This window comes from Bidens hawaiensis, unplaced genomic scaffold (genome assembly GCF_021521415.1).
Source record: "Bidens hawaiensis isolate Kalapana, Puna unplaced genomic scaffold, B.hawaiensis_p1.1 tig00038131_1, whole genome shotgun sequence".
NCBI classification, from domain to species: domain Eukaryota; kingdom Viridiplantae; phylum Streptophyta; class Magnoliopsida; order Asterales; family Asteraceae; genus Bidens; species Bidens hawaiensis.
The window spans coordinates 88,524-160,612 of record NW_027505531.1 but is presented as its reverse complement, the minus strand read 5'-3'; the positions used below and the strand labels follow the sequence as shown (position 1 = coordinate 160,612).

General features: G+C 35.4%; 4 protein-coding genes and 3 pseudogenes across 6 annotated transcripts; 2 read left to right on the top strand and 5 right to left on the bottom strand.

Annotated features, from left to right (window-relative positions):
* Positions 1–2,295: 2,295 nt before the first annotated feature.
* On the bottom strand, positions 2,296–7,134 carry LOC143613765 (ABC transporter G family member 11-like; annotated as a pseudogene). Its single transcript, XR_013150176.1, has 9 exons — positions 6,351–7,134; positions 5,147–5,436; positions 4,883–5,054; positions 4,518–4,640; positions 4,309–4,437; positions 3,949–4,227; positions 3,191–3,463; positions 2,953–3,059; positions 2,296–2,842 (listed from the first exon to the last, which is right to left on the bottom strand). The product of XR_013150176.1 is annotated as an ABC transporter G family member 11-like (transcript).
* Positions 7,135–15,656: 8,522 nt separating this feature from the next.
* LOC143613768 (uncharacterized) lies at positions 15,657–30,598 on the bottom strand. The gene is made up of 4 exons (XM_077087389.1): positions 30,028–30,598; positions 19,882–20,097; positions 18,694–19,074; positions 15,657–16,559 (listed from the first exon to the last, which is right to left on the bottom strand). Exons 1-4 carry the CDS (start codon positions 30,559–30,561, stop codon positions 16,086–16,088), a joined length of 1,605 nt encoding a protein of 534 aa, XP_076943504.1. The 5' UTR covers positions 30,562–30,598; the 3' UTR covers positions 15,657–16,085.
* Positions 30,599–31,896: 1,298 nt separating this feature from the next.
* LOC143613771 (calmodulin-like) lies at positions 31,897–34,006 on the top strand (annotated as a pseudogene). Its single transcript, XR_013150178.1, has 4 exons — positions 31,897–32,043; positions 33,246–33,404; positions 33,479–33,559; positions 33,671–34,006. The product of XR_013150178.1 is annotated as a calmodulin-like (transcript).
* A 588-nt stretch (positions 34,007–34,594) lies between these two features.
* On the bottom strand, positions 34,595–36,121 carry LOC143613772 (UPF0426 protein At1g28150, chloroplastic). Its single transcript, XM_077087390.1, has 3 exons — positions 35,950–36,121; positions 35,727–35,873; positions 34,595–34,859 (listed from the first exon to the last, which is right to left on the bottom strand). The coding sequence occupies exons 1-3, from the start codon at positions 35,989–35,991 to the stop codon at positions 34,686–34,688; spliced, it is 363 nt and encodes a 120-aa protein (XP_076943505.1). The 5' UTR covers positions 35,992–36,121; the 3' UTR covers positions 34,595–34,685.
* A 2,081-nt stretch (positions 36,122–38,202) lies between these two features.
* On the top strand, positions 38,203–40,779 carry LOC143613777 (protein C2-DOMAIN ABA-RELATED 4 pseudogene; annotated as a pseudogene).
* A 21,489-nt stretch (positions 40,780–62,268) lies between these two features.
* Positions 62,269–63,853, bottom strand: LOC143613776 (uncharacterized). Its single transcript, XM_077087395.1, has 3 exons — positions 63,410–63,853; positions 62,833–62,982; positions 62,269–62,766 (listed from the first exon to the last, which is right to left on the bottom strand). The coding sequence occupies exons 1-3, from the start codon at positions 63,851–63,853 to the stop codon at positions 62,269–62,271; spliced, it is 1,092 nt and encodes a 363-aa protein (XP_076943510.1).
* A 2,375-nt stretch (positions 63,854–66,228) lies between these two features.
* Positions 66,229–69,245, bottom strand: LOC143613764 (protein DETOXIFICATION 16-like). Its single transcript, XM_077087387.1, has 7 exons — positions 68,599–69,245; positions 67,955–68,499; positions 67,334–67,420; positions 67,101–67,157; positions 66,645–67,002; positions 66,480–66,566; positions 66,229–66,337 (listed from the first exon to the last, which is right to left on the bottom strand). Exons 1-7 carry the CDS (start codon positions 68,827–68,829, stop codon positions 66,278–66,280), a joined length of 1,425 nt encoding a protein of 474 aa, XP_076943502.1. The 5' UTR covers positions 68,830–69,245; the 3' UTR covers positions 66,229–66,277.
* Positions 69,246–72,089: the final 2,844 nt, after the last annotated feature.

The window sequence follows — 72,089 nt, the reverse complement described above, 5'->3', positions numbered from 1 at the left end:
CAACCTACTGATTCTCATCTTAAGCTTGCTCTTCATTTGCTTCGGTATTTGAAAAAAGCTCCAGGCAAAGGCATTTTATTTAGCAAAGGCTCGAGTTTTAATATCCAAGCTTATTCTGACTCTGACCGGGCTAAATGTCTTGAAACAAGATCAATCACAAGCTTTTGCATCTTCTTAGGACAATCCCTGGTTTCTTGGAAAAGCAAGAAGCAAGATATTGTTTCAAGGTCTTCGGCTGAAGCAGAATACAGATCCATGTGTGATGCCGCAGACGAATTATATGGATTCAAAATGTCCTGAATGAATTACATGCCCCATCAACCTTCCCGTAAACTCATTATGTGACAACAACGCTGCCATCTCAATTGTTGCAAATCCGGTCTTCCATGACGGCACTAAACACTTCGAAGTTGATCTCTTTTTCCTTAGAGACAAAATCACTAATGGGTTGATTACGACCATGGTTGTGAACTCTAACCATCAACTTGCGGATGTCTTTACGAAAGGTTTGTTAGCGTCTCAACATGATTTCATAATGAATAACTTATCTATGCATGACATGTTTGGATTATCAAATTGAGGGGGTTGTTAATTTTTATATTTTATATTTTAGCTTTATTGTCAATTTGCTAATCTTGGTTTTTTATCTTTCATATGGGCACGTTGGAGTTGAATTCATGTTGGATCTACACCCCAACTTTTACCATGCGATAATATGCTATGGCCCATCTCATTCCTGAAGTTTCTTTGTGCCGCCTCTAGCCCTATACCTTGTTGTGGTTATTTTTGGTCAAGAAACAAGATTGATTGAGTTTCCTTATGTGCTTGCCTCATCTAGATATATTGGAGGTCGCAACCCTTCTATAAAATATAACAAAAAGTGACTCCCATTGCAAATTGGAAAACACTAGATTTATGTTCTGTTAACGAATTGTTGGGGTTACATACCCACATCGTCTTCATCTTTTTCTTTGTATTTCATGTTGAGTTTAGTAATAAGAACATCGATTATCGGTTTATGACAAACTACAACACACCTTAGCACATGCAACTTATCAACATCTTCATTATCAATTGCAAAGCTCATCGGTGGGCAGTGGTGTGTTATTTGTGTTTAATAATCATCACATACTAGGAATCGAACCCAACACAGTTCCTCTATTCACCACATTAATGTGTCATCATGTTTCTATATAGGTTAGAATTTTAAATCTCTATAAATGTTCATGTTTTCTTGATAAATGCAAATAGATATATGGTGAGAGATCTATACAAATGCTTTTACTATAATTGTCAGGGGAGGCTCGTAGGGTGTGCGAGCCGTACCATCGGCCAGCCACATAAGTTTTGGGGGCACAAACATTTTTTATACATATTACATATATATGTTTTTTGGTTTTCAAATTAATGTTATTTGAAATGGTTTTTGAGATAATTACATGCTCAGAATGGTTTATGCTTATAAAAAATCGGTCGATAAAAGTTTTATCCATGTACGCTAGCGAATAAAAAATTTTCGTTAATTAAGGCTTACGGGCCTTTTATTTTGACTCAACCAAGGTATTTAAATTCTTGAAAACGGCCATGATAATTGTTGCATGACTTTTCACTTTTCTTGCAAAAATAACTTTTAAAATGAGCATACAAATAACATAAATTCCGTTTAGCCAATGCTAATGAATACACGTCTCAAAGACTCAAGGTTAAATGGCTATTATTTGTCTATTGGGTCAAGTACTTAAGTGTAGAACATTTAGCTCATGTGCACACACAAATGAGCTTAACAAATCACTTAACAAGCGACTTTAGATGTCTTTGAAGATCAATGATAATGAAATCAAAACTACTAGTTTTAGTTTAAAAGACAAAAATTCTATTTACATGCAGTAACACTTATTTGTATTTGGCTGTCTTTCTTGTAATAGTTAGATCGTGGCCAGCAACCAAGCATTTCTCATCTAAGGATTGATCGTGTCGTATATTACATTACATGTGATGGTGGCCTGGTGGGTTATTGTCGGCGGGGATCAAGAAGAAGTGTGATTTAGGTATCGGGCCCGAAAGGCTAAAAGTAAACAAATTAAAATTACACTATTCGCACGAGTCAATGAGCAACCTCACCTTAGCCCAAGCTCGGTTGGAGATTTAAACCAGTAAGCTCAGCTTAACTCTAATGTTACACCAGCTGGTTTCTAATGACCTATTTCCAGACGAGCTTCGGGTCATAAACTACCTTAATAACCCTAAACTATAATGGAAATTTAAGGGTCAAATTTAAAACTAGTCTAGAAGATTTACCATATATATAAACAGTGGTGCAGGATGTATTTGATTTAATAAATAAATTATTGTTCGATTTAGAAAATAAAATTCGAAAGTCGGTACCAAGACATCTCAAGCGCAAACATAACGTAGCACAAGTAACAAATGCTTGAATTCCTCTACAAAAGTATAACCAGTTTGTCTGTTTGTTGGTGTTGCAAGTGAAGAAGGCTAGAGTCTACCTCTTCCTGTTATCAGCAACATAACCCCTTAAAGAAGGCGATTGAGTGAGACCGTATGGAGCCACAGTTGTATTCTGACCACCATTCTTTTGCTTCATCCGCTTCCTAGCCAAGTACCCTCGAACCCAAGGTGTCAAATCCTCGTTGATCTTGATCATGAAGAAGAATATGATACGGTAGATCACAATCATGCTAAAAATAACGCTCAGGTTGATCCATTTTGATCTTGTCACCGTGATTTGGAAAACGTATTCCAAAACATACTCCCCAGGGATCTTGGGTAGGTCCGGTGATTGGTTGTCGAACATCAGCCCCCTTAAATCATTTTGGTATTGCCCCTATACAAGCATTTAAATAAACAACCATATATAAGACTTATCTATATATATTTGGTATAAGGTGTCTTACAACTTTATAACATGCTTTAATACATATAGAAAAACTATACCTGAAGAGCCCAGAAATGGAAACTAATGTATGACATAGGGTAACGCCACACTGGTTCGGGATGTCATTAGGGAGTCGGAAGTAACCCGATACCAACATGAATATGCCCTGCATTACACAAGTTTTTATGTCATTAGCTAAAAATGGACAAAAAACATGACAAGACATGTATAAAACAATAATAAGAAATGGCAAGTTTCATCCGACCCATTAGAAGTCAGCATATTATATACACGGACCTGAATCCCAGCGCCAATGATGATGCCCATAAGGAAATTGGGGACGACGCTAGCTATGGCCATCATAAGGCTTTCAACAACCGTCACACTCGCATAGAGGCACAATACAAAGAAGAGATAGTGCATGAACCCCGGGTGAAGGCGGACCATGAAATAGCAAATTGTTCCAGAGATGAATGTGATTATTATCAGAAATGGCATTGCTGAGATCGTGTTGCTGATCACAAAAGCGGTCACACCATAGTGGCCATTCAATCGTTCTCTTTGAAACACCTGCACATAATTATAACCCTTCAGTATAAAAAATGGGTTGCATGATATTATAACAGATCAATCAAACATAATTTCAACCTTCCCAATTGGTTTACTTAAACATAAGGATTATTAATATTAGATAAGTTTACTGCAACTATAGTTATTACTACTTTAATTATCATTTATCTTTAACTTTGTTTATCAGTATTTTACCTTTAGTTTAAATATTAATATATTTATTGATATTTTATCATAGTCATTAGTTGGTTTGATCATTACCCTTTTTATTGTAATGTCTCTTTATAAAGAGATCTGGTTAATGTTTTAATGAAGATAGTTTTTGTAACAATAATAAATATATTAACTATTTGCAAAGTTAAAAGATGGACACAAATGTTGATAAATTTGCCTAACTAAACCTATTTTCAGTTTTCACCCACAACTAAACTGACCCAAAAACATAATGTAACATAAACATGGCTAAATAAGATGATGAAAGTGACCATATCTTCCACAAAGGAAGGAAAACCCCCGATTGACATAAACGTGACGAATCCAAAGACGAAAGAGGCACATGCTCCTCTTGCCAGAATGGAATTATAGCCCGTCCCAACATTCAAATAAATGGTTCCAATGCACACAGTGACCAAAACATAGATGACGAGCCTCAACCAGTAATAACCGAAGTCCCTCGACATATTAACAAAAGAACGCTTGGTCAACATAAACGTTTGCATAAAGAAACTAGCCTGACTGCCACCCGAATCCAACACCGTTCCTTTCTGCATTCAACATAAACGCTTCATCAAAACGAAACCTAAACAATAAATTAAATAGGTAATTGTACATTTCAAACTACTTACAACTTTCGACATCTCCTCAACTTTCTCATTGGCAACATAACAGTACTGAGAGGTACGATAATAATCAGTAAGCGCTCGGATAGCTTCAGCGGTTGTGACTTTCTCCAATGGATCATCACTTGCTTCAAACTAATTAATGCAAACAGAATTAAGTAGAATACAGCTAAACAAAGAGTGTTTTACAATTAAACCATATATACATATCATACCCGTAGTTTCATGGATCCTTTCAAGGTGGCTTTCACTTTGTCGAAATCAGAATTGATGCAACGAAGAAAATGATCCGACGGGTTTCTAAGAACCGGGCAAGGAAAACCAACTTGTGCAAAGAACTGCAAAATAACTCAGTTATTATTTGTTAAAAATTACCCGTTATGATAACTAAAATTCGATCTTAAACTTACCTTAAAACCTACTTGAAATATAGTTATATCAAATTCTCAACTACATTAGTATCTATGATCTCAATAATTTCAAGCTTATAATATATTATATATTTCTTGAGATTATACAACATGTTACTATATTTAGTTTTGATGCTCGTAATTATAAATAGCTACTAAAGATTTGTTACCTCGTATGCTTCTGAAGCAAGACCGAAGTAAACGGTTTGCCCTCCAGACAACAAGTACAAACGATCAAACAACTCAAAAACTTCACTACTCGGTTGATGAATCGAAGCGATCACCGTTCTTCCATCTCTAGACAAACCTCTTAATGTTTGAGTAACAAAGAAAGCTGAAGCACTGCCCAAAAAAACAAACAACTTACTTCATTACATAAATATTAAATTGGTTTATACAAATATTAAACCATTAATTATCATACAATGGTTTACCTATCTAAGCCACTAGTGGGTTCATCCAGAAACAGCAGTCTTGGTCTCATCAAGATTTCTAAGGCAATACTAACACGACGTTTTTCGCCACCACTGATACCTCGCAAGTGCCAGTTTCCAATGACTGTATCGGCACAATCTTGGAGACCCATTTCTATTATTGTGCTTTCCACCAATGCACGCTTGTCCGACCACGCCATTTTATCCGGTAGTCGTAGTCTAGCAGAGTATGATATGGTTTCACGAACCGTAAGTGTACCGATTAAGTTATCATCTTGAGTTACATAAGCCTGCATATCAACTTGTCATTTATTCATTTAACTCCACATTTATATATTATTAAATTAAAAATTTTAAAATATCATATGATAATCTGGTAATTTTGATATATCCTTGTACACTTCTTAAATTTTATATACAAAACTAAAAATATCATATACGGACGTACGGCCTTACAAAATAGTTAAAGAATAAATATACCAAATTCATTAAAAACAGTTGGATATATAAATAACCATTTTACTCGTATTTTTCTAAGACTTTTTTTATTTACCTATTTTTAGATTTATATTTTTTTCATTTTTCTCTAATGAGTTTAAATTTCATATATGGCCATCTTGCTTAAAGTTGATGTTGATCAAAATCCATACAAATTAAGATAGGGTTTAAATGAATGTAACCAACAAGGATAGAATGATAATTAAGTAAAATTTTATTAAAGTTCGGTATATATGATATTTTAGTTTTCATTGTATATACGGAACTTTTTAACTTTGTAGGGTATATAGAAATAAATCGATAATCGATCGACATCTAAACAGATGGAACAATATCTACCCGTTAAATTTTTTTTTCCTTGATTTTCAGACCTAAAAACATTAAAAAGGATGTACTAAAAAAGAAAAAAAGAAAAATTGTATAATAGTAACACATAACTACATTAATAAATTGCGGGCACACCATGTGTGCCGGACCATATTGTTATTAAGTCGTTTCAATGCCATTTATTATTTCTTTTATTAGATTATATCTATCAATATATTTAAGCACCTTAGATTGACATTTAAATAAAAAAACTAATAATAAAAAAAATAACAATATCCTTTAAAAAATCAAAACTCCTAGGTATAAATTAATTTTTTATGATATTAAGTTATTAACCTAACTAACTCTTAAATAAATATTAAAAAAAGTAACAACTTACAGCAGTTCCAAAAGAAAGCTTGGTTTTCCGGCCATTAACATGCACGTTCCCAGAAAGAAAAGCATTAGTTGCAAGCCGGCTCGATAAAGCATCAAGCAAAGTCGACTTACCCGAGCCGGACGGACCCATAAGCGCGGTAAACGTACCCAGCTCGGCGTAGCCAGTTAACCCTTCTAACACGTTCTGAGTCTCACCGTTACTTAGTGTGACCATGACCGTTAGATCCTTCCAAGCCAGCCTAGCTGACACATCTCCAACCATGTCAGTGTTTGTTTTCTCTTTCCAAATGGTTTCGCTTAGAGGACTCAAGCCGATCCTTGTCGGCGGCTTGGTCTCCTCTATCTCCATCATCACTACTTCACTAGTTGATGATGAATCTTTGTTGTTTGTACTCATCATGTTATATTTTGTTTATAATAAACAAAAGGATGTGTTATATATATATGGTGTTTGTGACAATATAGCTAGGTTAATATATATGGCTTAGGCATTCATTTTGGTTTGAAGTTATATAAAAACAAGGAAGAAGTGAAAGGTGTGAAGAAATGTGTTGTGTGTGAGGATGAGAGAGGTGATAAGGTGAGGAAGAAATGGTGTGATCAATACGGTTTTGTTTGACTGGTTGAGTAAAAGCATGTTTGCAAGAACATAGGGGCATATTTATTATCCTTATCACTAGCTAGTAATTGCAAATTTCCTAAACATAATAATAAAAAATAAACTTTGGGTGGGTGGGTTTTATTTTTATATGTTTTTTCAATATATTTCAAGTGGGGATTGATGGAAAAAATGTAGTTGTAGCTATAAATGTTTCTCTAAAACACATATCCTTATAATGAAACCCTTGTATTATGTATGCATACTTGCTTTGTTTTGATTTGATCAATCTAGCTTATATTATTTCAAACAGAAAATGTATAGGTTTGTATACAGTTATGTTACGTAATAGGATATTTGGTTGTTGTAGTGGTATAGACGAAGATTGACTATTTAGGTTTCTTATGTATCCTTATTGCTATAAATAGCTTACTATAATGCTAATATATAGTTATCCCTATTCAATTTTGTTTTATTCGCAAAGCAACTTGGTATATGGAAGTATCACAACTTGGTTTGTTCAATTTTGGACATCATATTATTTACTTGCATTTTTTGTATGTCTTTTCTATGTGGCTTGCCGCCACAATGTTGATCTATGGATTCAAATGTCTATTAGTTAATTAGGCATGTTGTTGATTCATCACTTTCACCTTTTACAACCATGGTTTGTATATCCTTGGATCAAGTTGTAGTCGTATTTCGGTTTCAAAAATGTCGACTTTGATGATCTTCAACCTTTTCGGCCCTTGGGGGGAGGAGTATTGTGTAAGGCCCCGTTACCGGTAGCCCTACTTTCGTGTTGGATTTACTCATAAACGCAATTCTAAATATCAGAGTTAATTAAAACATTCGCGGAACATTAAAAACATCCAAACCATTACATTCCATAACCAGAATTCTTGTCTTATCGGGCATTCATAGTCATTTAAAAACAAAACATAGTCTTTTAAAATAAAACATCATAGCAAAATCTTCAGATGTCAGTTTCGTCCAACTCTGCCATGTGTCCTCAAGCTACCTGCCTCATTCTACTCACCTGCGTGCATACTAAAAGTCAGCTACGCTGAGTGAGTTCTAGTTAATCACATAATCATACAATACCTTCTTACATTTCATACTTAACCTCTTAACTTTTTTTCATACACACATAAGTGCATATACTTTCATTCTTACCTTCATACTTTCTTTACATACATAATCATACGTTTTAAAGAGCCTTTCGCCCTATAACCTCACAGATATTATAAGGGTCTGGTCCCTAACATCACAGATATTATAAGGGTCTGGTCCCTAACATCACAGATATTATAAGGGTCTGGTCCCTAACATCACAGATATTATTAGGGTCTGGTCCCTTTGTTTCGTGTAACTGTACCATACATGTTCATGCATACCTTCCTTGACAATACATGCAATCTCCGAAGAGCGTTCACGTACCATCATCATAACATACATACATTATGCATACATCATATATTCATACATACATCATATCTCTCATCATACTTATCAATCATATCTTAACTACCACCTGACGGTTCATGCAATATCCGAAGATCCTTCACGCACCGTCAAGCAATCATCATACAAGGCATACACTTATCACTTAAGATAAGTGTATTAACTATCACATCGAGTATACACACAGCCCCGAAAACATAACAAGGAAGTGGGGCTAGAAACTCACCTGAATCCTGTTACGCTCTCCGTTAATCGTTATTCCCTTCTTGAGTTGTGCACGGCTAACTGTATAATATTTACACGTATCAATTAACTACTACTACTCATGTAGTATTTCTATCTTTATATAACCCACAACGAACGGGGGTCCGGGGGCAGCGCCCCTGGCAGCGGGGTCTAGGGGCGGCAGCCCCTAGCAGGGTCCAAGGGGCAGAGCCCCTGGCTGGGGTCGAGCTGCCAGGTCAGCTTGGAAAATTTTATTTCCATTAAATGTCTTAACACATTTTTCATTAGGTTTTTAATTTATTTTCTAATTTGCTAACTCCAGCGAACTTATCATTAAGCGAACTTAACAATAACGAACTTAACATTAAGCGAACTTACTGTAGGCGAACTTAGTGTTAAGCGAACTTAACATTAAGCGAACTTAGTGTTAAGCGAACTTAACATTAAGCGAAGTTAAGCATTGAGCGAACTTATCACCAGGCGAAGATACAGTTAGGCGAACTTGGCTTTAGGCGAACTTGCTTGCAAGCGAAGTTAAGTTTGCAGGCAAAGTTAAGCTTTGCAGGCGAAGTTAAGCTTTGCAGGCGAAGTTATTCAGTTCAGCTACGGGTTTGGTTTTTATCAAGCATTTTGGCGATTTTAATACACTTGTTATGGTTCGACATCACCCACTAACGTTCCCTAACCGTTTTCGTTCGTATATATATCCCGTATGTACTATAAAGCTTGGACCTTTAAGCTTAAGGACGTTCAATACAAGATCTACGGTTTATCTTAAACGAACCGTACATGTTTAAGGGTTTATTAGGTTCGTCCTAGCATCAAGTTCGCTACTTTACGCTTCGTTTAGATCCGATCTATTATCGTTTCAAGTTTCATGGCAAATCGTCTATAAAAACATGAACTTTAAGATCGAAATCTTACCTTTATGTGTCCGGTTTGCGTGGTTATCTCGTATCTAGCTCGTATATCGAAGATCTAATAATGGTTGGCTCGATTTTGGTCTCGGATCCCGCTTTCTCTCACGGCCGTGTGATGTGTAGTGTATGTGTGTGTTTTTGAGTGTGTAGAGATTTATGAAAGATGGAAATGATAGTTAGGGTTTTAGGATGGTTTAAAAGGATATTTATATCCCTTAAAACCCATGGACCTAAGGCCCATTACCCTTAATCCATCTTAATTAATCTAAGTCCATGATCCGTTCTTTACTCGGTATTACTTACTTAATAATGCGAAATCACTAAACGTAACTTTCTTTATTTATCATTATAATATTCAGGATGTTACATATTGTGTCAAGAATCGAGAGAGCTAGTTGGTTAACTTCTTATAAAGAGGAAACTTAAATGAAACTATTTTTGATAGCCATTGATGGGTAAAATTCACTCAATAATAACCTACTTTTTATTCATTGTTTGATTTAGTATCTATGTCCCAACTTGGAAACTTTGGTAACCTAGGACTATTCACGAATGGTTAATCGGTAGTTGATGATTAACCTAAATCTTAACCGAAAATATTGATAATTGGTTAACCGTTTTAAGGTTACCGACTAAACCATTACACCAAGCAGATTTGTATATATACCATAGTCGTATGTTGGTAAGTGTATAAACTAGAAAATTGTACGTGACTGTGTGAGTATGCAAAAGGTGATTCAATGTTGCTCAACCTATAGATTTTTCACTAGTATAGATTGGGCTCATTCACACAGACCACAAGCTTAATGGATTATTTCTAAGTACTAATGTAACACCTAGGCAAAACTCATATCACCCTTAGACATGATATGTACAAAAGAAATGTCTCGTCTTAAATACCGTCAACGCATTTTAGACTTAATATACTGGATGAGAGGGGAATGTCGCAACTAAGTGGGTGTTTGAGATTCCTTATTTTACCTCCTTATAACTTTTGAATAAGTTAATAAGTTACAATATTATAACTTATAAACTTATCCCCTCACAATAACACATACAACTTTTTCAAAAGTTAAAAAGTCATAAGGTGCATAAAAACTAGTAATCCCAAACACCCCCTAAGGCCACCTGTAGTGGGCGCAATCTTTGGGTGATGGTGGGCGAGAACGCCTCCCCCCTCCCGGACGATTTTAGGGGCGATAGGGGGAGCAAGGAATTTGTCACCGGGAGTTGTGTGTGTACATATTATTATTATATTATTATGAGTGTGTGATTATATATATATATATACACATACACATATATATTAGGCTACAAAACTATTACACCTCAAAAACAAAAATCTATCATTTGCTTACTGGGCGCCACATGGCGTAAACCGCCCCATTTTGTAGCCCCTCCACTACACATAGCCTAAGTGAACTTATGTGGGTGTAATAATACTAGGATAGATAATCTCCTTGGAAGTCTCACCAAGGAAAATTAAAAAGAATTTCGCGATCGAGCTCGTTGTAGGCAAAGTGAAATATATTGATGGCGCGGGTAGCTAGATGTTACAAATTGTATTAGAGTCGCTTATGTTTCACTCACGATGTTAGGGCAAACCTCAATTGTAAGTCCCCGAGGATGTTTAGGATGACACCTTAGGCAAATCTCACATTATGAATGTGATGGTGGGGAATACCTCATCGATGACAAGAGTTCATAAAGGGGTGATTGAAACATCATGGGAAGAATCACATTAGTCGTGGACATTAGAGATTCTTGTAATTTAACAAGAAATCCACACATCTTATATCACCAATCGTTTTGGACTTAATGGTAGTGGATGCGAAGAGAACTCCACTAGTTAAGCGTGTTTATATGGGCGTAGTACCAAGATGAGTAACCTTCTGAAAGTCTTCATCGAAACTAAAAACAAATCCTTGAGCTCCGCTATTGTGGCAAACCATATAATGTTGATACTACAAGAATTAAGTTGGATGTTACACTATAAGTATAAAATAACTTACTAACCTTATGATATAGCACAACAACATTTGTGAAAGTGTTAATTAGTCGCCCTAACCTTTGCATAGACCAAATGGAAAGCCGATGCATATTTCCCTCATTTTGTCTTTCAGTCCAATCTATCTCTTCTTGTGTTAATTACTACACTATATATGTCTATTAAAGTATAATTGGTTTTAGATGCACTCTTCTAATAGGTTGGATGCACCATTGTAATTGCACAATTCATGCATTAGATCGTATCAACATAGATTGACCGGTAAATACAACAAATTTTGTTTCACAGTCTATGTAGTGTACTCACTGTTGAATATACGAAACAAGAATCACATCATGATTCATCACTATACTCGTTAATAAGTACAATAATTTTTTGAGAATATCATAGACAAATATACCTACGTTGTCCAATATGCAAATTAAATGTATTTGATGTTTTGCTAAACTTCATTAGTTAGTAATAACAGTAAGTATTAATATTATTACTGTTACTATGAAACATGTAAAACTTTAGATTTAATAAAAAAACGGATAATTGACCCAAAGTTTAATTAAATGTTTCGTTAACAACATGCTTAGTGAATAATAATATGGGAGTGTTAAGTTCAATTATATGTTTCGTATTGGTGGTTATCTTTCGGGGCTAGCATCTTGCTAGTCCTCATTGGTTGTGATTAATAAATTGGTTTGTTAGTTGTTAAAAAAATTTAATGCTAAGTATACCAACTAAAATGTCATAAAACAATTTTGTTTAAAAGGTGTCCATAAATTGAACTAGTTTTAATTGACGAAGTTAATACTCACCACCACCGTCAACATCTTGAATTGTTGCTTGGTTTCTGGGTATGGGCATTTATGAGGTGCCGTTAGATGTTGGTGGCTTGCATTTAATTCAAAATAATATCCCTACCCAATTCGACTCACATCCTACAACTTTATCATCAACACTACAATATTAAAATATTTGCTTGTATGGTTTTAAATTTAATTTTTTTGGTACCATTTCATTTCTTGTAGATATTTATTGAATTTACCTATAAAATCTATTTGCTTGTATCATTTCTCGTAATATTTATCAAATATTTAGACATATTGGAAGTTTATCAAAACTCATTTGGCGAAGATATCGTATCCAGTAAACATATAAACTAACAATTCATTTGTTTTCTAAAGGAAAATAGTTTTTTTAACGATTAACACAGTTTTTTATTCTACTTATTAATTTTTTTTAATAAGTATTTAAACTTTTACACCGGGACAATTACATACTAACGGCAGATAGACGGGCAACAAGCTGCGCCGCTACCCCCTTCTGAATAGCAAACCCTACCCTACTAAACACAACGTTCCCTTTAGCATGGGCGGAGTTACTGCTGACCACCTCCTGAACCCGCTTAAGGAACTGAACCGCGTCAGGACCGAGAGCGCCAAAGGTGTCACAAGCAAACGGTACGAACACGTGTTGATTCTCAAGGCAAGCTTTCTCGTGCTTAGCTACTTTACTCGCCTCTGCCTTGTTTATCGCATGACCCACCACAAACCCGTGGTCCCGTAGCCCAACGAGGGGGGACACACCTGTCAAATCAACGCACGCGTGCTTCCCTTTTTCCCATCCAAAAACAAGAATGTCAGTGGGTCGTAGGGTTGATCTCCCATCTAAAGGGTCGGTTAAGAAGTTCACCGGGGCTTCCTTTTTTGCCGAGATCCCGGCCCGCTTAAGGACGTCGTAAAGCACATCTCGAACGAGATCATGTCGATATTTAAAGCCCGGTAATTCTTTGCAATGGACTGCATGCTCCCTAAAAGAATCCAAACAAGCCTTTCGGCATACGGGACACGGGTCATCCACCGGGAAAAGGGGTACCATCAACCGGTATTTGAGGATGGCCCGATATTCCACTGCCGACATACATTGCCCTAAACCTTCAATGGGAACAACTGACAGGAAATCCTGAGCGTGAGGGGCACGTAAACACTCAAACACGGCTCGTTGCCACGGGGACAAAGCGAACTTCTCTTCAACTTATTAATCGATACATTTTTAACAAGCTTCAATTGAACGATCACTTGCCCTTCGACCTTGGTTCCAGCAAAATACTATTAACTGTATGAAATTAAAACAGTGTTACATTAATTTAATAACAGAAAGTTAAATAAAGTATAGACATCAAGAGTTTTTGAACAATAACATGGTGTCTTTTCTTTAGATGAAAAATCGAAGTAAATAGGCCTACTTAATATTGGATAAATGGTATCGTTTTAACTTTAAAAACTTTCCATTGTAATTGTTTTACTTATGTTATTTGTCCCTCTCTTTGTATGTTATGTTTGGACTTCTAGCTAGAAGATTCTCTTTTCTTTTTAATATATAAAAAATTATTAAATAAAAATATATAAAAATCAAAGGAGTTTTTGAAACATACTAGTATTTAATTATGTCCTTTAGCAAAGTTATGAGAAAAACCCACAATTGAGAATTCAATTCATACGTACTTAAAGTTGATTGGCTGATGTAGGTGTCCGCAACAGAAAGCAAATATGATTGGCCCATATTTGTTATTGGGCCGGTGATCTTATACGTCCACCGTGTGTAAAAGCTAAATGAGCCGAGCAAATGTGGCACCCTGCACCCCAAACTAGACGCTTTAATAAATAATACACATTAGATACACGACAAAATATTCTAAAATCATTTTGCTAGAAGACTGAAAAATATTTGAAAACTTCCTAAAAGATTTCAATTTAAAAAACATTCAAAATCAACTCTAAGATCATTCGGTGTGAATTACGGATGGTTATTGAAAGTGCTGAGGTGACATATATGACACCATTGGAACATCACGCCCGTCCCCCATGGTGGTCACTACTCACTAGTGAGGCAAATGACCACCCTCACAATGTGTCGCTGATCATTCCCATTTCTCTCATTTGTGACCCAACCACTCATAACCCACCCAATAATATTTTTTTTCATTTCATTTAAGTATTTTAATAATATAAATAAATGGAATGGTGAAGAATGATGGAGAATGATGTATAACATAGATTGAATGATGGAGGAAAACTGAGGTGACGCAAACATGAATGATGAAAAATGAGTGGAATGACCCATAATAGATGACAAAATATATATAATCTTAGTACTTGTTAAATTGGCTGAGATGTCATTACTTGTTAGATCAGCTGAGATGTCATGTTACTATCCACATCACCCTGAAATATATATATGAATTTGAGTTAACTTGGGCTATGTGTTATACTCTATTCTTCAACATTCGGGACCGTGCGCCACATTAGAGCCACCTCAATTTTCCCTCCACCACTCAACTCCACAATTCAACCTATGTTATACTTTATTCTCCATTATTCCTTTTGTTTATATTATTTGAATAAAAATAAATGAAAAAGACAAACAAAAAGAAAAGAAAAGAAAAATCAAAGAGTGGGTAGATGTTTACATGGTCTAGCCCGGGGAGACCACTTCAATGGTGGCCACTAAAAGGGGGCATGATATTTCAGTGACATCATTTGTGTCACCTCAGCACCACTATTACTGTTTTTTGGACCATGCCTAATAGCCTTAGCTGGAAAAATTTATCATAAAAGTATCAAATTAACTTACAATAACACATCAATATTTATAAGTTTCTCAAAGCATTTGATTATAAATCACTTATGAATCCCAAATAGCATATGTAACATTAATCAATCAACGCAATCAACGATTAGCCCCAGTGTCTTTTATCATTTCATCATCAAAAATTTCCCTTTGAGGAAAATTTATTTGTAGCAACTCTTGATTCGATTGAAGAATCATGGAAAGGACATATAGAGGGTTACTTAACGTCCACGTAAACATCTATAAATTCGGTTGTCTATCTCTTTATATTCTTGTACATTATTGTTCTAAAAACAGTTTATTCAAAAAAGGTTAGTTTTTAAACTAAGAAAATTTTTAAGACCATCTTGTAATGTTATGACAAGACCATTCTTCTAAAAATTGTTATAAAAATTGTACAGAAAAAAAAAATACTTGCTAAAAAAATATTTCATTTGACTTGACCAGTTGACCCTTTTTGACAAGAACCCTAAAACTGTTTGACCAGATTTGACTAACGACTCCATTTTAAACAAAAACCCAAACCATTTTGACCATTTTACCCAGGACCTAAACCCGCTTTATTGACCATTTAACCAGACCCTAACCCGTTTTGATCTTTTACCCGTCATTTTTTGTGATAAAGAGTATGCCACCCTGCGCGGCTGCGCTTCAAACCAAACTCAAACTTTCATTATGTGGGAATTCCGTTGGTTATATTTCATATATTTTGCAGCAACTAAACAAATCAGAATTCGAAAAAGAGAAGCACGAATCTCAACAAAAAAAAAACCGATATGATCAATTCAATTACTCTCATTTTTTCAAGTCTTCAACATCAAGTGTTTGTTATACATTATAGTGGTGAAAAAGACAACAAAAAGGCAGACACATCAATACCACTGAGAAAGAGAAAAGCCACTAATTAGCTTGAAACTCAAGAAACATTCTTAGCTTGTGTACGATAAGCTCCCGGCTTCCATACAATGGCTTACCATTACTGATCCAGTCCTTATCAAGCAATCCTTGTTTAGAACTCACAGCCATTTCATGATGGAAAGTTGACATGATTTGGTAAAGTGAAGTTCTGAGAATGTCAGCCATAGAATATGCCTTTGCATAGTGAGGGCCATCTTTCTTGTGTGATGTAATGCCAACGGTTGCTGCTGATGTTGGACTTAATGCAGCCCATTTGATATTGGCGGTGGGATATTGGGTGTTTGATGGTTGGAGGTTGGTCTTTTTTCCCATTGAAGTTTCAACAGCTAATAAGCAAGCTAAAAGGGTAGAGATGGTGGCTGCGTTGCAGCCAGAGAGTTGGGCAACCCCCAAACAATCTTCTTTGTGGGACCGTATAGTCAGTGAAGATGCAATACGGGCACTCCAAGCACATACCTGTAAAGCGAGATATGATAGTTAACAAGTTTATATTTTTAATCACAGAGGAAATAATATTAACATACAAAAGAGGTTCTAGGCACAACCAAAGAAGCTTTATGGACAACTTAAATAAGCCCAACTAGTGTACAAGTAGATACAAGCCTATGCTGGAACTTATCTAACAATTTACTCAGCTCATCGTACACACTTATACAGCTTATTCAAAAATAGCCAGCACATATATAAAAGTCATAAACTTAATATAAATAGCAATTAAAACATATTCTTCTTAACCTTAGCTGAAAGCTATTAAATTACTAATAGCTAACACATTTAATCTTTCCGTCAAAAGCTCTCGACTTTTGATGTTTTGGTCTATGAGACACAAGGGAAAAAAAACTAACCGAGTCACAAAAGGGAAAAAAGAAAGTGAACAATGAACTGTTGAGTTAAATTATTGATTAAAGGCTTCTTTATCCAGTGTAATAAAAAAATCAGTACAAATAAAAGGGTCTGTAAGTAATTGTTGTGCGTCAATAAAATCATACTAATAAGAGTTTGAAGTAGGTGTTCAAAAATATCCGTATCCGAATTATCCGAAAATCCGAATGAATCATCCGAAAGTACCAATTTTCGGATCAGAATCACAATTTTGGAAAATTTCGCATACTTCGAATATCGGATATCCAAAATTTTAATTTGTTTTTTTTAATTATTTATTAAATTTAATTACATAAATATCATTTGAAAACCTAATCACCAAATACCCATTTCCCACACTCAGACTCGTCATTCTGAGTCTGAAAGTTCATCCTAAATTCCTAATATTATTCTCGCCGCTCAAAGCGACTCTAATGATTGACTGAACCGGGACCCTAATCTCGCTGGTGCTCATCGACACGTGCCGCTGCTTATCATCTCTGTCTTGCGACTTGCTAATTCCAACCACCAACCCGCCGCTGGGCCAGCCACCCTTCTCCGCGTTCTCCGATGCACAAACTCCTCTCGGCTGAACTCTGAAACCCAAATCGCATCTCCGAGTTTTGACTGAAATCTGAAACTTAATCATGTCTTCTATGTTCTAATTTCAAATCTTTGTTTTTAACCGGCTATTAAACTTGAGTATCTAATTTCCAGTATTCAATGTTCTATTCTTTCATGTTTTGAAACAACTAGAATTTGTTTGAAATGTTTTTTATTTAAGATTAAATCTGGATAGGATTTAGTTGTTTGAAATGTAGGTTTTACTTTAAGCAAATATTATTTTTTTTAGTTTTGTTTTTTGAATTCAGATAACCAAACGGATAATCCGAATCCATATAATTTTGGATATCCAAAATTTCGGATACGGATTCGGATAGCAAAATCCACTATCCAAAATTCTCGGAAATCCGAATCTCCGGATATCCGGTTTTGAACACCCCTGATTTGAACTTTGAAGAACTCAATTTATATAAGCCTCGCCTCACTCAAGCGCCTAGGTGCACTTACTCAAATTCATTAACTTGATCATTCATTAACACACCAATTGAGTATCATGAACTCTTTATTCCCAACTTATAATAAAAAAGATTTGTGTATGAGTAGATAGAAAAGGATACTCTAAAAGAGAAGATTTATAATACGCACATGAAGTACAGAGCATGAATTTAAAATTTTAAACTATATAATCTTTTAACTTGTACGATATATATGTTGATAACCCCAAAAAAAACTAATGTGCTGCTTAGCTTTGAGTTTCCAAATCTCATTTTCCCAAATAGTGAGCTAAATGTTACATAAATTACATCTTATAGTATATCTAAAAAGAATAAAATAAAATAAAACTTTTGAAACAAGAAAAAAAAAACATGCAAGCGAGCATTCCGACTAGAAGAACCTCAACTAATATATGGATCTTAAATTTAAGTCATAAAACAATTAAAAACTGACATTTCAACTGAAATTCTTATAGAGAGATTGATTCGAGTTCGTTTCACACAAATCAAATAAAAAAGCTAAACTGTAACACATCTACTCACTTATGAGTGTAATTTAATACGCAAAACTGGAACATATATAAAATGTGCTTGTATTTGACAACCTAGATGTTTGCAAAAACTAATTAAGAGTGAAAATAAAGGACTGCATTAAGAGTAACATTGTTCACCTGAAAGTCATGAAACGGCTCATAGAGTCTTGAAACTGAAAACTCAGTTGGCGAACGCAACTGATTAGACAATGGAGATGCTGACTTGTCAACGGAGCTCCTGAGCCCTTCACTCAAATCCAAAGTGAGCTGTTCCAAAGGCTTCAAGCATACAGCTATCACTTTTTTGTAAGTCTCGCCAGTTTCTTCAAAAAATGCAGCTCGGCGCCAGGTGTCAACATTACTCTCACTAACCATGCACAGATCAAGATAAGCAAGATGATGCCCAAGTGACCTTCCACTTGTCTCCTCAAGAGCTGCAAGAAGATGATCACTTGGATTTGTTGCTGCTGCTGCTGATCCCTTTAGAGGTGCAAACAAATACCTCTTTGTAAGAAACACCTATACACAAAGTTTTGCCAATTTAGTATATCTCTTGGAACAAAGATCAAGGATCAAACATAAGAGACAGGTCAGAAGAGTTGAGTAACTAGATCTGTAAAGAACCGAAAAAACACGAATAGAGCAGTCCGTGTTCGTTTGTTTAACTTTAACAACCTAACAAACAAACACGAAGTGATAGGAGAAACTATTAGGGTTAAGGACCGCTAAGTTCGCAATGCCATGCATGTAAACAATGGTCAACGTCAGCAAGAATACTAACGGGCTCAAGGTTCATTATATTCGGGAGTGACAGAAGAAAACAAGTTACAAGTTGGAAGTGATGGGAGACAAATCGTTAGTTGGGAGTGTTAAAAACCAATAACCCTTTACTAGATAAACAAATATAAACAAACTTCCAGCCAAACAGTTCACTAATGACTAAACGCTCAGTTCGTTTACAAGCCTATGAGGAACATGTCAACAAATGAAACAGGTCGGGTCAGGTATCGTTGGTTGGGCTGGCCCGGGATAGAGTTAGTCCAAAATCTTATTTATGTTTTTATTTTATATGTAATTAGTGTGACAAATATGATTACTAAAGCTGCATTACTTCATTAATTATTCTATAACTTTTTGATAAAATGGGTTATGAGGTTTTACAATTACAAATATATTTTGGGAGACTTTCAACCTGTCTAACCCATTTTACCCATTTCATTTTAAGCTACCTTTTTACCCAACTTGAGCTGTTAGATAACAAATATGTAAATGGGTCAAAATTGCCACAGCAAGTACATAAAATATTATGTGTTAAGAAGATTAAACCTGAAGCAAATGGCGATTTAGTTCCCAACAGAGGAACACCATGCATGATGCAAAGCAGAAAGCAATCTGGTCAAGAATAAGATCTCTCATTGCCACCTTGCGGTCACTAATAAAAAGAGGCACCACTAACGAGACCAAATACCCAGTAGTTGCAAGCCTAACTGCTTTTACAACTGCCTTCCGAACGCCCATTTTGTAGCTGAAGAAGAGAGGCCTCTGTCAATATTTAGACAAAATATCAGTAAGGAAAAATCATCTGCGTGCATATTTTGACACTACAATCCAGTTGGTTGATTAGACAAGCAATGATGATCCTAGAGTTTGAAATGTGCGCATCACATGATGCAAGCATCCGTCTGATACAGCGCTGAAGAAACACTAACCGGACCCCGGGCAGATTACGGGTAACCTGGGGGTTAGGTAGATGTTTCCCACGAGGGGTTAGACCCGGCAAAGATTTGATAACCTGCAAAACAGACACCGTGAGCTTGTCACTGAGAAGGGGGGGGGGGTTCCTCCTTGTGACCACCCTCCGGCGTGAGAATCAGACTAGATTGCTCTTTAAATATAAAAGTATATTAAGAGATTGCTAGAGCAGATATCAGGTATAATATGATGATAATACGATAAGATATGATAAGATGAGATGGTCATACCATTTGCGGTATTTATAGCCGAAGGTAGGTTTCCAAGGAGGTGTGGCCCGCTGAATAGTATTCCTGTTCTACCAACTGTGGCCTACGCACGTGCCCTGCTGGTAGTTGGTGGGTAGGCAGCGGCTGATAGTGACCAGGCCTGCTGTGTACTATTCCTTTTCCACCAACTGCCGGCTATGCACGTGGTATGGCAGTAGTTGGTGAGTAGGCAGCGGCTAATAGTGACACAGTACAGGAGCATGCTGCTCGCCATACTGTGTCAATAAGCTGTCGTATCTTTAGTCAGATCTTTTGCCCATACCTCGTCAGGTACAGTACAGAAGATCTTCCCGTATCGTACGGACTGGCTTATTTGGGCGGGAGTATTCCCTCTCCCGCCCTTGTGCGGGATTGTTCCCGGCTTTGCTCATTCCTTCAGGTGACACTGAATGAGAGCTAAGTGCCTTGTGCGTGTAGCCTTGCTGCGCGGGTGGCCTTCCCTGATGACTTGTATCCGCAGCTGCGGGAACAGGCGGAGTCCTTCACCATTGGGAGGCATTTCCTGCGGGAACAGCTTGCGTACTGCGCGTAAGGACGTCACGTCTCTGAGCATGGTGGGTCCTGCGGATCCAGTTGGTTTCTGCGCAGACGTCCTTCTTCAAGGTGAGTCTTGCGGGTCCAACTGGGCTCTGCTGGGACCTACCTCTTCAAGTCCCCCCAGTCCAATGTTCTTCTCATGAGTGTTTAATAAAGTGAGGTGAACTTTTGGACTTAAGCAAAGGGTTTTGAAAAGGGTTTTTTAAGGTTTTCCATGGGGATTCTTCCCGCGGAAGTCCTTGTCACTTGCAGAAATTCCCGAGTTTCCTGCTTGATCTTTGGGTATGATGCGGGTAGGTCTGTAACCTCCTCGCAAGTCAGGAGCGTTGAGTCCCACTTGTGTGGATTCTCCATGAGGTTTTGGTAGTTTTGAACATAGTGATCAATTATGTTAAAACCACCAATTCCATCCTGGAGCTTCAAACAATGTAGTTCTCGACGTTCCCGCTATGCGGGGATGTTATTTCCGTTTCCGCAAGCATTGCCCAGAAGATCCTTCTTGGTTTCAATTCCCAGCGGAGCGCTAGGTAAAAGCCTTAACACTGTACCCGCGCTCGTCTTACGGTTACTTTACTTCCAAGGTATTCCTGGCGTCAATTCCCTGCGGGTGCTAGGTATGTGAAAGGTTTTGCCTTAACACTGTACCCGCATCCGTCTTACGGTTACTTGGTTGCCGAGGTATCCTTGGCTTCAATTCCCTGCGGGTGCTAGGCATGTGAAGGGTTTTGCCTTAACACTGTACCCGCATCCGTCTTACGGTTACTTGGTTGCCAAGGTAAGGGGTATTTTCCCGCTTACTTTTGAATCTTTTTGAATTTTTGAAATTCGAAAGGTTGGTGAAAGGATAAGAACAGTCCAAACCTCTAAAACGTCGTGCGACGGTTTCTTCTGACTATGTCAGAACGTGCAGGAAGTTATGGTGACGTGACAGTACATGGTCATTCCAGACGCTTTTTCAGGCGCGTGGGCGCCATTTTTCGGGCGCGTAGCCGCGAAATTAATGGTACGCGTCCTTTCAACAGCTGTTGCCAGCTTGCTCTCCGCCACGTGTCATAGTTTCATTGCACCTTCGATTTCTCTCTCCTCCGCATTAAATTCATCGCATTAATTGCGATTAGTATATAAAGGGGGGAGAGGGCTCTTTGTAATCCACACTTTCACTCTTCTCTTCATCTTTTAAGCGATTTCCGGCGAATACTCCCCTTTTCAGGCAAGCATTCTCTCGAAATCGCTTTCTTATTTCCTTTGCAAGATGTCGTCTCGTGATCTTGAATCTACAGCCGATGACAAGAGTACTGCTGGCGGGTGCCAGTGTGCTCTGCCTGGCGATCTGTACCAGTACGTCGTCAGGAAGTTCATGCTCGAGTCTCTCGAGCCTGAGTTTCCTGAACCCCATCAGACTGTGTACGATGCCCACAGAGGCAAGATCGGGGTATATGCTGCATTCTTTGTTTATGGGAATCTTAGGTTCCCATTGACAAAGTTTGTTTACCGTGTCCTTGAGAGGCACGGTGTTCATTTGACCGAGTTGCACCCCATGGCGATCGCCAAGATTCGCCACTTCGAGTGGGTGTGCCGGATTCTGGGCATTGAGCCCTATGTTGACCGCCTGATGACCTTCTACACCTGGAGGTGCATCCAGGGGTGGTATACGTTGATAACCCGGATAAAGGGTTTGAAGATTTGCGCAACCGAGCGCAGTCTTCGCGCGTGAAAGCGGGAGTTCTTCATATCCGCTCGCGCCATCCCCCTTGCCATGAAGTTTAAGAACGGGCAAGCTCTTCCCAGCCTTCACGCCTCCAACTACGAGGAGGCGGAATGGTTTTCGAGGATTTCCCGGGTTCAATCTCCGGTTTACCGGTTTGCGGAGTCCGGGATGGTGATGTTGGGGATGAGCCGGGTGTGGAAGGCGGCGGATGCGCAAAAAATCCCAATCGTCCTTGAATACGGTTCGAACTCTGTTCCTTACGGTATGCTTTGTTTCCTTTTTTTTGATTTTGAATTTCTTCTAACTTCTTTCCTGTTTATTTCAGAGGGGAACGACTTGCAGTCGCTCCTGAACCCGCGGGAGGCTGACGGTCCCGCTCGGATGGGTACTCGCGCTCTAGACGAGAACGAGTTGCCCATCCTAGAACAAACTGCGGATCGGTTCGTGGAGGTCTACCCGCTAGGCCACGAGATCCTGAGCGCCAGGCGGCCAGGTAAGACGCTATTTAACCCTCGACCCCTCAATGTTGAAAACTCTGCTGGAATTCCTCTAATCGTATGTTCTGATGAGGAATCCGCAGATGGTCCTCCGTTGGTGCGGAAGAAGAAGGCTGCCGGCGGGAAGGGAAAGGAGAAGATGGCCTCCACTGCCGATCCGGCGCCTCGGTCTGATTCGGAGACCGAGAGCGAAGAGGTGGCGGGGAATCTCGGTGGCGATAAGACCACCGCTCCGGAGGCTGCGACTGTCACCTCCGGAGAGCCCAAGAAGACGACGGTAACCGGCGCAAAGAGGCCGGCTCCATCGGGTTCGTCTCCGCCACTCCGTACCTTTAGGCTCAAGAAAACCCGTAAGTACAAACTTCTTGTCTTTTAACTTCATAGCTTAATATCATTTAACACTTATCTTCTTTACGCAGGCGTGTATGTTGACGCATTCCAGGGTGTAGCGCAGAGGAGTACCTCTTCGCCAATGACGGTAGGCTTGGTCAGCCTACCTGAGGCGTCGACCCAGGCGCCTGCGCCTGCTTCCGCTGGTTCAGTTGCTCACTCCTTTGAGCCGACTGTTCCAGCTGAGATGACGTCACCGCCGGCTGTGAGTGCGATTTTTATAGCATCTTTCACCGAGCTGGCGGTTACTATTGCTGCGGATTCCGCGGCGGCGACCGCGGCGGCTGCTACCATGCCCCCGTCATCGGCAACGACGGCCGATCCATCAGGTACGCATGGGGCTTCTCGCCAATCTCTGCCACCTTCCTATCTGCCTGACCTCTTGGATGAATTTCCCTTGGGTTCAGGTGATGGGTTCGGCGGTTATCGGCCTGTTATTGACCCTACAGGTGCGTAGGGTTCTTTTGGCCCTTTTCATATTTTTTTATCATCTTTTCCTAACTGCTTTATGTTTTTTGCAATGTCGGATTCCAATGAAGTGTATGTTCCACGATGGAACATTCGCCGAGGAACAACCCTTCGCACCCCTGTGGAGTGCGTGGAATGGGCTCGTCACGCTGCTCCCAGTGGTGCGTTGGGGGAAGCCATGGCTAGCTACCAGGAGGTTAGGCTAACCAATGAGCTTCGGGTTCTCCTGGCCCGGATGCAGCCGCGCGTCGAGCTGCTTTGTCGTGAAAACGACAAGTTAAAAGCAGCTCGCCTTAAAGAAGTGGCTCAGGCGCGGGCTGTCCGGGAGGAGAACCAAAGGCTTTCCGCAGTGGCTGCGGAAAAGGAGAAGGCCTTCAAGGCCCTCGAGGTTGAAGTTCAGGCTCGACTCAAGGCCCGTTCCAAGGCTGCCCAAGCTGTTAATGAACAGCTTCGGCTGGCTAAGGAAACTGCGAGGAACGCAACCGAGAGGGCCACCAAGGCTGAAGCTGTTGCTGAGCCTCTACGCGTGGAGAATGAAGAGCTTAAAGCCAAATTAGAGGCTCTCCAGCAGGCTCATGATGCCTTGGCGATGGAAGACGCCAAAAAGCTCCAGGAGATCTTGGACCAGAGGGGGGTGCTTGACCATACTGAGCGGAAGCTAAAGGGCGTCGAAGAGGCTGCGGCTAAAGAAGTGTTGCTTGCCAACCTCAACAAGAGTGAAGCCGAACGCGCCCTTAACGAAGCTCAAGCTGCCCTCCAAGAAGCTCTGGTTGCCAAGGAATGGCTTCTTCGAGAAGCGTTGTCTCAGGTATGCTTTTTATTTCTTTACGCTTTTCTTTGTAGATAGAAAAGGTTTTGATACTTATATATTTTCTTGTAGGTTGTGCATCGGGTCTTCTCAGAGACCTCTTATGATGATGCTATGAGCGCAGCCCTCAACGCTTCTCACGAGGATGGGGAAAAGGCCGGCTTCCTGCTTGGTCTAGGGTTCGTTGAGAAAGGCATCCCGCCTTCCAACTTCCCTTTGTACAATGTTGATACTGAAGCTGTTTACGACCAAGCAGTGAATCAGTACGCAGCCTTCCCGCATCCGGTGGTGGAGAAGGTGAATCAAGTTGCTGCTGCTGATGATGGGTTAGCTATCCTTAAAGCTTTCCTTGAACTGCCACGATCTACTGATGGTGCTGGTCCAAGTGGAAATGGCCCTGAAGCTTGATCCTGAAAATCCCTTCCCACTGCTAGGATAGATTTATCTTGTATAGATTTGTTTTCTTTTAGGCGGGTAGTTACCCGGCCATTGTAATGAATCATTGTGAAATATAAATCTTTTTGCGGGTAAGACCGCTACTTTCATTGGATTCCTTGCTTTGTAAACGTTATATGACTTGCATACTTTAGTTTAAATTAGCAATTTTCCAAGAGTTTAGAATAAGTTAACCTTTGAACGTGGTAGATAATAGGTTGAAGTTTTGCTTCCTCTTTCGTGATTGTGCGGGTAGGACCGTCACTTGCACTTAGTAGGATGGCTAAACTTTACCTATATCTGACCTGCGTGTAGGTTTTCCTCATCCCTTTTCTTTTTTTGAAATTTCTAAGTGTTTAGGATAAGTTAACCTTTGAACGTGGTAGATAATAGGTTGAAGTTTTGCTTCCTCTTTCGTGATTGTGCGGGTAGGACCGTCACTTTCACTTAGTAGGATGGCTAAACTTTACCTATATCTGACCTGCGTGTAGGTTTTCCTCATCCTTTTTTTTTTTTTGAAATTTCTAAGTGTTTAGGATAAGTTAACCTTTGAACGTGGTAGATAATAGGTTGAAGTTTTGCTTCCTCTTTCGTGATTGTGCGGGTAGGACCGTCACTCGCACTTAGTAGGATGGCTAAACTTTACCTATATCTGACCTGCGTGTAGGTTTTCCTCATCCTTAGAAATTTTCTTGAATAAGTTAACCGTTCGACGCGCGGTTGTCAATAGGTTAGTGTTCAGTTTCCTCTATCACGATTCATGCGGATAGATCGGCACTTTCATTCAGCGGGATGACTGAACTTTTCCCCTTCAACTGACCTGCGTGAAGGTTTGCCGTTTTTTGGGTTTATGCGGGTTTTGCCGCCTTCCACCGCCAACGACTTTTCACGTAATTATGCGGTGAAAACCGGCATATTAGTGTTTAATAAATTAACCGTTCGACGCGCGGTTGTTAATAAGTTAGTGTTCAGTTTCCTCTATCATGATTCATGCGGATAAACCGGCACTTTCATTTAGTGGGATGACTGAACTTTTCCCCTTCAACTGACCTGCGTGAAGGTTTGCCGTTTTTTGGGTTTATGCCGGTTTTGCCGCCTTCCCCAGCCAACGACTTTTCACGTAATTATGCGGTGAAAACCGGCATATTAGTGTTGGAAGTTCATAAAAGTATCAGCATCGATGTTCTAAGGAGAATCATTTCCATTAAAAGTGGCTCTTGGCCTTTTCTTTACAAATTTGGAATTGATTTACATGCAAACTGTGTAAATGAGCTCCCTTCCATGTTGCTGGGATGGGAGTGCAATCGAGCCGATACGCACCTGGTTCGGGATCTCGTTCTTTACGCAGCATGTAGTCTCCTCACTGAAGCTGGAATTTTTATTCGTGTTTTCCCCAACTGGGGTTCTACACGCATCCGCCTGCTCAGCGTTCATTGCGCCACGAGGTGCGCGAGCGTCCCATCTCTGACAAATGCTTCGACCATGTCTTTTACGTCTATGCATTTTTCGGTGTTGTGGCCTTTTGTCCTGTGAAAGTCACAGTATTTGCTCCGATCAGCATTGTGACGATGTCGGATTATTGGAGGCTTTAGCCATGGGAGCTCCTCAGTGGCGAATATCTCGGTGACGCTTTTGGTGAGCGGCGTCCATCTGGAGTTCTGGTTCGACCGTACGTTATCCCTTCCGCCTAACCGATGTTGCAAGCCGGATGAGGTGTCAAAGTTTACCCTTGACTGCCAAATGCCTAGCTTTCGCTTTTTTTTTAATCGGGCGGTAAGGACGTTGTCTTCCCTTGTTTTCTGGGTGTAGAGGTTTGTGCTCTGAGGGAGATCTCTACCCAGTTGCTTCTCCGTTTCCGCAAAGCGTTTAGCTGCTGTCATGATGGCATCCCATGTGGATGGCATGCCATCTTTACCCGTTAAGGTGCGGATGAGCTCTGGGTCGTTCGCGCCCTGAATAAAAGCAGCGCGAACAAGATCTTCGCTAATGTTACCCAGACTTAGCTTCTTTGAGTTGAAGCGAGTGATGAAGTCTAGCAAAGATTCATCTTCCTCTCGAATGCATTTGAGGATTGTCCATTGCTCCTCGGTATATTTTCTTTGCTGGCTGAAGTGTTGGCTAAACTTCTGTTGGAAGTCTGCCCAGTCGTAGATGTGGTTGACCGGTAGACGATCGAACCACGCTCTAGCAGCCCCAACAAGCGTCATTTGGAACATGTAACACCACGTAGGTTCCGTCCAACTACTGACGGTTGCCCCCGCTATGAACCTGTTCAAATGATCGTCTGGATCAGATATACCATCATATGTGCCTATGCTGGACATTTGTTTGGCACTTTTTGGGGCAATTGCTTCCGCAATGTCCCTTGCAAATTTGGACGTTCCCGCATTTGCAACGTTTGGTCTGAATGTTTTGGAGAAGTCACGTGGACTTCCACCTGTGTTTTTTGGTTTGAAGGCTTCTCCAAAATGCCTTCTCGGTTGGGAGTCCGTTTCCTTACGCTTCCCTTTCGCCCTATTGCGAGGGTTCGCGTCGGAGTCGGATTCCTCCGAGTCATCGTCCGAGTATTCTTCGAATTCGTCGGCCTGTTGGACGGAACGCAAGCGTTCGTCCAACTCAGCTTGGAATTCCTTTTGACGTGCCTCCGCCCATGCCTTAACTTCATCGAGAGTTTGGCGGGGGAGTCTTGTTCGTTTCTCAAACTGGGTATCGGTGAATCCCAGTGAGCGATTATTTACTGCACTTGCCCCAGCTGGGGTATTGTTCGTAAAATTTACTTCACTTGCCCCGGCTTGGGTAACCGGGGTAGTGTTTGTAAAAACTGTGTAGCCGGTATTCCCCCCAGTAGCTGGGGTTGTGGTTACCGGAGTTTCTTTGACCATCTTTCCAGAAGTTTGAAAAAACTGGAGAAAAATGAAGTTCTAGCTTTATGCACGGATGGCGCCAATGAAGAAACACTAACCGGACCCCGGGCAGATTACGGGTAACCTGGGGGTTAGATAGATGTTTCCCACGAGGGGTTAGACCCGGCAAAGATGGTTCTTCTGATAACCTGCAAAACAGACACCGTGAGCTTGTCACTGAGAAGGGGGGGTTCCTCCTTGTGACCACCCTCCGGCGTGAGAATCAGACTAGATTGCTCTTTAAATATAAAAGTATATTAAGAGATTGCTAGAGCAGATATCAGGTATAATATGATGATAATACGATAAGATATGATAAGATGAGATGGTCATACCATTTGCGGTATTTATAGCCGAAGGTAGGTTTCCAAGGAGGTGTGGCCCGCTGAATAGTATTCCTGTTCTACCAACTGTGGCCTACGCACGTGCCCTGCTGGTAGTTGGCGGGTAGGCAGCGGCTGATAGTGACCAGGCCTGCTGTGTACTATTCCTTTTCCACCAACTGCCGGCTATGCACGTGGTATGGCAGTAGTTGGTGAGTAGGCAGCGGCTAATAGTGACACAGTACAGGAGCATGCTGCTCGCCATACTGTGTCAATAAGCTGTCGTATCTTTAGTCAGATCTTTTGCCCATACCTCGTCAGGTACAGTACAGAAGATCTTCCCGTATCGTACGGACTGGCTTATTTGGGCGGGAGTATTCCCCCTCCCGCCCTTGTGCGGGATTGTTCCCGGCTTTGCTCATTCCTTCAGGTGACACTGAATGAGAGCTAAGTGCCTTGTGCGTGTAGCCTTGCTGCGCGGGTGGCCTTCCCTGATGGCTTGTATCCGCAGCTGCGGGAACAGGCGGAGTCCTTCACCATTGGGAAGCATTTCCTGCGGGAACAGCTTGCGTACTGCGCGTAAGGACGTCACGTCTCTGAGCATGGTGGGTCCTGCGGATCCAGTTGGTTTCTGCGCAGACGTCCCTCTTCAAGGTGAGTCTTGCGGGTCCAACTGGGCTCTGCTGGGACCTACCTCTTCAAGCGCCTTACGCAGTAACCAATATTTGAACAAACTAAACCATTGATCACAATGAGTTTTTCAAATCCAATTGAACAAATCCGACCATCTATTTTGCAATGGGTTTGAGTATATGAACTGATTTAGATCATTGACTGAACAAATCTCACCATATATGATGAGAATGCCTTATACTTTTGTGTTTAAAATTAACAACTTAAAATACTATCCACAAATATTCTTTTTGTATTTTTAGTACTAAATGCCTAACACAAGTATCAATCAAAGTGAGAATTTCAAATCTGATTGAACAGATCCGACCATCTATTGAGCAATGGGTTTGAGTATATGAACAAATTAGATCATCGATCGAACAAATCTCACCATATATTATGAGAACGCCTTATATTTTAGTAATTAAGAGGTAACAACTTAAAAAATAGTATCTAAAAGCATCTTCATTGTATTTTGTAATACTAAATGCCTAACATACGTGATGCACGCACATGACACATCGGCTTAATTCGCCGTTTATAACCAAGACGATGATATCAAACTGGCAAATGACCATGATATTTGGATATTGAACCATCAGCATTAGTAAAATAGTAAATCACATGTAATAAAATAAAGGTTTCGCTGACGCTCATTGTTCATTTATTTAACAAATTAATGCTAAAGCAAATTAAACACAAAAAATGACCTGAACAATGGGGAAATCCAAAATCCATCGCCTCGTAAACACGTAATGCAATCCGTAAACCAATCCAATAACCAAACTCCTAAACCCCAACACTCCAAAAGCCTCACAACCAGAAAAGCAAACAACCGCCAAATAAGCAGCCACACAACAACAGCCTACAAACACTGACAACCCTAACGTAACCCTAACTCTCCTTCTGAAATCAATCGGCAACGGCTGCCCGCCGTACACAAACACGAGTCTCAACACACCAAACACGAGCTCAACCGGCGAGACGCCGCGAACGAGCTGAGGAGATGATATTATGAAGAGGCTAGTGGAGAAGAGGATAAGAGATAGGTTGAATAATATGAAGGTTGAGAGGATATAGGTGATTGTGGTGGTTGATTGGAGTAATGGTGAAATTAGGGTTTTGGAGAAGAGGTAGAGGAGTGTTGACTGGAATGATTGCCAGATTAGAAACCCTAGGAATCGGTCGGTGATGATGGTATCGGTGGTGGCATGGTGGTGGTTGTTGAATAGTCTTCCGATCATTACTGGTGATGTCACTGTCGCTTTGCGGCGGAAGAAACAAGTAGTAAAGTGGAGTAAGAGTAATTTGGGGGTTTGGGAATGGGCGGGAAGGAATATTATTATTTGTGACAAAACCACTTTGATAACATTTCTAGAAACCAAGTTGTATTCTCACGTCGGAGGCTGATCGTAGAGGTTCATTAATTAGTTAAAATTTTAAAATCAGTTTGGTTTGGTCAACAAAAGTCAAAATCGGTTTATGACCGGTTTCAGTTCGGGTAAAAATTGGTTTCTTGACTATGTTACGATCGGTTTCAATTCGGGTTTTGACCTGTTTTTGTTTGGTTTTGGGCGGTTTTGTTCAGTTAACCCATTTGGAACCGGTTTTGATGGAGAAAATTACAAACCGATTCCGAACTTACGGTTCCAATCAGTTCCAAACCGGTTTCTGCATAATCGGTTTCAAACCGGTTCGAATTTTGGGCCAGTTCGATTAACTTGTTTATTTCCCCCTCCTCTACCTAGTCGTATGGGTTCTTTTTATGCGGTGAGGTTAATAGTTATGTTTTTTTAGCGGATTAAGTGGTTCATGATCTCATCCATATGTGAAAACCCGGCAACTTTGGTTGAATTGGGGAAATAAGTAGAGTAATCCATGGGCATGCTTTTGATTAGTCACTCATAACATGTCTTATCGGTTTCACCTTATTGTTTATGTGTTGTTTCTAGCAAAGAGTAATGTCTAGTGGAACTAATCACTTTTTAGAGGGTACCTTTTCTCTTGTCACTTAATCCCATACCAACTTAACTCTATAATGGTGAGTCATAATTTTGGCCATTTATGTAAGCTCATGAGCGATCATATTTGGAAAGAAAAGCTAAAAGAGATAGCAAAGTAGCTCAAATATTATTTTATTTTAAATAGTGTATATAAAATTAATAAATATGTAACTTAAATATTGTAACTTAAATTTATAATAATTAATTAGTTTTTTAATTATCAAAATAATTTAGACCAAAAAAAATTATTTCATGCCAAATGTTTTCAACTCTAAAAACTTTTAGCTCAAAAAAAAACGAAAACCAAACTTTTTCTGAAAATTATAAAAATCAATGTTTTAATCTTTAGTTCGGTTTTAACTCAAAAGCAAAAACCATACCCAAACTAAACCGTTAACACCCTATACATTTTATGAAAGTAACCATGGCTCGAAATTTCCAATAAGGAATATACCACATGTCCAAAGAAACACCCATTTTGGACCTTTGACCATTGACGGTCCGCGTTTACTTTTCTCTCACTTGCAATTAAATTTCTTACACAATACGCGTTTGTTTGCTTGTTTAACCCCAAAACCCTACCACTTCTCTCTCTCTCTCTCTCTATATTTCTTATTACTCTCTCATAACCTTCAATCGCAACAACAATGGCTGAACAACTAACCGAGGAGCAGATTGCTGAGTTCAAGGAAGCCTTCAGCCTCTTCGACAAAGACGGAGATGGTATATATATATACACACACACACACTTATCTGTATTATTATTATTATTTTGCTATTTGTTACGATTCTTCATGTAGATCTGTTTTCACTTGACTATATGCACATGCTTGTGTCTGTTTTTACGCGATCTGTTACGATTAATTGTTTTTGGAGGTAATGCACATAAACATTGAAGAAATTGGCTGGTTGTTAGGCCCGTTAGGGTTTCATTTTAGTCTTTGTAGTGAAAGTAGTTTGGAGATCTATGATCGTTGACTGCATTGACTGTTTTTAACTTTAGTTTTTAATTTTGTTATGATTTATTGAAATAGAAATTAATAGTATTACAAATTTATAAAATATTTTCTGTTAATATATTTTTCAAATTTTGTTTAAACTTAAATATTGTTAGCTGTTTTATTTATGTTGAACATGCTTTTAATCGTTTATATTGGTTATCACGTTTAATAACACAAGTGCTATGTATGTCCTTGTCAGAGTTACGTACAACGGATTTGTCATCGTGATTTAGAATATGAACCTAAATTTAAGTATCAGCAATTTGTTTTAATCGATTCAAATATAAAAGCATAAAAGTGAAGCATAATGTTGTTTGGCCTGTTTTTTTTCTCTAATTATAAAGTAAATTACAAGTTTTATCTTTTAGGTATATACCTCAATTTGCATTGGGATCCTTGATGGTTACCAACAACGCGAGACGTCCCTTATGTGATCAATGTGTTACACAAAGTCACAAATTACGTCATTTACATTCTCGATAGTTAGCTTTACTTGATTAATACGGACATGTGAGTTGCAAATGAGGGTATTACTGGAATTATGGCTCCTCTTTTAATTTCAATTGTAGCCATTGTGCGTTTTGTCCAACTGTTGCTCATTAAAACCCTTGGCTTGATAATGGCTCTGAAATAAATTAAAAGAGGAGAGTTAATTTCGTTAATACTCTCATGTCATGTGCAGTTCACACACCTGCGTTTATCAAGAAAATTTAACGATCGTTAGTGTATAGGATGTAATTCGTAACAAACTGATTACATTATGGATGTCTAGTGTAGTGTTAGTAAATATTAAGGACTCAACATGTAATGAGAGGTCATACATAAAGAATGAAATTTGTAATTTACTCTTTGTGGTATGAATGTATGATGAAGTTATTGGTTTGCTTATGTTTATATCTCATAAACAAGTATTTGATTTCTTAGGTTGCATCACTACTAAAGAGTTGGGGGACGGTTATGAGATCACTGGGTCAGAATCCTACTGAAGCCGAACTGCAAGATATGATTAGTGAGGTTGATGCTGATCAGAACGGGACCATTGATTTCCCTGAGTTTCTCAATCTAATGGCCAGGAAAATGAAGGTAAACAAATATAACTTGGAAAGTTTAAAATATATTTTTAGTCACGAAATAATATGTGCATGGTTTTTATGCAGGATACCGATTCTGAGGAGGAACTCAAAGAAGCATTCAAGGTGTTTGATAAGGATCAAAATGGATTCATTTCAGCTGCTGAAGTATGTATATTATACGTATTTAATAATAGTTTAATCTATTGAATAAAATGATTGCTGTTGTTTTATACTTTTATTAACATTGTAATGATAAGTGTATTTGATTTGGTGTAGCTTCGTCATGTGATGACAAACCTTGGGGAGAAGTTAAGCGATGAAGAAGTGGATGAGATGATACGTGAAGCTGACATGGACGGTGATGGTCAAGTGAATTACGAGGAGTTTGTGAGGATGATGCTTGCCAAGTAGACTTCTATATCATAATATGCTATTTGCAACTAGACTTGTTTTGTAGTTGGTACACACCAATTTATCCCATTAATCTTACTTTTTGAAATATGTCGAGGCTTGAATTTAAGAACCAAAATTACTGAGAATTGTGCGTTTTTGCTGAAGATGGATATATAATTGTCGAACTCGCTCTCTTCTTAAATCATCCAATTTCTAATACTGTGTATGTTTTAGCTGTACGCCTATCCTCGGTCACATATAAAAACCCTCAATGTGGCAAGACTGGTGAGTTGTTTTTCGTAGCAGCTTCTTTGTGAAATAAACGCTGTATAAATTAATTAATATAAAAACGAAGGTAAAATTAACATTTAGTTTTCCTCAGAAATCATTATAGTAAAAAACTACTATAAAGTCTAATATTAGCACTATAAATCCAAGTCTTGATCTTGTGAAAATTGTTTCAATGTAATCATATGAACTTATATAAACTTGATAAAATTCTTGAATTTAAAGTTCAAAAACAATGCAATCTTTTTAATAAATGTTGAATCTATGTTTTTGTTGTGTTTTGTCACAGGGCAATTTAGAAAATGTATTTTTGATGTCTATGAAACCCTCAGATGATATTCTATGAAACCTTGAGATGATATGATCATAAACCGAACAGCAATACAACATTTGAACAAAACCGTACGTATTATTGAATGGTTTGTATAAAGGGTTCCAATTAATATTATTACATAATTGTTTCATAGCCATATACTCACCCTTTATCACCAAAAATGAATCTTTAAGAACTTAATCATCATGTAATTATATTTTCATTTGAGGTATAAGTTGAACAAATAACCAAATTCAACTAAAGTAGCATTGGTTTTAGACATGAGCAAAGTGGATTTCATTCAATCTCTATTTGCTGTGGAACCTCTTGTGGATCATTGTCCAGTTCCTCATCATCTGTGGCAATCCCGGAGGCTTCCACAGTCCTTGTAACCCATTCCTTGAGTGGATCTTCATTCAAATCCAACCTCAAAACTCCTGCAAATATTCCTCCCATGAAAGCAACAGGCTCCTGTCATACATCAAAACATTAACAACAATCCTTATGTATGCCGCTTGTTTATGTTTATGTTTAACTAGTGACATCTTAGCAAGTTCAAAACTAGTTTACTGCAGGCCTGTGTAGAATTTGACCCAACATATAGTCTTTTATATTGAAACATATTCGCCTAACATCCACATCTCCAATAGGCTAAATATTAAATAATATTCCATCTGGTTCAGTCATCGTTCATGACTCACGTTTGATTATTTTATCGTTTTCTTCTTTCCACATATTCTTTGTTGCATGCATCTATCCATATGCATACAGGAACAAGTTCATTACATGACCAATTCTAAGTAGAGAACCGCATAAGCATTAGCATGTAGTGGTTTTAAGATCTAGTGGGAGAGACAAAACATAGGTGATGGTTATGTGGTTACATAATTGCTGTGATAGTAAAGCAATAGGTAAGAGGTAATATAATTTTCGCAGTTCTCTACTTAAAATTGCTCTCCATGTATATATATATGTATGTGTGTATAGACAGACATAGTATCTCTAATGGCTCTTTCTCTTTCTCTCTAAATCTGTGTGCGTATAGACATATAGCTGCACATATGTACTGATGTGTGTTTTGTACTTTTTCTTTTCAATGGGTAGATGCAGATTGAATTGTGTTAGGAGAATTTAGTTAAACGGATAAGCGCAGCGCATAAAATAAGTCTATTCATAAATATGTCCTCTATTATGATACTATATACAAAAAGGTGCATAGCCTATATTTTCTTCCAATGTCCACACTGAATCCAAAAGCTTAGTTGTTCTAATTACACTATGGTAATGTAATTCATTCTAAAAAGTAATAACAGCAGCTAAATGGAAATAAGGATTTACCTTCAAGGCTTTCTTAAGAATACGCTCATCAGAAGGATTGAGGAAAAACGATTTGGCTTCACAGTTGTTGTTATTATTATTAGTAGCAGTACACCTGATAGACGATGTTCTTCTTACTTGTACTTGCTTTTGACCAACCGAATTCCACTGACAGAATGAAACACCAAATTCAGAGATAATCGTTTACTGAAGATTTAATTAATTAAGGATAGACTAAAGTTACCGATGCGCATGTTGGAACAGAAATTAGGGACAAGGACGTCATCGTGTTCTTCTGCCTTTGATTTTCCTTAAAAAGTGTTTGTGAACCTACCTTTGTTCACCAAGACCCCTCATTTATTTCTTCCCCAAATGTCTTTTGCCTTATCATACCTGTGACCCAAAATAAATTATAAGGAAATAGACGTGTGTCACCTTGGGCCGGTAAATGAATTGAACATTTAGCAACCATTCATGAATCGTTTGGCAGAAATTTATGTGTTCGTTTATTTAACAAACAAATGGATATGACAAAAACAATGTGTTCGTTTAATTAAACGAACAGATATGAACACATGTTTTATTCGTTCATTTATGTTCGTAAACGTTCGTTTATGTCCGTGTATTTGTTCATTCATTCATGTCAGTTTATTTATATTTGTTTAAATATTAATAGAAGATAATTAAATATTATCTTGAAGTGTTATCTACTTAATGGTTTTATATTTGTTCATTTATCTCCGTTTATCTTTGTTTGTATTCGTTTACATCTGTTCATATATGTTTGTTCAATTATGTTCATGAATTGTTCGTTTAAATCTAAACAAACGAACATGAACATTTTCATTTTTTAAATAAACGAACACGAACACAAAATATGTATTCAATTAAGTGTTCGTGTTTGTTCGGATAGTTCATAGGCCTCTCCGGAATCATGGACTTAGACGTGTAAACAAGTCGAGCCGCTCATAAGATACTTGAGATCGGATTGAGAATGAGCTCGAAATGAGCCAAGAAATATCAAGCTAGAGCCTCAGACTAGCTAAGCTTGTATGTTTTACACTTTACACCCTATAATCATGGTTTCATAGTACACTATCTCGTGCTTCTTGTTATCAATTTTCCTTCCCATTTCGTGTCATAAGCAAATATGGTATGGTAGATCGTTGTTAACATGGGCAGATTTAGTGTAGTAAGACCGGAGTTACGGGAATACAATCTTTTTTCATGTTTATATAGGAATGTATGTACGAGTTTTTCAAGTGACACGGTTGTTTACTTTTTGGGTCGTGACCCTATTAGATTTTTTCTTACAAAGCCCATTCTTTGTAAGCTTAAAAAAAGCCCATAGATAGAGAAGCCCATTCTTTCTGTTTCGATATAATAACCAGAGGTCCACAAATCGGTTAACCTATAACCGGTTTTTTGCTAACCGTTTTTTTAAGGGCATTAACCGGTTATACCGGTTTTTCGGTTAGGTTAGTAACCGGTTTTGACCGGCTGGAGAAGCGGTTTTGACCGGTTAGGCCGGACCGGTTAACCGGTTAATAACCGGTTTTTTACAAAATAATAATTATAAAATCGGCTAACCGGTTCAGTTAACCGGTTTTGAAATCAAATATATAAACCGGGTAGTAACCGGCGGTTAGGATCAGTTAGTAACCGGTTAGGGTTGGACCGGTTACTAACCGGTTACAAAATCGGTTAGAAACCGGTTAACCGGTTTATGTGTGCACCTCTAAGAATAACTAGTTAACTACTTCTCAATTAAAAATGAAAACAATTATACAGAAAAGAACAAATCAACACCCATAAAAGGTTTTTATAATTAAACCCCCATAAAAAACCCAAAATTAAAAGCCCATAAAAAAAAACCAATGATAATAATTAGTGGTAGGTTTTACTCCGTTTTAGGACTTTAAATGAAACTTGAATTCCTAAATCTAAAACAGAGAATTGTTAGGTGATTTCTCCAACCTGACTCGACCTGCATCATCTAGTTGACTTGAATATGAACTGAACTGTCTGAAAATTCTTATGTCCAATTCTATGAGTTGGAGCATTTGAAAACAATGACGTCATTAGAAAAATATTCCAGACGCACCACTGTTTTTTTAAGTTAAATAACCAACCTAGATAACACTAAAGTAGAATGTAGACATTGTCGTATAAATTATGATATGATATTGGTCCAACTTTAAGTTGTGTTTTTTTCTTTTTCTTCTCTTCTGGTTAACTTAATTAATACTATAATTTGTATTTTAGTTACAAAAAGTGTATTCCTTACTTTAAATTGGTTACAAATACTAAGCTTTTATTATTTTATTAACTATGAATTTTTTTTTTTGAAATGATCTCAAAATATTATTAAACATTCAAAATTCGTTTTTATTGGAGATGGAGAATTTCCAGCCATGCAATTCTCCACACCAATAAATCAATGTCATTCATTAATAGGAAATTAATCTGAAAGCAAGAGCTGTTTTGGAAGACAGGAATGGAATCACCAAAAGCACGTTGTGGTAGTGGCGGTGGCTGTCGTCGTGGTAGTAGAAAAGGAGGAGAAGAAGAAGAAAATTTGCCCGGTCTTTTGAATGTTAAAATCAAGAGAGGCCGTAGTCTTGCGGTTCGTGATTATACAGACAGTGATCCTTACGTTGTCATCACCATCGGTGATCAGGTAGTTTGTTTCTGGTTCCACAAGCATTTCATGTTTTTAATGTTGTATGCAAAAATAACATAATTACCATTTTCTTACCATAAAAAATCAAAATCATGAAACAAAAAAAAACTTATAAATACGTAAACAACATTAAAGATGTAACAAATTAAAAGTTAATTGCATCAAATGGTCATGACATCGAATGTGTTTATACGTTGGATTTAACCAGGATACCAATTTGAAATGTGTAACCTGAACACAATCCATATATTGTTTTGTATCAAAAGCATCAAGCCTAATATGAATTACTTAATTAACTCGTGCAACCCGAAAATAATTCGTTGAAACCATTTATTTATACGTGAGACATGGGTTGACGGATTTAAGAGTACGTCATAATCAAGTTGTAAACATATTAATTGGATTGGTGGTCTGTCAACCCATTTCTCACGTATAAATAAGGTGATGGTGGTCAACTAGTTTAATCAAATGGATTCAACAGGTAAATTGAAAATGTTATTTCATACAATAGCTATTAAAATGTACACTTTCTCACGATTCATGTCATATGATCATTTTCCTTGATTGACCTAAAATTCTATTATTTGATCCAGAAACAAAAGACACGAGTTGTCAACAAAGATGTCAATCCGGTCTGGGATGAAGACTTGACACTTTCCGTACAAGATGCTAATATACCAATCAAACTTGTAAGTGCTCAACACATGTATATAGATTGATATCGTGTCATGTTAATGTCAACATCATTATCGATGTTAATGTTGTGAGAGATGAACAAAAAATTAAAATAAAGGTCTGTTTTTCTTTAACTACAAACTCACACGCTAAAACATATGTTAAAAGAAAAGTTTGTTTCTCAAATAAAGAAAATATTAGAATGAAACATTACTGGACAAGGGTTTAAAGAAAAATAAAGAGTTTACTCTATAAAATATATAGTAACTAAGTTTTTAATTTGTTTCAATCAGGTAATTTATAAAATTTTTTGTTCCAATTAAGTTACTAAAGTTTCTTTTTTGTTCTAATCCTATATATTTTACCTGGATAGCAGGTTTTGTGAGTTTTTTTATTTTTAAATAGTTTAACATTGCCAAATATTTTTTTAAAGCGGCAAGATTAGTAAAAATTGAGAAACAAAATTTAATTGCGAAAAAATGCAATAAATAAATAAATAAGATTTTTTTTTAAATTTTTTTCAGTTTTTATTGTTTCAATTTTCCAGATTATTATTACTTTTTTATATTTTTTCGCAAAAAAAAAGGTTAAGATATATTTTTTTTAATTTTCCAGTTTTTTTTTTCAGATTATTATTATTATTTGCATTTTCGCAACTTAAAATTTATTTTTCTCAATTTGTAAAAATTATTTTGCAATGTTAAACTATATATATAAAAAAAAACCTTAATGACCTGCTATACAGGTAAAATATCTAGAATTAAAACAAAAAGAAAACTTTAGTGACCTGATTTACCAAAAGATTTTATGAGTGATCTGATTGGAACAGTTTCAAAAATTGGTTACTATTATATAGAGTTGCTCTATAAATAAAAATAAAATTGAAACTTTTTGGTGTATGACTAAGGTAAAACAAGTATACGGTTTTCATATAATGAGGTTGAGTGTCACCTACTTATATACCTTTATCTGAAGCCGCTTAATCTTTTCTTTTTATCAATCCCATACCCAAAACTCATCTAATTACACGTCACAATCACATATGTTTCCCTTCAAGTATTCACGTTGAGTACGGGTGTTTTTTTCATCCCTAGTACTCTAGTAGGTTAGTCCATAGTACGTATGCAAATCAGAAATTTTTATTGTTATTAATACGACTTTTTTAATGAAAGTTTTGAATAACTATATTGCTACTAATATTTCAATCACACAAAAAAATGTAAATAACTTAAGATAGTGTTTTGATTGCAGACTGTATATGACCATGATATGCTATCAAAGGATGACCCCATGGGAGATGCTGAATTTGAAATAAAATCATTTATGGATGCATTGAAGTTGCCTCGTCTAGAGAGGCATCCAAATGGGACCGTTTTAAAGAGAATTGCACCTTTGAGGACAAATTGTCTGGCTGAAGAAAGTTGCATAACATGGAAAGACAAAGAGGTTATTCAACAACTCTCTCTTCGATTACAAAATGTCGAAAGTGGTGAAGTTGAAATCGAACTACATTGGATCTATGATCCGTCTACAACGGTTTAAGGGGTACCATAATGTATCACTTTAATTTTAACTACTTTAAACACATAAGTTAGTTTCATTCTGATATTGTTAAGTTGTAAATGTAAATGATCAGTGTCATGTGTTCATTTTCCAGGCATAACAGACTCGTATAATTTACTATTATAAGTCAAATGTAACATTGAGGTTGTAACTTGTAAGCTTGAGGGTATAAGTATCTATAATACATAAAGCAGAAATTTATACCGCATACATAATAAAGTCTGAATTCCAAATTTATATTTCACAGGAATGAAAACAAACAAGAGAAATAGAAGATGGGTGTCAATGTATAAACTAATTCTCATGCCATATTGCCTCTTGACTTTCTTTTCCTAGTCGTGAGTTTTTCTTCTTGACTGTTGTTTGGGATTGGGTATGACACTATTCAATAGAATAATCATGAACATAAATATAATTAATATGGAGAGTCAAGACTATTAGAATCAAAGTTTTTAAAGATGTAACGGATGTTGGAAGGCTAAACAACTCGCATTAAGAGCATTCCCAGCCCATTCTCTACCATATATCCATATATATCATATAATTACATTAAAAATCATTGTATTTTCTCTATCATGTTTAATTAAATAATATTTTTTATACCTTTATCATTATCTTTTCTCTCTCTTTCACTCACAACAACTTTTAGAAAATATTAAAATATTATACGGTATGAACAGTGAAACTTCAAATTTAACTTTCCCATATAACATTTTCACTCTCCTCTACTCGCAATCACTCATAACCATATCATATAATTTACAAAACCCCCTCACATAATATAGGAAATAGGCTGAGAATGCTCTAAGAAAAATAAAGATATTTTTCAAATAGTGAATGACATCAAAACTCATTCCTAATGGTGAATCAAAAATAACATAAATAAACTTACATATTGTCTAAATTATTGCAAAGAATAGTAAAGACCCTAAATTGTTGTTATAGTTACGTTGGAACTATGTGTCCAAGACAACGATATAAATAATGTTTATCATCGACATATGATCCCAAAGGGTCACATTTATATATTAAGTTCAAGTAAACAATTAAACTCGGTTTTAATTAGTCATGTTCAACCTTGATTTAATCTCAAGTATATTTTTCAAGGGTGGAACTTCATTAGGGCCAGGATAGGCATAGGCCATCCATTTTTAGGCTTAAAAGTTTAAGTTTAGATCACTACTTTTGAATAATATTATCTTTATTTGAATATTTTAGCATCTTAAATTAAATGTTCAAGTTATGTCACTTAAGTTGTTACTAGTAGTGTATCCGTACGATGCTGCGGTGATGACAATATATTTAAACAAATTTTTAATAGTTACAATTTTTTAAATATATGGCACGATACGGTTTTTTTCAAAAAATGAATGTTGCTTTTTGTACTTTACAATTACTATACAAATCATAAAAAAACAAGTTTTATATGGTTGAAACTCATTTTGCTGAGCATTTTTACCTGAACTAAATCTATTATGGTAGTCACGATTATTTGGGAAGTTTTTTGAAACTTTTATGCACGACCAAATATATAATGTTCACCCATAAGTAAAATTGATATTTCCTTTAAATGACACAAATTCGTTTTGCATATAATTATTATGACGCAAACCAAAAGTTTTTTTGTAAAGGTATATGCTTATAATATGTTTTAACCAGAATCATAGTTGACAGTTTATTTTTATTGTCCCAAACTCATTTTACTTATTATCCATCTTAATATGAACAAAACTTTAATTTTTTTTATAATGGCCTAAATCCATCTGGCTTACATCCCATTATAACTCGAATGCATTTTAACATATTAAAGTCCTTGATTGTTAATCCGAAAAAATAAAAATATTAAAAAAATGATGGAAACTCATTTTGCTGGGCATTTTGACCTGAACCAATTCTAATATGTTAGTCACGGTTATTTGGGAGTTTTTTGAAACCTTCATAAACGACCAATGATTTAATGTTTACCCAAAGCCGAAATTGATATTTTTTTAAATGACTTGGATTCATTTTGCATATAATCGTTTTGACGCAAACCAAAACCATTTTTTAAGATGACTCGAACTCATTATGCTTATAATATTTTTTAACCATAACCAAAATTGACAACTTTTTTTTTCTTAAATGACTCAAACTCATTTTAATTATTGCCTGTTTTGGCCTAAGCAATATTGTAAACTTTTTTTATACTGACATAAACTCATTTGGCTTACATCCAGTTATAACTCGAAGACGTTTCGACCTGTCAAAGTCCTCAATCGTTGACCTGAAACAATAAAAATATTTTTAAGAAAATGATCAAAACTCATTTTGATGTTATTTTGACTTGACCAAAATTGATATTTTTTTTAATTGAAACGAAATCATTTTGGTATAAGTTTATAACATGCGCACAATTATTCTTACAATGGAACGCCGACAAAAATTAACACGTTGTGATTGCATGTTTGGAATTTATTAAAACGTATTATATTCAAATATATAAATGAAAAACAAAGAAAGAGAATATAGATTATTATATGGGTAAACTTAAGAGGGATGAAAGAGTATTTATTGATTAAATTTACAAAACTTAAGTTTAGTTGAAGGGTGAAATTTGTAATTATATTTTAGGTTCATAATTGCATATTTGAGTTGTACTTTTATGCTCAATTGACTTGTACATTATAATCAACACCTCAAAATAAAAAAAAATTTATATCGAAACGTCAACAAAAATAAGCATATTGCAATGATAAGTTCGTTTTTGTTTAAAACACAATATATTAAAAGATATTGAAGAAATAAAAAATTTAAATGAATTTGTCAATTAAATGGGTAAAGATAAAAGGTTTATGTGTAACTACTTTACAAATTAAAAAAGTTGTATTGAAGTTGAAGGGTCATTTTTATAACTATTTTCTAAATTAAATATTCTTAACGGTACATGATGTCAAAACTACTATATTGCCCTCAAAATTTCAAAATCTTATGCATTAGTGATTGTATATTATGCAGTAGTGATTGTATCTCTTAAAAATTAAGAGGTCATTCACTCATGCTTTATATATAGTATAGATATAGATTAGATTATATGATAATATGAAATGAATCCACATAATATATTTTATGGAGGAATAGAATTTAAATATGCATACTTTTTACATTTAATAATTTAATGCAAGTAATTTGATGCTTTTGACAAGTTTTATATAATCATTGCATTGTAAATTATGTTATTGAACCATTGAAATATATATATAAAATTTATAAAATAATACGTTGTATTTCTTATTTGCTTACAAAATAAAAATGCAAATCTAATATAGATAAACTAAGTTGCGCAGTTCATGATTGAGAGTTGGTTTTAGCCATGGGCCACACAAGCTAGTCACATCTCGCAACAACATCACTCTCCTCCCTCTCGTGATAGTTTTGACACAACCATGGGGTCCCTCCCCTTGTATCTCGAGTAGTTGCTTTTGACAAAGATTGATACTACCAATGCAGCTATGGATCGAGTAATAGAGTGGTGTGATATGTTTGTCCTTGGGTGCCTAAAATGTGACACAAAATGACATTCGTAAAAAAGGAGAAGTTTAAGGATAGAACTATAAAAGAAATATGAACATGGATCTCTCACCAAAACCTCTTTGCCAGTGAGTTTTGAAAATCACCAAAATGTTTTTCTTTTGTGTGTGGATGTTTTGAAATCATAGTAGTTCTTTTGTTGACTTTTATAAATATTACTAGTTTTTATCCCCGTATCAGTATCACATGGGTTGTTTTATATTATTTGTTTATAATATTATCTATTTTTTGAGTTTTTATTTCTTTTATTGTATAAAATTTAATAATATACTTATGGTTTGATGATAAATTGTTTCACAAATAAATGAGATGTTATAACCCGGTTTAAACGCTATTTGGGTTTGGTGAGACCCAAGACCGTTTATTAGTTTTTTTACTATAAAATTGGTTTGTTAATTATAAATAATATATCTTTTTTTGAAAAAATCAGATATTAATTTTTAGTATATCCATACTTTATATGATTTTTATATCAAATATATGGTGAGATTAAGTTTTAATTTAATGAGATGTTATAACCCGTTTAAGAAATATCCGGGTTTGATAAGACCCATACCGTGAATTCGGGTCAAATGCATGAGAAACCTCCATTTAAAAATCAAGCAAATATGGTGACTTCAAAAAAAAGGAAGCGACCATATCGCGATACTTATGATTTTTATGGTTTCGTTTATATATATTATAGATTTGAAAGATCCACTAACTATGTCAATATGCGATGTCATTTTTTTTAAGATCCAAAGTATTTCCTTTATAAAAACTAAAACATATATGTGTGGAACTTTTTGTTATAACCCTGAACTCCACAAATCAAAAAGGAAATTGTTTTGAGACACATAAAAGAGAGAAAACCGTGAGCTACTCATACTTACCATTTTAAGTGACAAAAGAAAACCATCTTATTGTGAACTTGTTCTTATAAGTTATAACATTTCTTGTAGGTTTTGACTAGCATTATTGGAGCTAAAATTTAGTGGTGATACTCTTAGGATAAGAAAATGATTGTTTTTTTTTGGTCATCTTGATGTAGAAACTGTTGTAAAATTTGCGTATTTGGGTGATTAATTCGATCATTGAAACTTGTAATCTTGATTACAATCTTGATTTCTTGAACAATTGCCTGGATTAATCTCTGAATCACTTTCAGATAAACCTATTTATGGGTTACACGTAATGATTTATCAGATAAGACAGATTTATGCGCATGGAATTGAATTTTGATTGTTTCTGTGAATTGATGAAGAACCAGAGAAAAGTAACCGTCTCTTTGTTCCGTGTATTCGATCGAGAGAGTGAGCCATCAGAGGGAATGAAAACATTGATTAATATAATCTAAGGATATGTTTGGCAAAACTAGCTGGTAGCTGTAGTTGGAAGCTGCTAGCTGGAAACTGGTGGCTAGAAGTTGTAGCTGTTAGCTGTAGTTTTTTAGAAATATTTAGGTGTTTGGTAGAGTAGCTGGAACTTTAATAAAACTAGTTGGGTGCTCACGCGGTACACTGTTCTAATCTGAAACCTATTCTGACTTGAACCTTTTCGACTCAAAACCGCACCAACATGAACCGAACTAAATTAGTCATTTTTGCATCGACTCGTTCCGACCCTAATTTGGTCTTACATATGACCCGGGCTTGCCTGACTCGACTTGTTGTCGATCCTAACCAATATTCACATAATATGTTAATTTTTAAACGTTAAAGAAGTATAACAATATGATACTCAAATTAAAGAGAATAAAATGCTCGTTTTTATGATGCATTTTTTTTAAAAAAATATTAACATGTGAAAAAGTTAGGGTATTTTAAAAAGTCATGGGGTAGTTGGTTTTGAATATTGGTTAAATATGTAATTATTATATGAATTAACAAAAGATGATGGAAGTTCAAGTACCAAAATTGTAAAATTTGAAATAATAAAAGCTTGTAGCTTTTAGCTCCAAGCTTTTTCTCAAAACCTAAAATCTTTAAGCTACTCTAACCAAACAAAACTTTTCAATAAATAAGAGTTTTTTGTTAAAAACTTGTAGTTTAAAGCTTTTAAAAACTCCTAAAATCTCTTTGTCAAACATACCCTAAATCTAATTCCCTTATAAGCCCAAATAAACTAATTAAAAGCTCATTTAACATTACACTTAAGCCCAACTATAAAACCGAATAACAAAGCGCAAATAACATTATTGTTAGACAAGCCCGTACTCTTGCGTCATCTGACTCGTTTAATCTCTAACGTTATTTCCTCAAACAACAAGTTAATCCAATAACACTAAAATAACCAACAAAAATGCCGCATGGAGAGAGTGCAACGCGTTAGGTCCAATTTGTAATGCTTAACAATCACAAATGAAAAAAAAAATCACTTCGTATTCATTCAGTGGAACCATTTCTCTTGGAACTCTATTGAAAACTTTCCAATCTCTAAATAATTTTCTTCCCAAAAGATCTAAACTCTTTCATTCTTGTTTGAAAACCCCCTTTTTCAGTTGTTCCACCATTTGCATCATCCCATGCTGTAAAATATAAATACCTTCTCATACATGTGATCAGTGGCGGACCCAGGATTTTTTGTCGACGGGGTCCCAACTTTTTCGGTTTACAAATTTTCAGGTCGGTCGTTATTCGGGTCGGGTCGAGACGAGTAACATAATAAAACACGGAAATATGGTGTCATTGGAAACGAGTAAGTAGAAAGAATCTAGATTAGAAACTAGATAGAACATACATTTTTAATTCATTTTTATTCATACTCGAAAAACATAAACATAAGCTATATATATATATATGGTCTTACATAAATAACCAAGACATGAAAAACTAACTCTTACACAAATAAATTATTAATTATAATATACATACATAAGATAATTAATAAAAGAATATGTAAAACCCATGTTGTTATTATATATGTTGGATGGTGATAATGACTATATGAGAGAAACTAAAAAAAACACAAATACCCCAACTAAATAACTAATATTGACTATGATATAAAAAAACAACAAAAACTGAGTATGGAGAGGCTTGAACCTGCAACCTCTCAAAGAAAAACAAGAGAATTTCCACTAGGCCAGTTTAGCCTTAATAGTATGGGTTCCAAGTATTAATTTTTATGGGGTCCTTACAAAATTTAGTATACTGTCTCTAAGTATTTTTTAAAAAACATTGGTGTCCCGGGACCCCGATGGGACCTATGTAGGTCCGCCCCTGCATGTGATTATGACCTTCCTTTCTTGAAACTGCTTTCAAGTGAGCACTGTGCAATTATATTATGGTATAAGGCTAAAGGGTATACTCCTCTTAATAGTTAATACCATTCCTTTCATTCGTCGCATCTGTTTTCCCCCATCAATCAACATCACCCTTTAACCAAAGAATTACACAATTCTTCATCATTCTCCGCTATTTCATTATATAATAATAAAAAGAATTGAAAAAGAAAAGAAAGTAATATAAATAAAATTTGTTTGATTACCCTCAAATGAGTAGGTGAATGACGATAATGAAGGTGGTCATTCCCCTCCGGCAACGCGTGAATCATTCTTGGGCGGGCGGTGTTCCAGTGAGCCCCTCGCATGAGAGGTGCCATGTCAGCGTCCACGTCAATAAGTGGGGGTTGCCCATTGGTTTATACCGCATAGCCTAATCTGTTAAAGTCATCTTTCATGATATGAAACTTTTAATATCAGAATACATAATAACTTTTTATCGTATCTTGTCTTGGAACTCATGCCACTATAAACCTTAGAGCTAGTTATATTTCAATGTATGTTGAACTCCTCATAATTCGAGAAATCATCATAACCAATCATAATTTTCTTTTAATTTTATCTTTAATTTATGTAGAAGGGTATAGTTATAATCTCCATAAATGTGTGAATATGGTAACTAGTATAGTAGAACCTTTGTAATTTAATACTCGATAAATTGATAACCTCGATAAAATTAATAATTTTTCCGGTCCCAACTTGAGACCAGTATAAAATTGGACCACAATCGATAAAATAATTTTTGAAATCCCAATTTGAATATATAGGTCCCGGTAAAACTATAAATTAATAATTACTAAAATATTCCAAAATTCTAGGATTGTTTAGTAAAAAATAATCTATATTCAAAAATTCTAAGATTGTCTAGTCCAAAATTCTAGACAAGTTCATTAATGTGTCAACGTAAATGGAAATTTTAAAGGTTCTTGTTTCTCTTTTATTCAAATAGGTAAAGTGAACGAACATAAAAATTTTGAAGGTCGGTGCATTAATTTGAGAGTTGCTCACGCATATAAGCCAACTATTTAAATTAATAATATATTAATTTATCAATTATAATAAGATCTCGTTAAATTAATAAATTATCTAGATCTTAACATTATTAACTTATAGAAGTTTTCCTGTAATTGTAGAATTAAGGTTTCAAGTAATATTTCTATTTTTCATTTTTCTTAAACATTCGCAAGAAGTACCGCACGTAATCTACAAACATTTGTAAGTAATATTTTGTTTTTTATTTTTTTAAACATTTGAATATGATAACTATTTTTTATTTATCTTTAAAAACTGTGCGTATTCTTCATCTTAACATTAGTTCACAATTATTCAGATTTATGTTTTTTAATCAACCGTTGTTAACGGTAAACTATGTTGTATATCACGAATAAGCACTACATAACATACTATGTTTTACTTACACATTCCATATACACGAGTTTGCATGTTTTTTTACATCTGTTCACCATAATAATTCAAATAGGTTTTTATAAAACAATAAATTTATATAACCCTAATTACTTGCCAGTTGCTTGTATTTATGTGTATGTATTTATTTATATACGTAGGTATATATGTACAAATGTATGTATCTATGTAGGTATGTATGAATGTATGTACGTATGTAGGTATGCATGTAAGTACATAGGTAGGTATGTGTAGGAATGTAAGTATGTAGGCATGCATGTATGTATGTGATATGTGTAGGTCAATGTTGTAGAAGTCGGATTCCAAGGCATTGAAATTGGCGATTCCAAGGTCCTTGGTCATCAACATTGCTGCATTTTTCCAACAGACCATCAATACTCGCCAAGTTCCAACTCGGTCAAAAATTGAGGTACTCGGGATTACTCGGCCTCCAAGGTCAACTCGGCCACCATTTTTTTTTTAAATTTGTTTTTAGTAAAAAATTGAAACATGAACCTTTTGAATTATGTTTTTTTTCATATGAATTATACTTATTTCGACATGAATTATGTTTGTCTTAACATATAAATAAAATCCAATAATTAATTTATGTTATATTTTTCATGTCTGAGTACAAACCGAGTAGTCCCCGAGTACTCTCTACAAGGGAGTCGGCCACCTAGGGACCGTCTAGAAAGTTTTATAACATTGGTGTAGGTATGTATGTGTGTAGGTATAATAACTGAGACGAGGTTAAAATTTATTAAAAGTCCACCGCAAAAGCTATTACTTATAATCTAGTGCATGATTGAATGTCTTCAAGATTAAAAATTTCTTGAATTAGAGCTCATAATTACATGATAAATGTGGTTATGATTTAATTAATTAAGGCATAAATGATGGTAATGGATGAAGAGATTAATGTTTGACTTAATGATGGCTATACACCAAAGACATTTATACCCTATTGAATTAAATACATGTTGAAATAATGTCTAGTTAATCTTACTATACTATTAAATCAAAACAAAGTATCCATCTATACATACTATTAAAGCAAAATGAGGTTTCCACTTGTCAACATTCTAGGCCCTCCACATCAATGCCATCTCAATGCCATGTCATCAATTCTTTTCATACTAAAACCAACTCATCCTCTAACCTATATTTAAACAATAACATTTCTTAATTTTTTACCCATAATCATGTTTTTCTCTCTTTCTCTAATAGTCGGATCTTCTTTCATCCTCTCCCATATTCCGGCCAATCCAAATCTATATCTTTATTAATTATTTTCCGATAAGTTTCTATTATATATTAAATTTCGATTGTTGATATATGTATTTCCGGCATTATTATATTTTTCTTCCGGTTATTGTTTTCTTTCATCCTCTCCCATATTCCGGCCAATCCAAATCTATATCTTTATTAATTATTTTCCGGTAGTTTCTATTATATATTAAATTCCGATTGTTGATATATGTATTTCCGGCATTATTATATTTTTCCGGTTATTGTTTCCTCTAATACTTTTATGTTTCTTTTAATTGTTAATTGATTTTATTCAAATCAGTTTAGTTTTTAAATAAATAAAGACGATGTCTACAATTTTTGGACGTGTTTAAGTTTTTCCGGTAAGTAATGACGGTAATTTTTCCGGTTATGTTTTATACTTATAACAATGATTGTTTTATATTTGTTTGTATTTGTTAATTTTTCGTGTTCTTTTGCTTGACATGCTGTTAATCTATGTTCTAGATCAAAATTATGTTCATCCATCAACAGTATCAAAATCGGATATTCCATGGTTAAAAACCATATTTGTTATTTTCCGGTAAGACATTCAAATTTTCCGGTTACAAATTAAAAATCAAATATTCCGTAATATCAACATTAATATTTTACTTTCTACTTTCAGGTCAATGCCAAGACTAATAGATGTTCATTTCTCTTGAAATTCTACAAAAAAATCTGACATACCATGGTCATTGTCACAATATTGTTTTTCCGATTACATGTTTTAAATTTTCCGGTTATTAACTATAATTTAAAAAACCATAATATCAATATTAACTTTCGGTTTTATTTTTTCAGATTATTGTCCGACTCATATAATATAATTTCATGATTGATCAAGACTTTATAAGATTTATTTTTATTATATTATCATGTATAGATTTTCTTTTTTGAATATTCATGTATTTCAATATTTCAATTTCATAAATTTTAGTTAAAGGTAAATATTAATGTTGTAACATCCCGCTTTTCTAGTTTCAGTTAATAAAATGAGAATATGGATTATTATGAGTCGGGCTAGTGTTGGGTAAAATGGATATGGGTTATGGACTTGGGTCATGAAGGAAAGAAGGAAAAAACCATGGGCTTAAGCCCATGATCCATAATTATATAAACCTTAATTACCCATTTTTCATTCATTTACACATATTCCATACACCATCAAAACACACAGTTAGCTCTCTCTCTCTAGCCGAAATCACCAAGGAAAACCGATCCCGATCCAAGGTAATGTTAGTATGATATTGTATGAGCTCAAACCCGTTAGATCTAGTTGCGAAACGACGAGCCGACACCTTTAAACCGTTAAAGTCACGAGATCCGGGTGGAGTCGGGTATAAACTGAACCTAAGATGAGCTTAGGTGTCACCCTAGCTCAGATCTGGATCGAACAGGACGAAAAACGGTGAAAATGGTGCAAAAATACGTTTTTCCGGCGAACCCGCGGTTTTCCGGCGACGACGGCGCCAGAAAGGTGGCGGGTACGAGGAAGGGAATGTCAGAGAATGTTTCTGACATTCTCTGACCTAACCCTAATTCGTTAACGGAGAGTTAACGAATTAGAGGCAATTCGTCAGATGATTCGTTACAAGAAGCTTAACAAACCAGCCTTAGTTCGTATCCAGATTCGTTAAGGAAAATATAACGAATTAGCCCCAATTTGTTATAGTCATTCGTTAAAGGAGATAACGAATTAGAAGGTTCAATTCGTTACAGAGGGGTCATTCGTTATAGGGTTCAATTCGTTATTAGGACCAGTTCGCTATGAGAACCAAGTAACGAACCAGACCATGTTGAGATAACGAACCAATATAACGAATCAGCTAACGAACTAGATCATGAAAGATAGCGAATTAGCTAACGAATCAGGCTTAATTCGTTAGGGCAAATGAGTTAGCGAATTAGAAAATAATTTAAAATTCTAATGAAAAATGTGATAAGACAGTTGATGGAAATAAATTTTTTCCAAGCTGACCTGGCAGCTCGACCCCAGCCTGGGGCTCTGCCCCTTGGACCCTGCTAGGGGCTGCCGCCCCTAGACCCCGCTGCCAGGGGCGCTGTCCCCGGACCTCCATTCTTTGTGGGTTATAATTAAACTAGAAATACGATATGGATAGCGATAGATAATTGATACGTGTAATTGTTATATAGTTAGTCGTGCACAGCTAAAAAAGAGAATAACCATTAACGGTGTACTTAACCGCGTTCAGGTGAGTTTCTAGCCCCACTTCCTTGTTATGTTTTCGGGGCTGTGTGCATACTCGATGTGACAGTTAATACACTTACCTTAAGTTGTAAGTGTATGCCTTATATGAATTATGTATGATGATTGCTTGACGGTGCATGAATGATCTTCGGATATCGCATGGACCGTCAGGTGGTAGCTAAGATATGAATGATATATATGATGTATGATTGATGTATGAATGAAGTATGTATGATGTATGAATGAAGTATGTATGATGTATAAACAGTACGTGAACGATATTCGGATATTGCACGTGTTATTAAAGCAAGTATGTAAAGGACATGTATGTTACCGTAGTACAAAATAAAGGGACCAGACCCTAATAATGTCTGTGAGGATAGGGACCAGACCCTAATAATATCTGTGAGGATAGAGACTAGACCGTAATAATATATGTGAGGATAAAGACCAAACCCTTATAATATATGTGATGGTAGGGACCAGACCCTAATAATATCTGTGTCGTTGGGGACCAAACCCTTATAACATCTGTGAGGTTATAGGGCGGAAGGCTCTTTATATAGTATGGATAGTTATGCAAGTAAAATAAAGTATGAATAATGTACACACCTTCGGGCACATGTGCAAGTATGTGAACAGATTGTATGTCGTATGATTAACTAGAACTCACTCAGCGTAGCTGACTTTTAGTATGCACGCATGTGAGTAGATTGAGGCAATTTGCATAAGGGGAGACACACGACATGGACTTGAAGAAGCTGGTATCTCAAGGAAATGTTATGTAATTTTAAAGACAATGTTTTATGTTAAATTATTTGGAATGATCGTTAAGACAAGAAATATGGTTATGTAATGAAATGGCTTGAATGTTTTTAATATTCCGCGAATGTTTTATTAACTATGATATTTAGAACTGCGTTTATGAGTAAATCCAACGTTAAAGTGAGGCACCGGTAACGGGGTCTTGCAAATGTATACCTTGATGTATATTTTGTTTTCCGGCACCTTAATAAATGACACAATTAACTATTCCATTAATTCAAATTATTTAGTTTGACTTTCCTAATTTATGGTCATAACAGAATTCCCATTTTATATACATTGACTTTCTCAATTAACTATCTCCTAATTTTGTTGCTTAATACAATTTATTTCATTCACATTTCATGCACAATTTCTTTCCTTAATTTTTAAAGAAAACCGATTTTACAAATGAACTTCATTTTTTTCCTCATTTACTATTTAACCATATTAATGCTAATTATAAAATAACATTTACACATACATAGAACTTTGTTACTACCATTTATATATATATTATTATTGTTATTATTATTATTATTATAAGAGAAAGATATGAGAATTCAGAATAATTAAAATATAATATTCCGTTATTGCATAATGTTAAAATTTGTGTTATACGATAACTATGGGATATTACCACTCATTAATTTATAAATTATTAATATGTAATATAAAATTTTGAATTGGTAAACAAAACTAAATTTGGTAAGATGAATAATAGATCCAAATTTATAGTTATAATTAAAATAATCCATAATATCAATATTAATATTCGTCTTTATTATTTCAGGTAATTGTCCGACTCATATAATCTAATTTCACGGATTGATCATGAGTTTATAATATGTATTTTTTTTAATATTTATGCATATTTCATTTTTGAATATTCATGTATATTCATTTTCATTCTTTTTAGATAAATTGATCTATATTTTTTTTTCCGGCGCGCGTTAATCTATTAGACATTGAATTTTCCCATTAATACAATTTATTTAGTTTGACTTTCCTTATTTGTTTAAATAACCTAATTAACATGAATATTGTAATTTATATAGTTTAATTATCCCATTAACACATTTGATATACTTTGACTTTCCTTAATTTATACACAAACCGATTTTAAAGTTATTTTGAATTATTTGAAAATAATTACTTGATAGTCAAAGTGAATTAGTTAATTTGGTATTCGAAAATATTATATGTCGAAAATATTATATGTTATTTTAAATTAATAAGGTAAATGTTGATATATTAACAATAAATTAATGGTCAAAGTTTAAAATGGTATATTGTTAGTTCAATATGTTGACTAAAACGATAATAATGATAAATTATTACTTTAAAAATGGTCAAAGTTTATTTATTGATAAATTAAAAAACGATATGACTTATATTTATATTATAATATGTTTAATTTATAAATTTATTTATCATTTCTATTTATATTATATTTTACATAATCGATAAATAAGTAAATAACGAAATAATGATAATTAATCTTCCATAATAATGATTTGACTAAAATTAACATGGAATATATATTTACATCTTATATTATAAATGAAATGTACCGTTTATGTTTATATGAAAATCAAATTTGTACATCTTATTTCTACACTTTCATAATTTACAATTATTTTAACTAACCATTTTCGAGATTATAATTTACAATTATTCTAAATCATTTCTATTTATATTATAATACATAAATAAGTAACTAATTTATACTATATAATCGTTACTTTGTTAATCATTTTTTCACCACCTTTTAATATCACAACCTTCATTGTTTTCCTTCTTCCAAGTTAATTTCAACTTTACTTTTACTAACTTTTGTATAATATACCAACTTCTATTATATTATAGTTTACATAAATAAGTTGTTAATTTATACTACATAATCGATAAATAAGTAAATAAGGAAATAAGTAAATAATTAGACGAATTAAGGTAAATCGTAACACATTTGATATACTTTGACTTTCCTTAATTTATAAACAAACCGATTTTAAAATTAATTTGAATTATTTGAAAATAATTACTTGATAGTAAAAGTGAATAAGCAATTTGGTATTCGAAAATATTTAAGTTAATTTGAATATTTTTTTACCATCAAGTAAATAAGTTAATTTGGTATATTTTTTGTACAAGTTAATATTTTCTTGCAATCCATTATTATGTTATTAAGAGTTACTAATAATGTTGAAAATAGTAACCGTAATTTTTTTAATGGTCTTTAAGTGAAGCATAATTTATGCATGTTTATACATATAATTGTGTATTTATCAAAAATAATAAATTGAAATTTAATTATGTTTTGACCAAAATCAAATAACTAATTTGTATTAATCGTATTAACTTTGCTTTAAGAAAAAGAAAAGACAGTGGACACATTTTGGATTTTGAAAAAAAATTCATGTATATTATGTTTACATTTTGAAGTCAAAATATGACATTTTAAAATTAAAAGTTAAACCTTTTAATTCAAACATGGTTTGTTAATTTTTTTCAAGATAGTAGGTTACTAACTATAAATTTTTCAAGATGGTAATATTTAATTCAAACATGGTTTGTAATAAATGTTTTAAATTGATGTGCAAATAAACACGGGTACTATCTTAGAGTAATAAATAATACAATTATTGATATGAAATAAATATCTTAGATAGTCTTTGTTAGTCTTTGTATGTTTTTGTATTTGATTCAAATAAGTTATAATGTCTTATAATTCATGTAAAAGTATCATTTATTTATAAGTACAACATTTGCATTTCATTAAATTTATATTATGTTACACATATATATTATGTTTTTAAATATGTTCTACCGTGTGTAACACGGGTACTATCCTAAATCAATATTGAAATCCAATTATCTGTTTCTTTTAAGAGATCTAGATCACTTGAAACTTGCTAATGTTATAAAAGTAATGACACATTTGGATTTGGAAAATGAAGTTAGTGATAAATATTTTTCAAGATGGTAATATTTAATTCAAACATGTTTTGTAATAAATGTTTTAAATTGATGTGCAAATAAACACGGGTACTATCTTAAGGTAATAAATATTACAGTTATTGATGTGTAATAAATGTCTTTGATAAAGTTCATCTTTTGAATCAACATTGAGATAAAAGTTTTATTGAATCGACATTGTAGAATTGTTTTATTGATTTGGAGACTAATTTTCTTTGTTTGCTTATTATTGTACTAATGATATAAGTTAAAAAATATTTTAACTTTTCATTTATCTTTGTTAGTCTTTATATTTGATTCAAATAAGTTATAATGTCTTATAATTCATGTAAAAGTATCATTTATTTATAAGTACAACATTTGCATTTCATTAAATTTATATGATGTTACATATATATTATGTTTTTAAATATGTTACACCGTGTGTAACACGGGTACTATCCTAAATCAATATAGGAATCCAATTATCTGTTTCTTTTAAGATATTTGGATCACTTGAAGCATGTTAATGTTTAAAAGAAAGGGCACATTTGGATTTAGAAAATGAAGTTAGTGAGAAGATAAAATGGTTGTTAGAGTGTGAGAACTATGTGCAATAAATAAACAAGGGTACTATCTTAGATAGAGTTCATCTTTTGAATCAACATTGAGATAAAAGTTTTATTGAATCGACATTGTAGAATTGTTTTATTGATTTGGAGACTAATTTCATTTGTTTGCTTATTATTGTACTAATGATATAATTTATAAAATATTTTAACTTTTCATTTATCTTTGTTAGTCTTTGAATGTTTTTGTATTTGATTCAATTAACTTATGATGTCTTATAATTCATGTAAAAGTATCATTTATTTATAAATACAACATTTGCATTTCAATAAATTTATATGATGTTACATATATATTATGTTTTTAAATATGTTCCACCATGTGTAACACGGGTACTATCCTAAATCGATATTGGAATCCAAAGATCTGTTTCTTTTAAGAGATTTGGATCACTTGAAGCTTGCTAATGTTATAAAAGAAATGGCACATTTGGATTTGAAAAATGAAGTTAGTGAGAAGGTAAAATGGTTGTTAGAGTGTGAGAACTATGAGTCAAATTTTGATGATCTTCCAAACTCTTTGGAATATGAAGATAAAATTTAAGGTAACACCAATAACTTAGTTATGTAGTTGATTACTCTAAGTTTTTTACTTTCATTGTTTAATTTGTGTTTTCTATTTAAGTTATTAGTTTATTTCATAACTAAAAACTTTTAAAAACATATAATAAACTTCTATAATCATTTATTTTGTTTGTCAATTTGTGAAGGTAATTTGCTTTTTTGGTGAAATCTTGAAGAAGTTGATGGATGGTAAATTTGTCTATATTAATTTTGTTATTTATCTATTTTCAACCCGTGTTCACATAAATTCATTATGATATACGTTAACATTTTTGTTTAATAGTTAATTGAGTTCCATTGTTTGTTTTTTTTTCAGACTTTAAGGCCGGATGGTTTGTTTGAGGACGGAAAGTTTGAAGATAATGTTGGTATAAGACTATTAATATCTAATATTTTCATGACTTTCGTTATAAACTTAAGTTTGTGTAATTAGTAACTGCTTATGTAAACAATGTTATTCTCTGTATCTCTCTAATATAGAGAATGATATCTTATGGTTGTTTATATACACTTTCTTACATATCAAATTTCAACTCGTGTGTAACATGAGTAATATCCTAGTATGACATTTAAGTAGAATGTTCACATAGGCTTCCAACTCATTTGGTTTCCATCTATAGAATTTCCACTTATTTAACAAATTAATATAACTTCGAATTTGAACTTTAATGAGCTTTGATCCCACCAAAGAATTGTAGGTTTTAATAGTTTTTAAAATGTGGCATTGGAATTTATTGTAGTTTCTTATGAAGTTTTTCATCATTGACGTTATTAATATTCCAAATATATTAAGGATGACATTTTGCCCATTAATTTCGTAAAGTTTTCAACAATCATAATGTTTGACAATAACAAACTTTCCTTTCACATGTTTTTCTAACCAAATTTAACGCACAATTAATTCTTTTCAAACTTATTTTATTTTCCCTTTTATATGATGATCATTATTGTAGCTATTTTTTTTCTCATTATGCATTTCAATGATTTGTGTATATATATATATAATCCTTAATTCGTAACCTTTTGTATCTATCTTTTCTAAATCTTGTGTTTTCGCATAAAACAAGGTAAATAATTATTTTTTATAATAAAGTTCTAGATTTCTACTTCGCTTTTGTATTTCCTTATGAAATTGATGTTTGTAGAGTTATATAATTTTAGAATGAAACATGTATATTTCCTACATCTTTCATACACATGTATTTAAAGATTATTATTTGGGTTTCTTTTTTTTTTCTGTTGGATTTACATAAAGTTTTTTTTTTTTTTTATATTTACACTTATTATTTTGGACGATTCCAATAAGGATAACACCAACTTTTTGTGCGGTCCCTACTTATTTTATTTTTTCCCTTCGATTAATCAAATTTTGAGCGGTCTTTAATGTTGAGATGACGATTCCTCATAGTTTGTTAGCATGTGTTTACGGAGAGAATAAAATCACCCTGATACCTAAACAATATAATTGCCAGGAAATTTTAATTTATATATTATTTTTTAATTTCATTGAGTTTTTCTACTCGAATTTAAATGAACGACAACAAAAATTGATAATTGGGTAGTGTGAAATGTTGTTTTTGCATTTTTATGACATTTTATAATACTTGATGGCGTATGCATACATTATTTGTTTTATAATACTTGAATGACATATTATAATTGGTTTTTGATTTTTAAAGATATCGGGTGCAAAGTTACCGGTGACAGAGGTATTTTTTTAATTAAAATAACTATGTAACGTGTTATAGTTCAAGTAAAACTATTATATTTTTTTAAGATAAAATGGCAAAACTGGTCCTTATAGTCGTCATTTGGCAAACTTAATGACTAAAATCATGTTCTATGTTTCAAAAATGTATCACGTTACGTCCTTTTACACTAACTTAGTTAAGTTTTTTCGTTAAATTTGGTCATGTGCAATGCACATGAGCGTATATTTGTAACTTCAAATTTTATTTAATAACAAAAAATTATATTATACATATAAATTACACACACACTCTCTCTCTCTCTCTCTCCATCTATTTCTCTCACCTCTCTCTCTCCTGGCCACTTTCACCACCACCTGCCACCGTCACTCTCTCACCTCTCGTTTTCCGACAACCAGAAGATGCAAGCCCCACCCACCACTTCCTCTCCCTCCCTCCCTCCCCCCCCTCTCTCTCCCCCCCTTCCTGTTTAATCATTGTGTGATGATCTACCGGAAGCCTACCGTCGGCATCGTCGGTTTGCATCTCACTATCGAAATTTCCACCGGATTCCAGCCTCAAGTTGCCGCCACCGTCATTTACAACCATTAGATCTACAACCACGGGCCACCCACCTCAACCTGCCGTCACCGCCATTAGAAACATCAGATTCACAACTGTCAAACCACCCACCTCAACCCGTCCTTAAATCTTATCGACACAAATTACCCAGCTATTCACAAACATGATGATCCAATTCGGGTCTGATTTAGGATCTTTTATGCCCTAGTTATTCACATAATCTTCGATTTGTTTTGATTCAAGTGTAATTTTTCTTTGATTCGGGTCGGTTTTGGTCTGATTCATCCAACCCTTCTAGATCTAGAATTTATAAACTTGCTTCACCTCCATTTAGATATGAACCAGTGACGGTTCAGTCGATTAATTTTCTGTTGATTGGATCGAAGATGGTGGTGCTATTGTGGTACTTGTGGTTCCGGCAGCGGCATCGGTCACGTGTGGAGGGTGTTTATGAGCTTCTTGGTGTTGGTGGTGATTATTGGGGGTGGTGTTGGGGTGGATGGGTGCAGGTGGTGGTGGTGGCCAGAGGATGAAGATTGGTTTGTTGAAGAGAGAGAGAGAGAGAGAGAGAGAGAGAGAGAGAAAAAGAGAAAAGAGAGAGAGGGAGAGAGGTTTATATATATATTATTTCTTTTAGTTTTAATTATTAAATAAATACGTGAATTTACAAAATTAGCCTCTTCCTTAATGCTTATTATCAGATTTAACGAAAAAACTTAACTGAGTTAGTGTAAAGGACGTAACGTGATGCATTTTTGATATATAGAACATGATTTCAGTAATTAAGTTTGCCAAATGACGACTATTGGAAAACCATGAAAACATAAATGACGTGTTTTGCCATTTTGTCTTTTTTTAATAAATATGACATTTGCATTTTTTTCCACCCGGGTGTAATACGGGTCACTATCGTAGTTACTAATATGCCATTTGTATTGTACACCATTGATTAAACAGAATCAATGATTCAGATCTATTTCTCTTACTTCACACACTAAAATCACTTCTTGCATGAACCATCCCCTATATATATATATATATATAAATTAAATAAAATTTATTGTACTTAACTTAATTTATAGTTACTATTTGTTATTAGATAACTTTATTTAGAGAAATCTGCATTTTGTCTCCCTGGTTTATATTCACATTCGATGGGTTTACCCTTGAAAAAGATTTTGCGAAGTTTGGGCCCCTGTGTTTCTCCGGCGGGTTCCTCTGACTCCTACCGTCAGTTGACCCATCGTTGACCCGTTAATAAAAAAGGAAATTACTTTATTACCCCTGATTCGTTTATAACTACTCGATCTACCCTATTTCCCTTTATGTTACTATCTCCGGCGATTCTCTCAACCTGTAATTGAACGGCATTATTGGGTGACCCGATTGAAAGATATCTCAATCCAAGTCAAGTCAATTCTCCTCGGGTTCACCTTCCAAGCCTTGCCGTGCAGATAAGGTTTGTGTGAGATGTTCATGTGGTGCCGCGACATGTTACCGGATATCCAGGACCGATGCAAACCCGGGGCGTCGATTCTTGTGCCGTGTAAGTTTTAGTTACTCACGAATTAGGGTTCTAGTCTGTTAATCGATGATGATTTGGTCTGTCGTGTTGCTTAGGTCAATTTTAGGGGTAATCTGTGAATTGTGAATCGAATTAGGGTTGTTTATTTGTTGATATATTTAGTCCGTTACAGAAGGGGAGTTGTAGATGGCTAAAATGGGCTGATGATCCCACATGCCCTAGTTGTGAAAAGGTAATTCAAGCAATGGTGAAGATGATGAACAAAAAAGATGATTTTGCAAGAATGAAAACCAAAGAAGTAACAAGCTTGAAGATGTTGTTAGGAATTAGTTGGTTTTTGTTCTTCGTTTATGTGTGTTTTTATTGATTAGCTGTTAACATTGTCTTTGTAGTATGGGATAATGTAATCTTTGTTGTTGTTATTTAAGTTTATGTTAAATTTTAGAGCTTCTTGTTTCATCTATTTACTTTAAATTTGTGTTCCACATTATCAGTCATGTTGCAGCCATGATGAAACTGAGAATGTTGAGTTAGGGAACGATGAAATTGAGAAAGTGCAGTTTGACCAAGACAAAAGTCAAATGGAAGACAAGGAATATCAATTGGGTGAAGATGAGTTGATGGCTTATTTAGTGCAAGAAGATGACTTATTTAGACCAAGTGAAGAACATGAAATGGATCCTGGTGATGATTATGACCCTGAGGTTGTGAAAGCAGCTTTCAAGTACACCAGTGAGCCGGAAGAAGTTTACTTTCATGATCCATACGAAGACGATCCAGTGTGGGACTCTGACTGGTCAAATGATGATTGTCATTGAAAGTAACATTGTAGTTGGTTTCTAGTATTGTTTGCATTTGAATTGTACTTTAATTTGACATGATTAAATCTATTGTAATGTTTGCATTATTTGCCTACATGCTACTAGTTTTAAAAGCATTAAACAAAATACTGTCAAAATAGTATACAAACCATCATGTCCCAAGTCAAACATAGCATACAAACCATCATGTCCCAAATCAAACACACATGCTACAAGTCTTAAATTGTTTCAAACACAAACCATGACATGGTACCAGAAAGTTCAAAACAAAAGTCTTAAATAGTCTCAAACACACACCATCAATCTAACTCAAACACAACTTCATGGTTGACATCATTATTGTTGAATTGGTGCCCTGCAAGTTCTGATGTTGTGTCCGTAACCTCCACATCTTCCACAACTTTTTTCATGCCCCAACCTGGTAAGTCTTCCTCCTGCAGAAAACACTTCCTGAACCTCTTCAATCTTCCTTTTCCTCTTCTTGCTAGCTGCCAATTTCTTCTTCTCACCTAGTGCCTTCTTCCTGCTCTTCTTCGGTCTGCCAATCTGAGTATGATGTTTAGGAGGAGTTATTATTGTTGGGCAATTTGAGGGTGTCCACATATCAGGGCCTGGTATGGGCCTGATTTGGTGATTATACACCTTCTTCCAAGTGTCTAACCAGTAAGCTTCATCAACCCACTTCTCCAATGGACCGATATACATGTTGTTTTCTATCATGTTATATAGGGCTGCCACAACATGTTTGCATGGCATGCCTGTGAAGTCCCATCTCCTGCACGTGCAAGTTCTATCCCCCACATTCACCACACATTGGCTTCTCAGACTTTTAACCTATGAACATATTTGCATATTAACAAAAGATTGATTGTAATATCATAGTCATGCAAATTTTCATACCTGGTAAGTCACATCATCAACCATCATAACCGTCAATTTGCTTGCTTCTGTTTGGATTTCATCCCATGTTTTGTTGCTTGCGGTGTTAATGGTCCCCTTGCAGTGGCTTGCATCTTCTTCACAGTCACAATCCTCATGGTCAAATACTCTCTAATATCTTCAAGCATGTAATGATCGGCTTGTCTCTTGCTCCAACAAGTTGCTTGTTGAAAGATTCACAAAGGTTGTTCAGCAACATATCACTTTTTGCCCTTCCTGAAAAATGTGATCTTGACCATCTAGCTGCCGGGATCTCACTAAGCCAGAGAAACATATCAAGATTTGTTTTCTTAATCTCCTCCATTGCCATGTTGAAGTAGGGGACAGAAGTGGCCGATGCTGCCCTATAAAACAAGCCTTTATACAAATCTCCCCTCCAGGTTTGCCTCAAGTTCTCATGGATGTGTCTACAACAAAACCGATGCTCTGCCCTAGGGAAAACACTCTCAACTGCTTGAATAAGTCCATACAACAGTCAAATCACCATAATTAGTGTACATGAGTTAGCCTATTACAAATATATCCTACGTGTACATACCTTTTGTCGGTCACTTATGAAAGTAAAATTGGCATCATGAGGCAAGTCAAGATCATCTCTAAGGAGATCTAAGAACCATTTCCATGAGTCTGTGCATTCGGCTTCCACTATTGCAAAGGCAACAGGATACAAGCAATTGTTACCGTTCGTCCCGACAGCAGTCAAAATCTGTCCGGGGTATTTCCCTTTCATAAAACAACCATCCATCCCAAGAAGTTCTCTACCAAGCAATTTAAATCCTTTAACCAAAGCAGCATAACACACATATATCCTTCTAAATTGTCTTGTTTTAAGGTTAGGGTTAGCACATGGTTCAACATTTAATTTAATGGTACTACTTGGGTTTGCTTTAAGAAGCTCATCAATATAGGATCTGAGGTGGGTGTATTGTTTGGTGTGGTCACCATCCTTCCTTTGCAAAGCTATTGTCTTTGCTCTTCTCATCTTCGATTAAGAAAGTTTTACTTGATGCATCTGCTGGAATTTGGCCTTAAATTCCTTGGCAGATAAGTTGGGGGTGGTTTGTAGCTCAACCTCAATCTCTTTGGCAATAGTAGACATTGTGTACAAACCAATTGTTCTACTTCTGAGACAGTCGTGTTTTCTAGGAATGGCCTTCACACACCAATTATCCTCAACAGATTGTCTTGAGATGTACAGCGTCCAAGGGCAAGTGGGTTTCATTTCCCCTTTTTTTACCTTCAACTTTTCCTGACTTGACACATTTGACCCCTCACCAGCAACCAAATTAGGATTGGTCCCCAAACAAATCACCCTAAACCTTAAAGGATCATTCTTCTTGATATATAAATCTCATCTAGCATGAATAACATAACTCTTTACCATTTCATTCAATGTTTCCTTTAATGGTATTAACTGACCAACATAAAATGGACACTCATCATCATTATTCCTTTCCTTACCCTTGAACTTTCTTAGCATACTATTCAAGACACTCAAGCGCTCATCATCAGAGCTCTCATAGGTATCCATGCAAGGATTTAAACCATCATCATCACTAATATGATCTGCTGCTGCTTCTACCACATCAAAATCTACAATAGCTTTAACAACCTCATGTCAACTTCTACATCCTCCAAGGGTGTTTGAAAGGCAGCCGTATACTCAGGATCACTTTCATCTGATCGATCACTATCATAACTGTCATCATCTTCCTCACTAGAACTATTTTCAGCACTCTCTTCATCAACACTTTCACCACCCACTTCATGGACACTTTCACCACTCACTTCATGGACACTTTGACCACTCACTTCATTAACACTTTCAAAACAAAAACCAGGTACAAATCCAGAATCATAGACCATAATTTCAGTACCACTAGTCCTGTCATGTTCTACAAAAATCTCAACAATGTGAGTACCTATACCATCACTACCTCTAATCATATCACAAACATCTTGAAAATGATAATCTTCAACCAACGGCTTTAAACCCAAGTCCAAACTAATACGCGGATGTTTGTAATGAAAACAACAAGCTGTACCACAACCATATTGTAACTTACAAAGTATTCCAAGCAACAAACTTTTATGAAATTCAGAAACTTGAACTTCATCAACGTAAGTGATCTTCCCCCCTTCGTATCTTCGCTGCCCCTCGGAGCGAAATACCCTCCATGGAAAAGTTTTATGGTGAACGCATGTGAATAATTTTCACCTATAACAACATTCAACCCGTTAACAACAATCAAGCAAAAAAACGAAAATGTTGAGCAAACAGTAAAACCTTACCATATAGGTCATACGGGTCACAATACTCACTGTCCGGCCTAATAGAATACGATGTCGACATTGCGATGTGTGCAGGTGACATTTGATTTTAACGGTGATCGGAAAAATTAGGGGTTCAATGTTCGAATGGTTGGTTTGTATTTGGGTGTTTGGGAAAAAAACCCTAAATCGGGGGTTTTATTGAATCAGGGGTGTGTAAATAGGTAAAAGACTATATTACCCTTCGACATTAACGGTCAACGACAGGTCAACTAACGGTAGGAGTCAGAGGAACCCGCCGGAGAAACACAGGGGCCCAAACTTCGCAAAAACCCATCGAATGTGGATATAAACCAGGGAGACAAAATGCAGATTTCTCTTTTTTTTATAAAATATATAAAAATTGTTATATTCAACTTAATAATAGGTTGGTTTACACTCAAGAGCCTATTTAAATCGATATATGACGCTCAGTTTAGGCTTAAGTTCGGGCTCAAGTTAAATTTAGCATGTTTGATTCAAGCTTTTAACAAGACGCCTTTAAAAGTTTAAGAATACTCAACTGTTCAATAGATTGTACATTAATTGTGTGAGCAATTTCAATCGTACTTGCAATTGAAACGTACATGGTTTAATGTTGTAACTTTTTCCGTGCCTATATCTTGGTTTTCAACTGTTGATTTCGAACATTTTCCTGTCATTGTCGGATGGATTAGCCGATTAGAGAAAAGCTGAAAGTCCGATAGATTTCTAATGTGTGTTCTGACCTTCAACGAAATGGTGCATACACTCTATAGCAGAATAAATAGTAAAAGGAAACATACTCGTTACACTAAAAGCCTAAAAGGGTAAAACGAAGTGTACCAAATGCACTTTTCTTTCTAATGAGGCAAAACAACACTACCGAGTCTTCGAATCAGCATAGGTATAAAAACTTGAAAGACTTTATAATCATCTACATGCTTAGTCAAAATAGAAAATGAACCTATGCCGAAATCTGATCCCTGCTAAGTTATCACGTAATACGACTTTCTTATGAAAGTTTTGAATAACTACATATATGAGATATAATCATGTCTTATAAATTCTTCACCATTCAATGACCTCCAACTCCAAACCTTTGAATAATTTACCATTATGATACAATCTCGACGGGTAATGCAGACTCGTATACCCTTTCCCCTGCCTTCCTAGCCTATATCCACAATAAAACAGCTATCAATTAGATATGCGCGTATATCTTGCTCGATAGTTAAAATTGGGAATGAGTTAAGAGCCTAGGAGGTGAATATCAAGACTAATAAAAATGGTTAAACCAAATAAGTTGAAAATGTTACCTCAGCATCCCAGTTTGTACGTATGGTAACGATCAACAACGAGATCACTTGGACCATCAATGCCGCAATAATCCCGAGCCATAATCCCTGAATCATCATATTATAACTCATGGTTATACAAAAATAAAATATATAATTATACAAAAATAAAATATATAATTATACCCTTCCTCCAACATGTAACACGAAGGCCAGTAAAACGGCACAAGGTATGCCAACAAGGTAGTATGACCCGAGGTTAATGTATGCCCCAATCTTCTGGGAACCACATCCTCGTACAAAACCTGAAAGAACACACTGGATACCGTCCATGAAGTTTGATACTGCAAGAATTGGCGTCATGGCTGCTACATATTCCACAACTTCAACTTCGTTGCTATACGCGTATCCCCAAATATTACAAATCAGCATTAAAACTGATCCCACCGAAATTCCTAAAATAACAACCACAACTAGCACAACCATGACAGATAACCGTGCAGTGCGTGGATGTCCAGCTCCCAACTCATTTGAGACCCGCGTGCTACACAAATCATCAGAACATACTTCAACATTAACACATGATCATAAAAGAGGCCTGTGTCAAATGTCTGTTTGGATGAATGATTATATGCAGCATACCTGACAGCACCACTTAGTCCAAATGGGATCATCCACATAACTGCTGCAGTATTAAGGCTGGGAAAACATCGGATTAATTAGACATGTTTTGTACAATATATGGTTTGAAATAAACATGCATCCTGTCTTGTGAAAATATATGATTAACCGGTATAAGTTTTAATTCATTTACTTTATAACAAACAATAGTTAAAGATTAATCTTGTATATATATGATTAGATAGGTAATTTACCATATGGAAAGCACCGATGTCTCCAACTTAGGATTTGGAAGAAGTCCAGAAAGCAAAACAATCATCTCAAATGACCACATCTCCAAACTGCATATGAATTTAATTATTTTAGTGCTGTTATACGTTCCGGTTTACTCTTGTAGTTAAGAAGGTTACATGAGTCGCATTCAGGTTACAACTTAGTAACATACATGATTGACAAGAATAAATATACGGCTCGTGTATGGGTTTTCGAGTCACATTAACACCGAATCAGGGGGGGGGGGGGGCGACAAACGCAAATATCTTTTCATTTAGTAGATCAGGACAATACTGTGAGGTGATAGGAGCACTCTGATGAGCTGATTGACCTACCATGAGTACTCCACTTCATGCTACAATTTTGTGACCCACCATAATATATGTTAACAATAATGACTTATAGCTAATCAATCACTAGATTCTTAATATATTTTTTGTTTTCTTTTTGTTAATTATAATTTGTTATGTTAATTAATTCTCATTTGTGCGCTGTTTTCTTTGACTCAATCCAATTTTTGACCAAACCCAAATTCTACAAGTTGACCTAACCCAATTTTTGTTGCATAAGTTTAAATTTATGTGTGGAGAGTAAAATCTTACCATACCATAACAGCTGAAGGTATTGCTAGCTTAATAAAAGCAAGAATATCATGAAAAGCTTCTCTAGAGAACCCTGTCCATGTTTTCTTACAAGCGGATGAAAACTTGACATATAGTGCCAACAAAATCACATTATTCCAATACGATATTGAATTCGCCAACGCGGCCCCTTTGCTTCCGAGCTCAAGCTTAAACACCAAAATCCAGCAAACAAGTACATGAATCAAAGTGGCGGTCCCGGAACTCAGCATCATCACAAACACAATGTTTTGTGTTTGCAAGAATCTAACAAGACATTGAAGAAGACCATAGGCAAAAAGACTAGGGAGCATGAACCGAGCATAGACCCCGGCCTCTTCGGCTATGTCAGGGGCTTGACCGACGAATTTAAGGATCGAAGCGGTGTTAAACCAGATGACTGCTAGAGGAATACCGACCACCGTAAGAATAACCATTGCTCTTTGCATATATATGCCTAACATATGGTATTGTTTTGCTCCATATGATTGTCCACATAATGTATCTAAAGCACTTGCCATGCCCATCTGATAGATTAAGTCATCAAACAAATATTAATACAGTTTAATGAGTTTGTTTATAGTATTTAGTATCATAGTGTAAGATCGAATTAGTTAAGTGCATACAAATAAGCTGAAAGCAGTGACAGAAGCAAAAGAAGTAGCCATGGAAGCACCAGAGAGAGATAACTCTCCAAGATGACCAACAAACATAATTGAAACAAGTTGCAAAGAGTATTGAAGAAGAGCCACACATATAAGAGGTCCAGCTAGCCATAACTGCTTCTTTACTTCCTTAAACACACCACCATCATCATCATCTTGTGTTAGTAGAGGTATCTTTATATTATGATCCATTTGTTGTGTGTGTGTGTGTGTGAGAGAGAGAGAGAGAGAGAGAGAGAGAGAGAGTTAATGATCTGTTCACGAGGGGTGAGAGGGAGACGTGAGGTGATAATTATGTAACACGAGTACACGAGTAACACGACAATCAGCAAATGGTTAATGTAGATTATTTAAATGCGTTTAAAAAGAATATTAGAATGCAAACAAAAATATGTTGATAGAAAATCGTGGGGTGTTGTCGTCCCGTAAATGGAAAGATGATATGTTCACGGGTCCTATTTTCATTTCTTTTTTTCTTATACTGCTTGTTACTCAAGTAATTTGAATCTTTAGAAAATTATACCAACTAAACATTGGATCTACGGCTGGATTTAAATTATAATTGATTGAAAAAAGTGAGAGGAAATAAAATAAGAGAGAGAAGGGAAAATAAACCACTTTTGAGGTTGTTTGGTCAACTTTTCTTTTTGTTTGAAAATTTTAATATATTAAAACAAAACCATTTTTTAAAGAAAGCTGGAAATTTTGTTAAAAATAAACTAGCAAGATCCTAGATCCTGAGCAGACTAAACAAATAAACTCCCAAACAAAAAACACACTCACAAGAACAACACTACATATGCTGAAAGCCCAAGCTAATCGACATAAATTACACCACATATCCAAAGTGAGGTTAACACTAAAGGATTAACCCACAAGAATCCAATAGTTTTGATTTCCTCCATCACCTTCAAGAAATTGACATTGACACCGTTATGCACCTTCTCGTTCCTATTACGTCAAATAAACACCACTTGAACTGTTATGCATTACACCTTACTAGCCTTCAAGTGCAAATGAAACCTTATTAGCCTTCCAAGTGCAAATGAAGCTGCACCAGTCTCTCTATTTCTAAGCACTATAGGTGGAATCGAAACTAACCCAATTCTAAACCAAATGCAAGAAAAAGATGTTCCACAGTTTGGTAATAAACTAATTAAAGAGGCGCTTACATGATATGGCGGGAAACATAGACATTGCAATTCACGCAACATGTTAATTTGGTTTTAATTAAAAAAATGTATTCCAATATAATACTCAAATTAAAGAGAATAAAATACTTATTTATTTTGTTTACAAAAATTATTAACGTACAAAAAGGTAATTACTGTTTAAAATATTTGTGTGGTGGGGGGGATTCAAAAGCCATTAACAATATGTTTATATGTTTAAAAGGGACTGTTTAGTGGGTTTTAAAAGTTGCAATTACTTAAAACTAGGAATGTTTGACGAACAGTATAAACATAAAGAATCATTATTATTTCGACACAAGAAAAGGGTGTGAAAAATCCCTTTCTTGTGTCGAAGACTAGGAAACGAATAACCCCTCCCAGAAATATTTGTTCCCTTCATTTATCCGTTCTATTTCGCGTTTCCTTTTGGATAGGATCTAGCCAAAGTAAATTGTATTAGAATCAAATGCATTTTATGACATTTCAATCTTACAATAGCAAGATAATAACATCACCTCGGTATTTTAAAAAAAATAACAACAACAAACAAAGAAAGAGAAACATTTAAACTTATATTTTTATATTTCTATATGAAATATGTATTATAATACAGTATCAATAATAAATTAAAGACATCACTTGTTATAACTATATAACAATTAAGAAGTTTGGTGTTGCAAGTGCCCTATTGGGTCACTTGGCGGCACTGAACTGGTCCGCAGATTTTGTTTCTGTTTTCTTAGTTCAGTCATCGTAACGAATGTAACGGAAGCCGACCGAACGTAATTTTTCTGTCTTTCCTTTTGTTTTAGATCCGGAATCGACAATGGCCGGGTTTTACCAACGCTCGAGTTTATCGACCGCCGTGACCCCATTGGCCCACCTCAATTTTTCTAATTCTTTGTTTTATATAATAACGCACGACATTCCAGTCGACTGAACTCACGTCGACTTATAACTTACTCAACGCTTGAATTTTACCACCGTCCAAATTTTACCGACCTGCACGGCGCAACGTGCCGGTTAAAACACTAGTAATCCGGGTTCGATCTTTATCTACTTATTAAATAAGGCTATTGTAATATGATTTAAATTTTCTTGTTTTATCTTTATCTACTTATTAAATAAGGCTTTTGTAACGAGCCTGTGGTTGTGTAGTAAGGGAAAGACTTGATATTCCATGTAATTGTAACATCCCGTTTTTTGAATTTCGGTTAATAAATGAAATACGAGTTATTATGAGTCGGGCTAGTATTGGGTTAAATGGATATGGGTTATGGACTTGGGTTATGAAGGAAGGAAGGAAAGACCATGGGCTTAAGCCCACGATCCATAATTATATAAGTCATAATTACCCATTTAATTCATTTCACACATATTCCATACACCACCAAAACACACACTTAAGCTCTCTCTCTCTATCTCTTTCTAATTCTCTCTCTAGCCGAAACATAGAAGAAGAACCGATCTCGACCCAAGGTAATGATAGTATGATGTTGTATGAGCTTAAACCCGTTAGATATGGTCACTAAACGACGAGTCGACACCGTTAAACCATCTAAGTCACGAGATCCAGGTGAAATCGGGTATAAGCTGAACCTAAGATGAACTTAGGGATCACCCTAGCTCAGATCTGGATCGAACGGGGCGAAACACGGTAAAAAACGAGTCAAAACTCGGTTTTCCAGCGACCGCGCCGGAAAGTATGTACAAGGTAAGGGAATGTTTATGACATTCTATGACGTAACCCTAATTCGTTAACGGAAAGTTAACGAAATAGGGGTGATTTGTCAAATGATTCGTTAATGAAATCTTAACGAACTAACCTTAGTTCGTGTCCCAGTTCGCTATGGAAAAGGATAACGAATTACCCCTGATTCGCTTGACCGTTCGTTAAAGAGATAACGAATTAGAAAGTCCAATTCGTTACCTGGACTGATTCATTATATGGACTGGTTCGTTATGTGGATTGATTCGGCAAGGGACCAATTCGTTATAAGGTCCAATTTGTTACAAGGACCAGTTCGTTATGATAACCTAATTCGTTAAGAGCAGCGTAACGAACTAGAAGTTTAACAAATTGATAGAATGGTCCCTGGACTTAGAAAAAGAATGATTTAATTACAAAGAAACCCTTGAACTTTTAAGTTAGCAAGTTAATTAATGATTCAAAATTCGACCCCAGCCAGGGGCTCTGCCCCTTGGACCCTGCTAGGGGCTGCCGCCCCTAGACCCCGCTGCCAGGGGCGCTGCCCCCGGACCCCCATTCGTTGCAGGATA

What these genes read in the sequence shown, in the direction of transcription:
- LOC143613776 (XM_077087395.1), bottom strand. Translation starts at nt 63,853, where the DNA reads ATGAGAAGAGCAAAGACAATAGCTTTGCAAAGGAAGGATGGTGACCAC. An exon ending in TCATAAGTGACCGACAAAAG is followed by an intron (nt 62,983 to 63,409) that starts GTATGTACACGT and finishes TGAAGATATTAG; the next exon opens with AGAGTATTTGACCATGAGGA. An exon ending in TTGATGATGTGACTTACCAG is followed by an intron (nt 62,767 to 62,832) that starts GTATGAAAATTT and finishes ATATGTTCATAG; the next exon opens with GTTAAAAGTCTGAGAAGCCA.
- LOC143613768 (XM_077087389.1), bottom strand. Translation starts at nt 30,561, where the DNA reads ATGATCGGAAGACTATTCAACAACCACCACCATGCCACCACCGATACC. An exon ending in TAAATCGCCATTTGCTTCAG is followed by an intron (nt 19,075 to 19,881) that starts GTTTAATCTTCT and finishes CTTTGTGTATAG; the next exon opens with GTGTTTCTTACAAAGAGGTA. An exon ending in AGCCGTTTCATGACTTTCAG is followed by an intron (nt 16,560 to 18,693) that starts GTGAACAATGTT and finishes CTCGCTTTACAG; the next exon opens with GTATGTGCTTGGAGTGCCCG.
- LOC143613764 (XM_077087387.1), bottom strand. Translation starts at nt 68,829, where the DNA reads ATGGATCATAATATAAAGATACCTCTACTAACACAAGATGATGATGAT. An exon ending in CCTTCAGCTGTTATGGTATG is followed by an intron (nt 67,421 to 67,954) that starts GTAAGATTTTAC and finishes ATTCATATGCAG; the next exon opens with TTTGGAGATGTGGTCATTTG. An exon ending in TGTTACATGTTGGAGGAAGG is followed by an intron (nt 66,567 to 66,644) that starts GTATAATTATAT and finishes ATGATGATTCAG; the next exon opens with GGATTATGGCTCGGGATTAT.
- LOC143613772 (XM_077087390.1), bottom strand. Translation starts at nt 35,991, where the DNA reads ATGACGTCCTTGTCCCTAATTTCTGTTCCAACATGCGCATCG. An exon ending in CTGTTCCAACATGCGCATCG is followed by an intron (nt 35,874 to 35,949) that starts GTAACTTTAGTC and finishes TCATTCTGTCAG; the next exon opens with TGGAATTCGGTTGGTCAAAA. An exon ending in TTCTTAAGAAAGCCTTGAAG is followed by an intron (nt 34,860 to 35,726) that starts GTAAATCCTTAT and finishes GATGTATGACAG; the next exon opens with GAGCCTGTTGCTTTCATGGG.